Source organism: Hevea brasiliensis, chromosome 13, assembly GCF_030052815.1.
Source record: "Hevea brasiliensis isolate MT/VB/25A 57/8 chromosome 13, ASM3005281v1, whole genome shotgun sequence".
In the NCBI taxonomy this organism is placed as follows: domain Eukaryota; kingdom Viridiplantae; phylum Streptophyta; class Magnoliopsida; order Malpighiales; family Euphorbiaceae; genus Hevea; species Hevea brasiliensis.
The window spans coordinates 29,925,090-29,997,178 of record NC_079505.1 but is presented as its reverse complement, the minus strand read 5'-3'; the positions used below and the strand labels follow the sequence as shown (position 1 = coordinate 29,997,178).

Genomic DNA, 72,089 nt, shown 5'->3' with positions numbered 1-72,089 from the left:
AATTGCTTCTTAAGAGGAATAAATTAGAATAAAAGATAGTTGATACTAGAAGTATTATATTAAATTAGATTAAATTCCAGAGTATCCATAGTGTAATCCATTTCTTTCTTTATTTGTATATGTTCTTTTCTTGTTATATTGTCGCACTACTAAGCATAAATGCTTAGCGCGATGGATTTGTTTCCTTCGCGCAGATACTGAAGCTAAAACCCAGTGAACATTTGACTAGGATTTTTGGAGTCCAGATCTGCAGAAGTGTTAGAAGTGTATAAGGTTGTCATCTCCTCAGTAATGCATGTAGATAGTGCCCATATAAGTCATGTCATGTTTTTTGTATATTATAAATATTTTGTATGTTGTAATGTAAACTAAGAATTTGTAAGTAATAGTTATGTGATATAAATTAATAAATTGATTAGTTTATATGCAATTAATTTGTATATCCTGTAAATTATGAATTTATTCAATTAGTTTACAAATTATATAAATTAATGGAGATATGAGAATTTTGATATGTGAATGGAGCTTCAATGATAATGTATGGAAATGAATGAGAAATTGAATTATACAGAGAATATTTGAACTGATGAGATAATTATAATTAGTACGGATAAGATTTTATTTTTGAAAATATTATTGAATTTTCAAGCAGGTAAATAGCGAGAGACGCCAAACTGTATTAGAATAAGGGAAACTCCGCTGATTTCTCCTTAGAAAAATAATTGATTTTAAAATACAACGAGTTCAACATTATTAAAGAAATAAAGTAAGATAAGTTAGGGTGCTCCGACACTGAGTATGACTTGCCTTGCTCGGCTACACTATAGACGGGTGATAGGTGTTACAGGGAGAGAGTCCTTACCCAAATTCTCTTAACTGAAATTCTAATAAAATATCTTAAGAAATCGGAAGAGAGTCCTTACCCGAATTCTCTTGGCTAAAATTCTAATAAAAATATTTTAAGAGATCGAGAGATAGTCCTTACCCGAATTCTCCTAGCTAAAATTCTAATAAAAATATCTTAAGAGATCGGGAGAGAGTCCTTAATCGAATTCTCCTAGCTAAAATTCTAATAAAAATATCTTAAGAGATCGGGAGAGAGTCTTTACCGGAATTCTCTTAGCTAAAATCCAAATAAAAATATTTTAAGAGATTGGAAGAGAGTCATTACCGGAATTCTTTAAGATAAAATTCTAATAAGAATATTTTAAGAGATCGGGAGAGAATCATTTCCTGAATCCTTTTCAATCAAAATTCTAATATTACTAACATATGCCTTCAGTTATCTAAATACTGAGGTACATAATATGTGAGCTGAGAGTCCTTCTCATTCATTATGAATCTTTAGGGGCCAAATAACACCTCTTTAGAATTAGAGTCCTAATTCAAATAGGGAGAAATTAGATAAAATGTTTAACAAATCAAATAAACATAATACCAATTCACCGTAGGGTCATCCTATATACCTGTGTTCTTGGGAAACCCAAAATGGTGAGATATTAAACGCTTCTTTTATCAATAACAAGGACCGATATCATAACTCCAAACCCTCTAAAATTATCAATATTAAGTTATAAAGAGCACATTGTTAAATTTATCAACCCTCGTTAAGAGACAAGGTGGGGTGCCTAACACCTTCCCCACCCGTGAATAGACTCCGAACCTAGAATCTCTGTTTCGGAAGTGGTTTTTATTTTCAGCAATGGTTTTCTTTAATTTCTCTTAAAATTAAAGTGACGACTCCTCACTTGTTCCACTTCGGTGAGAATTGTCCGGCGATCGCAAAACCCTTGTGACAGACAACATATGTCTGAGATAGTTATTTTACTGGCTTTATGCCTACTCGTTGGTCATAGTGCCTATTATCATTTTTTACTTTATACCTACCCACTGGCTTTGTGTCTGACATGACTGAGGTATACTTTATAGACATACGGATGTCTAACTAGTATACTCCCGGGTATCCAGCCTTTATAATTTATTATAGGTTACTTGGGCACTGATATGAATTTAAATAGACAGAATATTAGAGGAATAAATATAAAAGATACCGATAAATTTAATTATTCCCAAAGTCTAATTAATATGTAAATGACAAAAAATTTATGCAATTATACATAGATTAACTATTCTTGATTATTTAGTTATTCTTATTTTAAATTATGCATCACTAAGCAATTTGCTTAGCGCGTTGGTTTTCCATCGCGTAGGTACTGGAAATCAGCTACAGCAGCAGCAGCAGCCGCAGCCGCAGCTTTAGTGCTCTGACAGAGTTTTGTGTAGATCTGCTAGTCACCTCTGCAGTTTATATTTTGGTAGGGCCCATATAATTAGATTTTGTATTTTGTTATTATATATAAGTGAGTGATGTATATCATTTTGGATTATAAATAAAATTGTAAATTATTGTATATAAATTTTTATCTGAATAAAGTGAAATGCATTTATTTGAAATGAATGTGAGCAATGATGACATGACATGATATAGGAATAAATGAAACATATATAAAATTATCTTTAACAGATGAATAGTAGAACCCTCCATATTCTAAATAAATAGAGGAGGCTCTATCCGAGTCTCCATAAAAATAAAATGGGATAAATTTTTTTTTCCCCACATATGAGATAATAATAGGAAATGGACATTAAATTAATAATGTATACGATAAGACAAGATAGGGTGCTCCAGCACCAAATGTAGCACATCTTACTTGGCTACATTGTAGACAGGTAAGGTGTAACACCCCAAATTTTATTATTTATGAGTATTTTTGGTATTTTAATTTTATTTGAATTTTAGGAATTTTTTTGAGATTTTTCGGATTTTAAAAATCGGGTTCGATTTTTCGAAAATATAAACTTTGATGATTTTTAAAAATTAATTTAAAGACCACGTGGCAAAACTAAAACTATATTTGGAGTCTACGTATTTTTCTGAGTTTTCGGGAATTTTTTTCGGAATTTTTGGACCTCGTTTTCGGTCCCGAGGCAGAGTAAAAATTCAAAATTTTGTATTTCGAATCGAACCGCCAATCGAATCGATCGGATCGGACCGGCCGAATCGGACCGGTCTCTTCTCTTTTCTTCCTCTTCCTCCGCGCGACGCCTCCTCTCTTCTCTCTCGCTTCTCTCTCCTCCTCGCCACGGCCACCGCCTCCCTGCGTCCTCCTCGCGGCCTCCCACTGCCCCACAATGGCACCGCCTACCTGAAAATGCCGCGCGAAGTCCTCGCGGCCAAGGCCGGCTTCAGCCTTTCTCGGCCAACCGCCGATCCGCCACCGATTGACCGGTCTTGTGTCCAAAACCATCTACTCGGCGAGAGCTTTCCATAGACACCAAGAACGCAGAATCCATCGAGCGGATTGTCCGATTTTAGCTCGGGAAGATTTTAGCCCATTTCGACTTTTGGGCAAGATTTCAAAACCGTGAATCCCACGAAAACCGAGGCCACCAAAGACGCTCCATTCGCCGAGAGCTTCGCAACGACATAAATTTCGAATTTTTCCGATACCGCTTTTGGTGGGTCCCACGGAACTTTGCATGTATTTTCGAGCACCAAATGAGCTTAGAAAATTCAAAAAATTTATGTTATAACCCCCGTGTTATGGGCTTCGTAGGTATCCTCGATTCGCGGAATTCGGCTTGACCGGTTCGCAAATTTCGCCGCATGCACTACGGAAAAGTCTCCGATTGGGCCGAGGTTTTGACTAGCCCCATTGTCGACGTCCCGAGCGCGTTCGAAGTCGGAATCGCAAAGGTAAACCCAACCTTATTTTTACGTAATTTTCTAGTGCTTAAATAGGATTAAAAATCCATAAAATATTCGTGGTAGCTTAGAAAATTACGATTCTTTTGCAATAGCTTAGTAATATTGCTAAGGACATGGGCAAAGTTTTATAATTTTTAGAGCTTGTTTGGGCGCTTTTTGCAAAGATGATCAATAATAAGGACTAAATTGAAATTTTGCGTATTGTGATGGATGATCGATTTGATGGGCCCAGGAGGGGCCGTGTGATATGATTGAACTGTTGATATATGGATTGTGAGTATAGAAGTGTGTTTTGAACCCTTTGCAAAGTTGGGTAGGTCCTAGGTATAGGGAGACTCACCGGATTTTCGCACGACTTAGACGTAATTGGTCTTTTCTTTGTTGTATTGAGTCGATTGTATTAAACAAATTTAATATGATTGTCGTGAGCCGATGCCTTTCTTCCTCCGCCCACCGCCACAAAGAATTTGTCGTCAAGTCCGTGAGTAAAATATTAATTTTAATCGTAATTTCGATATTATTATATGTTCGATGCCCATGCATCACTTATATGCATATATTTATGTAGTTAAACTCTAGGCACGAATTATGTTGCATTGATAATCATAATGTGCCATGAGTGTTGTTGTGGTAATTTGGAGCAGCAGCGTGCGTTGGCGTGCGTGTGATGTGGTGTGGACTATGGATAGGACGGGTAGACACGGCTTGAGTTCCTCGCTGGGACCCGGTCCTTCGGGGTAGACACGGCTTGAGTTCCTCGCTGGGACCCGGTCCTTCGGGGTAGACACGGCTTGAGTTCTTCGCTGGGACCCCGATTTGGTATTTAAGTGGAAGTCCGAGCTGAGTTCTTCGCTGGCACCAGGTTGGATTTAAGAGAGTCAGATAGGGATCAGCTCCCATATACTATGAATGATGTTACAGGGTGTGTGAGTGCTCCAAATTACCTTTTTGATGCTATGACGTGAATATGATGTTGATGTTGCATTTCACTCTACAGGTTGCATTAGTTTCAGATAGTTATAGAGATTATAGTTAAGATTGATATTTTACTCTCTGAGTCGAACGCTCACTCCTGTTCAAAAATTTTTACAGGCCACAGGAGGATATTTTGTTCTGGGTTAACCTGCTTTTCTACCTCGCAGGTTGTTTATCAATATTGTGTAATTTTAATTACTCCTAGAATTTCCGCATGTGTTAGCAATAATTATTTGAATTTGGTCTGTAATATTATATTTATGTTGGACCTGTAAACTTAATATTTTAAGTCTGTTTTGATGGATTGGATGAGGGAGCTGAGCTCCCATTTATTATTATGTTGATAAGTATGTGGAGGGTGAGCTGAGCTCCCCAATGGATTGTTTATTGTGTTTACAGGTCGGGTGAGTCGAAAACTCCCCGTTGGAAAGTCCATTTTATGGCCGACTGGCCCATTTCTTTTCTTGAAATTGGGCCAAAATGGGCCTTAGAGTTGGGTTAATGAACAGCTTAGGCTTACTACGGTCCTCTGGGGCTTTAAGTCGCCTGTGTCCTAGTGCGGTCCGCCCATAGATTGGGTCGTGACAAATGTGGTATCGAGCTTAGGCTCCTGATTCTTAGGGTATTTTGTCTATAGTGTTGGGAAGAGTCTACTAGAGTCACATGCGAAATATAGGGTCCACATTCGCCTTGCATTGTCATCTTTGCTTCTAGTTTCGCTCCATATGTTATGTATAAATATGAGTCTATAGAGTCAGATAATGTGCGCTTTGAATTTTGTGGGCTAATGTCTGAATTTCAGAAAATGCGTAAGGTGGAGAGCCGCCACTACACTGAACCGATGTGCCCGACGAGGTGTTTCCAGACAGATGAGGCGCCCGCCCGAGGAGGTGGGGTAGGAGGCCTAGAGTCGCTCAAGTAGAGGAGCAGCCACCCCGACAGATCGATCCTTTATGGCACAGGTCCCATGGACCCCATGGCGCCTACTCTAGCTGGTCTGCAGAGAACCATCGACATGATGGCTCAAGATATGGTCCATCCTCCACAACAAAGAGCAGCCCACCGCACCAAGAGAGGAATCTTACAAATGCATCATAAACTTCAAGAAGTTGGTGCCGTACTTATGATGTGTCGACGACGATATCGGTTTTTAGATTCCCGCAGACAGCAGAATGTAATTACAATTGATCGATAGAAGACTGATAGAGTGTATGCAAGATGTCATGGGGCCCATGCCTAGACAATGGATGAATGACTACGTGTTACCCGGATGGAGGGTTTGACATGGGCCTCGGCCAGGAACTTTTATCAATCGGTTTGTGCGTAAAGCTTCAGAGATCGAAACAGTGGGCCTTTGAGGCCTTAAGACAGAATGGCAGTGCAGAGATGAATATGCTCTGCACTTCGAATTGAGCAGATATGCCCCGCAGCAGAGCTACGTAAAAGATGAAGGTGAAAAGATTCCTAAAGGGGCTTGACAGAGGTATGCGAACTGCCATGATGTCTCGATCGCCTTTGATGTGGTGGTGGATCGAGCTGCATGATTGAGGTTAGCTATGCTGTGGATGACAGCGGAAGAGCAAAGAAAAACAGAGCAGAGGGTTCTTCAGGTGTTCCCCACATGGGTACTATGGATAGTGGTGGCCAAACTACTTACAGAGGAAGAAGCAGAAATAAAAGGAGTGGTTTTAGACACAAATCCCGAGGGTTCAGACCAGGGTACGGATCCAGCAGTGGTAATAGTTCAGGGCAAGGCAGTTCTGGCTCTGGTTCAGGATCCTCTTTGGCACCGTGTGCACAGTGTGGAAGAGGACATTCAGGACCTTGTTTGATGGGGTCAGGAGTATGCTTCAGGTGTGGCCAACCGGGCCACTTTGCTAGAGACGCCCCGTTTTCAGTGAGCCACAGATGGGGTCACAGGGTTCTCATGCAAATGTTCCTCGACAATTGTATCCGGTGCTTCCAACATGGCGGCGATGGGCCATACCGTGGCCAAGGACAAGGGGGACGTGGATTTGGAGGCGGATCAGAGGTAGAAGTCGATATCAAGGTTACGCCACTCAGTAGGGTCAAGCTCGGTTTTCACCCCGACCCACCAGATGCTCAAGCTTCAAATGCGCCAGGCGGTGTATTCTTCCTGTCTGTTAGTAGTATGCCCTAGAGCATATCATTTAGTATGTATCTTGTACATATTTTTAATAATAAAAGGCATTTCCACTTTTCCGTTTACATAATATATTTATGTGTAATAGAAAAGGTCCATTGATATTTTGTTAGAAATATTATTCTTAAGTTGCTAAGAATATGAGTGACAATATTTCTAGCACAAAGTATCATAAATAGGTTCACAATCGAGGATACTTCATAATAAGGACATGACTTATCCGTAAAGATTGTATTCATGTTTGTTCCCAAGTTATTTATATGAGATATAAATAAGATGGAATGGTGAGTCTCATGCCATATAACAAACTTGATAGGCACTTATAAATGATAAGTAGGTCAACCAGTGACACTTATGACAAGCACATGGAGTTTACTCTTGTCAATGTTTTGTCATAAATCATATCGTGCATATAATCTTTAGACCGAGATAGCATGCTTATCTTGTATATAGGTAGTTTGAGTTTGATAACGCTTTCATACTTGTACTATGTATGGGTATATGGGCATGTGTTGGCTCTCGCTAGTTATATATGGAGGTAGGTGTTGATCAAGATGGAATCTGTTCCTCTAAGTAAATAGAGTTAAAATCCTATGTTCATTTAATTGTTCTTGATGTTTCAAGTTCCTGCCAGACAGATAGATTTATTCGTAAAAGAGTTTCGATGAGAAAATCTTTTAATCAAGAACTGACATTAAAAGAGAACATAATATTCATAGCAAATGGAGTTTGACATAAACCATGACTCCAGCTTGAGTTGGGATTTTGTAACAGAGAGATTCTAGTGCATGGTAACATATGATTATAGGTTCATTTAAGGTAAATCTTATTACTAATTGGGTGGCCATGGCATGCTATGCTAGGTGTTAACCATGGTCTATGAGGTTCATAAAATGATTTAGAGAAATCATTTATGGTAAGAAAGAGTTCTGATGATATTAAGAGTTGATATCATGTCTCATTGCCAATTAGTGATGAGCCTAGTAAGTCACACACAAACACAAGTTATCACCTATTTAAATATGATTTAATTAATTAATTAAAGAGTTTAATTGATTAATTAAATAGATTTGGTTTGCAATAAAATTGCAAAGTCCCTAGCATGACTTGAAACCAAATCTAGATTATTGGATGTGTAGTATAAATTAAATTTATATTTAAAGTGTTTAAATATGAATTTAATTGATGAGAAATTAATTAATAGAGATTAATTAATTAATTTATATTTGATATAAATTAATTAGAAGAAGAAAATAATTATTTTGGGTTAAGAACTCAAAATTAAGACACAGGGCATTTTGGTCATTTTGGTGTGACACGTGGCACCATGAGATGGTGACACATGGCATAACACATAAGCTTGCAAATATTTTTAATCATGTAAGATGATTAAAATCAAGATTAAATATAGGTTTGACACTTGGCACAATGTGATTGGGTCACTTAAACCTAGAGCTAATCAAAAGGTGACATGTGGCTAGGGTTTAATGTGTTAACCTAGCTATTTAAGTGGGGTTATGAAAAGAAAACACAATCAGCAGCCTCTCCTCTCATATGTCACGCCACTTTGAGCCTCTCCAGCTATTTCTCTTCATCTCTCATCAATTCAAAGAGATTAGCCATCAATCTCTTGAATTAAGAACACTAGAAATTGTTTCTAGTGTCCTGTTTGCATCTCTAATCCCTTAAAAGGCAGAACTTGAATTTCTAATTAATAGAAAAGGCTTTAGAAGCTGTTCAAGGGCTGACATAGGTGTTCTTGGTGTGGACAAGCTAGAGGGAAAACATCCGTGTCCTCAAGACGATCTCAAAGGCGCAGACACGCTGCAAAGACATCAAGAGGTTAGTGTAATATATCTTGATTTAATATATTGTTCTTAATTTATTCTTATTAATTTTAAAATCTTAAATTGAAAATACAGATCCAAAAACATATTAAAAGAGTTTTAATATGTTGTTTATCATTGAAATCAAATAGATAAAAATAAATCTTGCATTGTGCTTGTGACCCTAGGTGAAAATTTTTGAATTCAAGGGTATAATCTTGTGTTTTTCACGCCTGCCTTCAATTGGTATCAGAGCCACTATATTTGCCATTTAGATTGTTGATTATATGATTTTATTGTGTGATTTGATCATGAGATGATTGATTCATTGCTGGTTGGATCATGAGATGTGGCGTCACACATGGAGAAGCCACCATTGGTGGCGGCAACAATGGTTCCATGGGTGATTCAAGGTTTGGCTTTTAATTCTGCAATTGTTGTATGATCAAAGGCCTATTCTTTGACTAATTAAAGTGTTTAATTAGTTGTTTTAATCACACAATTAAATTATGATTCAAATCAGAATTTTAAAAAATGTTTGAATGTGATTCAAATCTGAATTTTAAAAGTTGTTTGAATGTGATTCAAATCTGAATTTTTAAAGTTGTTTGAATCATATTTAAATCTGATTTTTTAAAATTGTTTCAATAAAATTCAGATCTGATTTTTTAAAAAATATTTGAATGTGATTCAAATCTGATTTTTTAAAAAAATGTTTGAATGTGATTCAAATCTGAATTTTTGAAGTTGTTTGAATGTGATTCAAATCTGAATTTTTAAATTTGTTTGAATGAGATTCAAATCTGAATTTTTAAATTTATTTGAATCATATTCAAATCTTGATTTTTAAGTTGAATATGAGATATTCAATTTAATTTAAGTATGTATGTTTTATTTAATTGTTAAATAGTGATATGCATGATGGATGATCATGGACTATAAAAGACCAATGTGATTGGATTTATTTCTTTTATGTTTCTTTGGGATTGTAAATTAATTAATTTATTTTAATTTATTTTGAGCATGTATTATTAAGTTTGTAATATTTTTGGGTTGTAATTTCATTTATTTAAGTTCTTGTAAATTCGCCTTGGTATGCCAAGGATTACTATGTAATATTGGATTGCAAGAAGTTCAAGGAGGTCAAGAGCATTGGTGGGACAAGGGGGAGGAATTCAATATCAAGGGTTGAGTATGTACTCCTTCAGCAACTCTTGTAAAATGAATGACTGAAATGCACCTAGAATGCCCCGATTCAATTCTTGGTGGCTCAATTGAATCCCTTAGAAAGTCCATGATCATACCATATTTATCGCTTATCCATGAATGCATGAGATGTATGGGAATGTATGCAATTATATGATATATGCATGCTAAATGGATAATGTGCAAAGTGAGACCTTAATAGTAATTAGGATGGCTATAAAATCTTCCAAACAAATGATTAAGTTGGAAATGCTATAATTAAAGTAATTATAACATAAGCCCTCCATTGGGGCAATTATTTTAAGAAATTTTAAATAGTTGCATGAGATGCAATTAATTTAAGAGATTTTCTTAAGAATAATTGTTAAGCATGAGATGTTGTAAATATGTAAATGGTTTGGTGGCCAATATTGGATGTACTGAGGACATTAAAATTATTTGCATAATTACTGCTCAATGGGATCAACTTAACTAATGCAAGATAAGTCAATATTGGATGTACCTGAGATTTTGAGCATTAGGGGCTAGTAAAAGGATTGAACCTCACATGAGATGTGATGGGCAAGGAGTTGCTCACTTATAGTTTATTGTAATTCCAATAATGGATGTACCTGAGGATGATCAATAGAATTATAAGAATTCAATCACCCACTAGAAATCCATCCAACTAGGATTTCCGCTTACTTTGGAAGTGTAGGATTCGCTAAGTTAGTGGGAGGACCAATTTGATTAAAAGACCATAATCATTTTGGTTAATTACATGATACATTTACTAATTAATCTGGTTATTTTCTCAGCTTAATTTTCTCGATAAAAATGAGCACAAAACAACCACCACCATCCAATATCCTTGCAAGCATACTTGATCACAACAGTTGACAGGACCTAACTGCGATTGGCTAAGAAATTTGAAACTTGTCCTGAACCTTGAACATATAGGATATGTTATATATTAAAATGTTCCTGGTCCCTTACCTCCAGAGGCCACACAAGAGGAACATGATACTTTGGACAAGTGGAAGGAGCATGATATGAGAGCTAAGTGTTACATGCTTGCTTCCATGAGTAATGAGTTACATAAGCAACATGAGAACATGCAGAGTGCTAGTGAGATCCTCCTTCACCTACAAGAGTTGTATGGTGAGCACAGCAGGAATGCTAGGTATGAGATATCTAAACAGTTATTCCGTATGAGGATGTCTGAGGGACAAAATGTTGGGGATCATGTCCACAAGATGATTCGGCTGATTGAGCAGTTGGAACATCTTGACTTCAACATGGATTTCCAACTACAAACGGATTTGATCCTTCATCCCTTCCTCGAGTCTTTTGGGAATTTTGTGACAAATTTCCATATGACTAAACAGAATGCACCTTAGCCGAATTACTCAACATGCTGATTATTGCCCAAAAGAATATGCTGTGCAATAAAGGAAAAGAGGTAGCTTTGTTGCATCTTCTTACTGGAAAGTCCAACAAGAAGAAGGGCAATAAGAAAAAGAAACCTCGATTCTGGTCCTTCCAAGAAAATAGCTAAACAGAAAAGAAAGACTAAAGCTGATAAAGGCAAAGGAAAGTGTCTCCACTGCCAACAGGAAGGTGTTTCCATTGCCAACAGGAAAGTGTTTCCATTGTCAGTAAGAAAGTGTTTCCACTGGCCAGAGTATAGTAATCTAAATGAATGCAATGCCATGGTGAAAACCAACTCAAGTTCAAAATATATTTGGCACTTAAGGTTATGTCATGTTGCAGAAGATAGGATTGCAAAATTGGAGAAAATGGGGATTCTATCCTCATTGGGCTCGAGCCTACTCCAACTTGTGAATCTTGCCTTCAAGGCAAATGACTAGAACACCCTTTGTTGGACAAGGGCTAAGAGTGAAAATATTTTGGAACTAATACATAGTGATGTATGTGGTCCGTTTAAAGAAATGGTTAGAGGGGGCTTTCATTATTTTATTACCTTTACTGATGATAAATCAAGGTTTGGGTATTTGTATTTGATGAAATACAAACATGAATCCTTTGAAAAGTTCAAAGAATTTAAATCAAGTAGAAAATCAAACAGAAAAATATTAAAGCTCTTCGATCGATCGTGGAGGTGAATATTTGAGTACGAATTTGATGAATACTTGAGAGAGCATGGCATTGTTTCTCACCGACTCTCCAGAACGCCACACCTGAATGGTGTATCCGAAGGAGAAATCGTACCCTATTGGATATGGTACGTAGTATGATGAGCTATCTTGATATACCAATCACCTTTGGGGATTTGCATTAGAATCACTTTGTATATTCGAATAGGATTTCATCAAAATCGCTTTCTTCCACACCTTATGAGATATGGCATGAAAGAAAACCAAGTCTTAAGGATGTTAAGATTTGGTTGTCCAAATTTTTATCAAAAAGCTGAACACTGATAAATTGGAGACCAGATCAGAAAGAGGTCGATTTGTTGGATATCCAAAAGATAGTTTTGGATTTTATTTTTATTTGCCTACTTCACATAAGGTTGTTATAAGTAGAGATTCCACATTTCTTGAACAAATATTTGTTCAAGATGGATGCAAAGGAATGCAATTATAGTTATAATTTTAGAATTCTGACCAACCAATGCATCGATGGATATAGATCCATCTAGTCAACCTATACCCATTGATGAAACATCTACACTGCTCCTCGTAGAGAACAACTGGTATCTCACCCACTGTGAGATATGGTTTTCTTCATGAAGAAGAACAAGAGTTGTCTACTCATGAAGAAGTAGATCATGGAGATGATCCACTTACCTATGAAGAAGCTATATCAGATATAGACTCTTCAAAATGGATTGATGCTATGAAATCCGAGATTGATTCCATGTATAAGAATCAAGTTTGGGATCTTGTTGACCCATCTAAAGGTATTGTACCTATAAGGAACAAATGGGTTTTCAAGAAGAAAATTGGCTCTGATAGAAAGGTAGAGACCTATAAAGTAAGGCTAGTAGCGAAAGGGTTTTGCCAAAGGCAAGGAATCGATTATGAGGAGACTTTCTTGCCTGTTGCCATGCTTAAATCAATTAGGATTTTATTAGCAATAGCTGCATACTATGATTATGAGATTTGGCAGATGGATGTCAAAACAGCTTTTCTCAATGGATACATTGAAGAAAACATTTTCATGGAACAACCTAAGGGATTTGAATCCCAAGATGGTTCCAAGGTATGCAAGCTAAAGCGATCCATTTATGGGTTGAAACAAGCTTCGAGGAGTTGGAACATCCGTTTTGATGAAGCCATTAAATCCTTTGGTTTTATCAAAAATGAGGATGAGCCATGTGTATATAAGAAGCTTAGTGACACAGCTATCACTTTCCTAGTCTTATATTTGGATGACATAATGTTGATGGGTAATGATACGTATGTTGACGACTATAAAGGTATGGTTGTCAAATACATTCTCCATGAAAGACTTAGGGGAGGCAACCTATATTCTTGGGATTCGCATCTATAGAGATAGAGCGAAAAGAATAATTGGTTTATTCCAAAGTCTATACTTGGAAAAGGTGTTAAAGAGGTTTAACATGCTTGATTCCAAGAGAGGATTGTTACCAGTGAGACATGGTATCCACCTTTCTAAAGAGATGTCTCCAAAGACACCTGAAGAAAGAGATAAGATGGCGTGATTCCATATGCTTGGCTATTGGAAGTTTAATGTATGCAATGTTGTGTACTAGGCCTGATATCGCATATGTCGTTAGTTTGACTAGCAGTATCAATCCAATCGAGTTTGGAACATCTGGATAGTCATCAAGAATATTCTTAAGTACTTAAGAAGAACTAAGGATTTATTCTTGATTTATGGAGGTGGAGACTTGCAATTGGATGGTTATACCGATTCGATTTCCAATCGATATCGATGATAGAAAGTCTACCTCTGGATATGTGTTCATTTGTAATGGAGGTGCAATCGGTTGGAAGAGTTCCAAATGAGCACGATTGCAGATTCCACTCATCGAGGTCGAGTATATTCTCGCATCGATCTCGCAAAAGAAGTCGCTTGGATGAAGAAGTTCGTGATGTAACTTACAGTAGTTCCTTCCATTGAGTCGCCAGTTCCACTAATCGTGACAACAATGGAGTAGTCATACAGGCTAAGGAACTAAGGTCTCACCCAAAATCCAAACACATAGAAAGGCACAATCACATTATCAGAGATATAGTTGGGCAAGGTGATATAGCCATGCAGAAAAATAACATCAGCTAAAAATTCAAATTGATCCATTAACTTAGCTTTTGTCACAAGTTCAGTTAGACCTACATCTTGAGAAGATAGGTCTAAGATATTGTAATGAATGGCTCTAGTGCTAGTGGGAGATTGTTAGTAGTATGCCCTAGAGCATATCATTTAGTATGTATCTTGTACATATTTTTAATAATAAAAGGCATTTCCACTTTTCCGTTTACATAATATATTTATGTGTAATAGAAAAGGTCCATTGATATTTTGTTAGAAATATTATTCTTAAGTTGCTAAGAATATGAGTGACAATATTTCTAGCACAAAGTATCATAAATAGGTTCACAACCGAGGATACTTCATAATAAGGACATGACTTATCCGTAAAGATTGTATTCATGTTTGTTCCCAAGTTATTTATATGAGATATAAATAAGATGGAATGGTGAGTCTCATGCCATATAACAAACTTGATAGGCACTTATAAATGATAAGTAGGTCGAACCAAAGGACACTTATGACAAGCACATGGAGTTTACTCTTGTCAATGTTTTGTCATAAATCATATCGATGCATATAATCTTTAGACTCGAGATAGCACGCTTATCTTGTATATAGGTAGTTTGAGTTTGATCTCGCTTTCATACTTGTACTATGTATGGGTATATGGGCATGTGTTGGCTCGCTAGTTATATATGGAGTTAGGTGTTGAACAAGATGGAATCTGTTCCTCTAAGTAAATAGAGTTAAAATCCTATGTTCATTTAATTGTTCTTGATGTTACAAGTTCCTGGCCAGGACAGATAGATTTATTCAGAAAAGAGTTTCTGATGAGAAAAATCTTTTAATCAAGAACTGGAATTAAAAGAGAACATAATATTCATAGCAAATGGAGTTTGACATAAACCATGACTCTAGCTTGAGTTGGGATTTTGTAACAGAGAGATTCTAGTGCATGGTAACATATGATTATAGGTTCATTTAAGGTAAATCTTATTACTAATTGGGTGGCCATGGCATGCTATGCTAGGTGTTAACCATGGTCTATGAGGTTCATAAAATGATTTAGAGAAATCATTTATGGTAAGAAAGAGTTCTGATGATATTAAGAGTTGATATCATGTCTCATTGCCAATTAGTGATGAGCCTAGTAAGTCACACACAAACACAAGTTATCACCTATTTAAATATGATTTAATTAATTAATTAAAGAGTTTAATTGATTAATTAAATAGATTTGGTTTGCAATAAAATTGCAAAGTCCCTAGCATGACTTGAAACCAAATCTAGATTATTGATGTAGTATAAATTAAATTTATATTTAAAGTGTTTAAATATGAATTTAATTGATGAGAAATTAATTAATAGAGATTAATTAATTAATTTATATTTGATATAAATTAATTAGAAGAAGAAAATAATTATTTTGGGTTAAGAACTCAAAATTAAGACACAGGGGCATTTTGGTCATTTTGTACAGGACACGTGGCACCATGAGATGGTGACACATGGCATAACACATAAGCTTGCCAAATATTTTTAATCATGTAAGATGATTAAAATCAAGATTAAATATAGGTTTGACACTTGGCACAATGTGATTGGGTCACTTAAACCTAGAGCTAATCAAAAGGTGACATGTGGCTAGGGTTTAATGTGTTAACCTAGCTATTTAAGTGGGGTTATGAAAAGAAAACACAATCAGCAGCCTCTCCTCTCATATGTCACGCCACTTTGAGCCTCTCCAGCTATTTCTCTTCATCTCTCATCAATTCAAAGAGATTAGCCCTCACTCTCTTGAATTAAGAACACTAGAAATTGTTTCTAGTGTCCTGCTTGCATCTCTAATCTTAAAAGGCAGAACTTGAATTTCTAATTAATAGAAAAGGCTTTAGAAGCTGTTCAAGGGCTCCCATAGGTGTGCAGGGAGAGGACAAACTAGAGGGACAACATCACGAGACCTCAAGACGAATCTCAAAGGCCCAGACACGCAAAGACATCAAGAGGTTAGTGTAATCGTTCTTGATTTAATCTAGGTTCTAAAATTAATCTGATTAATTTTAAAATCTTAAATGGCAAATACAGATCCAAAAACATATTAAAAGAGTTTTAATATGTTGTTTATCATTGAAATCAAATAGATAAAAATAAATCTTGCATGGTGCTTGTGACCCTAGGTGAAAATTTTTGAATTCAATGGTATAATCTTGTGTTTTTCACGCTTCCGTTCCTTCAATTGGTATCAGAGCCACTATATTTGCCATTTAGATTGTTGATTATATGATTTTATTGTGTGATTTGATCATGAGATGATTGATTCATTGCTGGTTGGATCATGAGATGTGGCGTCACACATGGAGAAGCCACCATTGGTGGCGGCAACAATGGTTCCATGGGTGATTCAAGGTTTGGCTTTTAATTCTGCAATTGTTGTATGATCTAAGGCCTATTCTTTGACTAATTAAAGTGTTTAATTAGTTGTTTTAATCACACAATTAAATTATGATTCAAATCAGAATTTTAAAAAATGTTTGAATGTGATTCAAATCTGAATTTTAAAAGTTGTTTGAATGTGATTCAAATCTGAATTTTTAAAGTTGTTTGAATCATATTTAAATCTGATTTTTTAAAATTGTTTCAATAAAATTCAGATCTGATTTTTTAAAAAATATTTGAATGTGATTCAAATCTGATTTTTTAAAAAAATGTTTGAATGTGATTCAAATCTGAATTTTGAAGTTGTTTGAATGTGATTCAAATCTGAATTTTTAAATTTGTTTGAATGAGATTCAAATCTGAATTTTTAAATTTATTTGAATCATATTCAAATCTGATTTTTAAGTTGAATATGAGATATTCAATTTAATTTAAGTATGTATGTTTTATTTAATTGTTAAATAGTGATATGCATGATGGATGATCATGGACTATAAAAGACCAATGTGATTGGATTTATTTCTTTTATGTTTCTTTGGGATTGTAAATTAATTAATTTATTTTAATTTATTTTGGGCATGTATTATTAAGTTTGTAATATTTTTGGGTTGTAATTTCATTTATTTAAGTTCTTGTAAATTCGCCTTGGTATGCCAAGGATTACTATGTAATATTGGATTGCAAGAAGTTCAAGGAGGTCAAGAGCATTGGTGGGACCATGGGAGGAATTCAATATCAAGTGTTGATTATGTACTCCTTCAGCAACTCTTGTAAAATGAATGAATGAAATGCACCTAGAATGCCCTGATTCAATTCTTGGTGGCTCGAATTGAATCCCTTAGAAAGTCCATGATCATACCATATTTATCGCTTATCCATGAATGCATGAGATGTATGGGAATGTATGCAATTATATGATATATGCATGCTAAATGGATAATGTGCAAAGTGAGACCTTAATAGTAATTAGGATGGCTATAAAATCTTCCAAACAAATGATTAAGTTGGAAATGCTATAATTAAAGTAATTATAACATAAGCCCTCCATTGGGGCAATTATTTTAAGAAATTTTAAATAGTTGCATGAGATGCAATTAATTTAAGAGATTTTCTTAAGAATAATTGTTAAGCATGAGATGTTGTAAATATGTAAATGGTTTGGTGGCCAATATTGGATGTACTGAGGACATTAAAATTATTTGCATAATTATGGCTCAATGGGATCAACTTAACTAATGCAAGATAAGTCAATATTGGATGTACCTGAGATTTTGAGCATTAGGGGCTAGTAAAAGGATTGAACCTCACATGAGATGTGATGGGCAAGGAGTTGCTCACTTATAGTTTATTGTAATTCCAATAATGGATGTACCTGAGGATGATCAATAGAATTATAAGAATTCAATCACCCACTAGAAATCCATCCAACTAGGATTTCCGTTTTCTACTTTGGAAGTGTAGGATTCGCTAAGTTAGTGGGAGGACCAATTTGATTAAAAGACCATAATCATTTTAGTTAATTACATGATACATTTACTAATTAATCTGGTTATTTTCTGCAGTTAATTTTCTGATAAAAATGAGCACAAAACAACCACCACCATCCAATATCCTTGCAAGCATACTTGATCACAACAGGTTGAGAGGACCTAATCTGTCTGATTGGCTAAGAAATTTGAAACTTGTCCTGAACCTTGAACATATAGGATATGTTCTATATTCAAATGTTCCTGGTCCCTTACCTCCAGAGGCCACACAAGAGGAACATGATACTTTGGACAAGTGGAAGGAGCATGATATGAGAGCTAAGTGTTACATGCTTGCTTCCATGAGTAATGAGTTACATAAGCAACATGAGATCATGCAGAGTGCAAGTGAGATCCTCCTTCACCTACAAGAGTTGTATGGTGAGCACACAGAATGCTAGGTATGAGATATCTAAACAGCTTATTCCGTATGAGGATGTCCGAGGACAAAATGTTGGGGATCATGTCCACAAGATGATTCACTGATTGAGCAGTTGGAACATCTTGACTTCAACATGGATTTCCAACTACAAACGGATTTGATCCTTGATCCCTTCCTCGAGTCTTTTGGGAATTTTGTGACAAATTTCCATATGACTAAACAGAATGCACCTTAGCCGAATTACTCAACATGCTGATTATTGCCCAAAAGAATATGCCAGCAATAAAGGAAAAGAGGTAGCTTTGTTGCATCTTCTTCTCACTGGAAAGTCCAACAAGAAGAAGGGCAATAAGAAAAAGAAACCTCGATTCTGGTCCTTCCAAGAAAATAGCTAAACAGAAAAGAAAGACTAAAGTCGATAAAGGCAAAGGAAAGTGTCTCCACCGCCAACAGAAGGTGTTTCCATTGCCAACAGAAAGTGTTTCCATTGTCGAAGAAAGTGTTTCCACCGCCGCAGTATAGTAATCTAAATGAATGCAATGCCATGGTGAAAACCAACTCAAGTTCAAAATATATTTGGCACTTAAGGTTATGTCATGTTGCGTAAGATAGGATTGCAAAATTGGAGAAAATGGGGATTCTATCCTCATTGGGCTCGAGCCTACTCGACTTGTGAATCTTGCCTTCAAGGCAAAATGACTAGAACACCCTTTGTTGGACAAGGGCTAAGAGTGAAAATATTTTGGAACTAATACATAGTGATGTATGTGGTCCGTTTAAAGAAATGGTTAGAGGGCTTTCATTATTTTATTACCTTTATCGATGATAAATCAAGGTTTGGGTATTTGTATTTGATGAAATACAAACATGAATCCTTTGAAAAGTTCAAAGAATTTAAATCAAGTAGAAAATCAAACAGGAAAAAATATTAAAGCTCTTCGATCGTGGAGGTGAATATTTGAGTCTCGAATTTGATGAATACTTGAGAGAGCATGGCATTGTTTCTCGTGACTCCTCCAGAACGCCACAAATGAATGGTGTATCTGAAAGGAGAAATCGTACCCTATTGGATATGGTACGTAGTATGATGAGCTATACTGATATACCAATCACCTTTTGGGGATTTGCATTAGAATCAGCTTTGTATATTCTGAATAGGATTTCATCAAAATCAGTTTCTTCCACACCTTATGAGATATGGCATGAAAGAAAACCAAGTCTTAAGGATGTTAAGATTTGGGGTTGTCCAGCTTTTATCAAAAAGCTGAACACTGATAAATTGGAGACCAGATCAGAAAGAGGTCGATTTGTTGGATATCCAAAAGATAGTTTTGGATTTTATTTTTATTTGCCTACTTCACAAAAGGTTGTGATAAGTAGAGATGCCACATTTCTTGAACAACAGTTTGTTCAAGAAGGAGGCAAAGGAAGGCAAATAGAGTTAGAATTGGAGAATTCTGACCAACCAACAGATCAGATGGATATAGATCCATCTAGTCAACCTATACCCATTGATGAAACATCTACAGCTGTTCCTCGTAGAACAACTGGTATCTCACCCACGGTGAGATATGGTTTTCTTCATGAAGAAGAACAAGAGTTGTCTACTCATGAAGAAGTAGATCATGGAGATGATCCACTTACCTATGAAGAAGCTATATCAGATATAGACTCTTCAAAATGGATTGATGCTATGAAATCCGAGATTGATTCCATGTATAAGAATCAAGTTTGGGATCTTGTTGACCCATCTAAAGGTATTGTACCTATAGGGAACAAATGGGTTTTCAAGAAGAAAATTGGTTCTGATGGAAAGGTAGAGACCTATAAGGCAAGGCTAGTAGCGAAAGGGTTTTGCCTAAGGCAAGGAATAGACTATGAGGAGACTTTCTCACTGTTGCCATGCTTAAATCAATTAGGATTTTATTAGCAATAATGCATACTATGATTATGAGATTTGGCGGATGGATGTCAAAATGACTTTTCTCAATGGATACATTGAAGAAAACATTTTCATGGAACAACCTAAGGGATTTGAATCCCAAGATGGTTCCAAGGTATGCAAGCTAAAGCGATCCATTTATGGGTTGAAACAAGCTTCGAGGAGTTGGAACATCCGTTTTGATGAAGCCATTAAATCCTTTGGTTTTATCAAAAATGAGGATGAGCCATGTGTATATAAGAAGGTTAGTGACAGTGCTATCACTTTCCTTGTCTTATATGTGGATGACATACTGTTGATGGGTAATGATACAGGTATGTTGACGACTATAAAGGTATGGTTGTCAAATACATTCTCCATGAAAGACTTAGGGGAGGCAACCTATATTCTTGGGATTCGCATCTATAGAGATAGAGCGAAAAGAATAATTGGTTTATTCCAAAGTCTATACTTGGAAAAAAGTGTTAAAGAGGTTTAACATGCTTGATTCCAAGAGAGGATTGTTACCAGTGAGACATGGTATCCACCTTTCTAAAGAGATGTCTCCAAAGACACCTGAAGAAAGAGATAAGATGGCCAGGATTCCATATGCTTCGGCTATTGGAAGTTTAATGTATGCAATGTTGTGTACTAGGCCGGATATCGCATATGCTGTTAGTTTGACTAGCAGGTATCAATCCAATCCAGGTTTGGAACACTGGATAGCTGTCAAGAATATTCTTAAGTACTTAAGAAGAACTAAGGATTTATTCTTGATTTATGGAGGTGGAGACTTGCAATTGGATGGTTATACTGATTCTGATTTCCAATCAGATATCGATGATAGAAAGTCTACCTCTGGATATGTGTTCATTTGTAATGGAGGTGCGATCGGTTGGAAGAGTTCCAAGCGAGCACATCGCAGATTCCACTCATCGAGGTGAGTATATTCTGCATCGAATCGCAAAAGAAGTCATTTGGATGAAGAAGTTCGTGACAGAACTTACAGTAGTTCCTTCCATTGAGTCAGCAGTTCCACTACACTGTGACAACAATGGAGTAGTCATACAGGCTAAGGAACTAAGGTCTCACCCAAAATCCAAACACATAGAAAGGCACAATCACATTATCAGAGATATAGTTGGGCAAGGTGATATAGCCATGCAGAAAAATAACATCAGCTAAAAATTCAGCTGATCCATTCACTAAGCTTTTGTCACAAGTTCAGTTAGACCGACATCTTGAGAAGATAGGTCTAAGATATTGTAATGAATGGCTCTAGTGCTAGTGGGAGATTGTTAGTAGTATGCCCTAGAGCATATCATTTAGTATGTATCTTGTACATATTTTTAATAATAAAAGGCATTTCCACTTTTCCGTTTACATAATATATTTATGTGTAATAGAAAAGGTCCATTGATATTTTGTTAGAAATATTATTCTTAAGTTGCTAAGAATATGAGTGACAATATTTCTAGCACAAAGTATCATAAATAGGTTCACAATCGAGGATACTTCATAATAAGGACATGACTTATCCAGAAAGATTGTATACCTGTATGTTCCCCAGTTATTGAGATGAGATATAAATAAGATGGACTGGTGAGTCTCATGCCATATAACACACTTGAGAGGCACTTATAAATGATAAGTAGGCCGAACCAGTGACCCGTATGACAAGCACATGGAGTTTACTCTTGTCAATGTTTTGTCATAAATCATATCAGGGCATATAATCTTTAGACTGAGATAGCACGATTATCTTGTATATAGGTAGTTTGAGTTTGATCGCTTTCATACTTGTACTATGTATGGGTATATGGGCATGTGTTGGCTCTGCTAGTTATATATGGAGGTAGGTGTTGATCAAGATGGAATCTGTTCCTCTAAGTAAATAGAGTTAAAATCCTATGTTCATTTAATTGTTCTTGATGTTTCAAGTTCTGGCAGACAGATAGATTTATTGTAAAAGAGTTTCGATGAGAAAAATCTTTTAATCAAGAACTGGAATTAAAAGAGAACATAATATTCATAGCAAATGGAGTTTGACATAAACCATGACTCAAATTGAGTTGGGATTTTGTAAGAGAGATTCTAGTGCATGGTAACATATGATTATAGGTTCATTTAAGGTAAATCTTATTACTAATTGGGTGGCCATGGCATGCTATGCTAGGTGTTAACCATGGTCTATGAGGTTCATAAAATGATTTAGAGAAATCATTTATGGTAAGAAAGAGTTCGATGATATTAAGAGTTGATATCATGTCTCATTGCCAATTAGTGATGAGCCTAGTAAGTCACACACAAACACAAGTTATCACCTATTTAAATATGATTTAATTAATTAATTAAAGAGTTTAATTGATTAATTAAATAGATTTGGTTTGCAATAAAATTGCAAAGTCCCTAGCATGACTTGAAACCAAATCTAGATTATTGGATGTGTAGTATAAATTAAATTTATATTTAAAGTGTTTAAATATGAATTTAATTGATGAGAAATTAATTAATAGAGATTAATTAATTAATTTATATTTGATATAAATTAATTAGAAGAAGAAAATAATTATTTTGGGTTAAGAACTCAAAATTAAGACACAGGCATTTTGGTCATTTTGCGGTGTGACACGTGGCACCATGAGATGGTGACACATGGCATAACACATAAGCTTGCCAAATATTTTTAATCATGTAAGATGATTAAAATCAAGATTAAATATAGGTTTGACACTTGGCACAATGTGATTGGGTCACTTAAACCTAGAGCTAATCAAAAGGTGACATGTGGCTAGGGTTTAATGTGTTAACCTAGCTATTTAAGTGGGGTTATGAAAAGAAAACACAATCAGCAGCCTCTCCTCTCATATGTCACGCCACTTTGAGCCTCTCCAGCTATTTCTCTTCATCTCTCATCAATTCAAAGAGATTAGCCATCAATCTCTTGAATTAAGAACACTAGAAATTGTTTCTAGTGTCCTGTTTGCATCTCTAATCCCTTAAAAGGCAGAACTTGAATTTCTAATTAATAGAAAAGGCTTTAGAAGCTGTTCAAGGGCTGCCATAGGTGTTCTTGGTGTGGACAAGCTAGAGGGACAACATCCGTGTCCTCAAGACGAATCTCAAAGCGCAGACGCTGCGACACATCAAGAGGTTAGTGTAATCGTTCTTGATTTAATCTAGGGTTCTAAAATTAATCTGATTAATTTTAAAATCTTAAATGGCAAATACAGATCCAAAAACATATTAAAAGAGTTTTAATATGTTGTTTATCATTGAAATCAAATAGATAAAAATAAATCTTGCATGGTGCTTGTGACCCTAGGTGAAAATTTTTGAATTCAATGGTATAATCTTGTGTTTTTCACGCTTCCGTTCCTTCAGTCTGTTCTTATGAGGCTCGTGTTTTGATAGATCCGGGTGCTATGCACTCATTTGTCTCCCCTGTGTTTGCCATGAGGTTGGGTAGAAACCCTACAACTTTAGAGTGCCCTTTGTCAGTAGCTACCCCACTTAGTGACAACATAGAAGTAGACATGGTATTTCCGGGTAGCCCAGTGGTAGTGGATGGAAAGATCCTCCCAGCAGACTTGGTTCCTCTACCAGTAATGGATTTCGATGTAATCCTGGGAATGGACTGGTTGGCAACTCATTATGCCACCTTAGACTGCAGGAACAAAAAGGTATACTTCCACATACCTGGTGTGGAAGAGTTTAGCTTTGATGGTGACAGGAGCGTAGCTCCATATAATTTGGTGTCAGCAATTAGTGCGGAAAAATGTTGGCGTGGATGCCAAGGGTATTTGGCATTGGTGAGAGATACATCTGTAGAAGGTGTCAGCATGGAAAATGTTCCTGTTGTCAGAGAATTTATGGATGTCTTCCCTGAAGAGCTTCCAGGGTTGCCACCAGAAAGGAGAATAGAGTTCTGCATTGATGTTATTTCGGGTACAAATCCCATATCAATGCCACCTTACAGGATGGCACCAGCAGAATTGAAAGAGCTGAAGGAGCAACTACAGGAGCTTTTGGACAAGGGTTTCATACGTCCGAGCACTTCACCCTGGGTTGCTCCTGTTCTATTTGTGAGAAAGAAGGATGGGTCATTGAGGTTGTGCATCGATTACAGACAGCTGAACAAGGTGACTGTGAAGAACAAGTATCCACTTCCTCGGATCGATGATTTGTTTGATCAGCTCCAAGGGGCTAGATTCTTTTCCAAGATAGACCTGCGATCAGGCTACCATCAGTTGAGAATCAGGGATGAAGACGTGTCCAAAACGGCATTCAGGACAAGATATGGCCATTATGAATTCTTGGTGATGTCTTTTGGACTCACTAATGCACCAGCAGCCTTCATGGACTTGATGAACAGGGTGTTCAAGCCATTTTTGGACCGTTTTGTCATCGTATTCATAGATGACATTTTGGTGTACTCTCGGACCGAGGAAGAACACGTGTGGCACTTGAGGATGGTGTTGCAGACCTTGAGGGAGCACCAGCTATACGCCAAATTTTAAAAATGTGAATTTTGGCTAGAAAGCATCTCATTCTTGGGACATGTGGTTTCTAGTGACGGTATTCAAGTGGATCCCAAGAAAATTGAAATCAGAATCGATTGGCTTAGGCCTACAGATACAACGAGGTGCGAAGTTTTAGGTTTAGTGGCTACTACTGAGACGTTTTGTACAAGATTTCTCCGGGATAGCGGCTCCCTAACTAAGTTGACCGGGAAGAATGTTCCATTCATTTGGAATGATGATTTGTGAGGTGAGTTTCCAGAAGCTTAAGGAGTGTCTAACCACTGCCCCTGTGTTGACACTACCTGTGAGTGGTGAAGGATACACCGTGTATTGTGACGCCTCCAGAGTTGGCCTAGGGTGTGTTTTGATGCAGAATGGAAAGGTAGTGGCTTATGCTTCAAGGCAACTGAAGAGGCATGAGCAGAACTACCCCACCCATGATTTGGAAATGGCGGCTGTAGTCTTTGCACTAAAAATCTGGAGACACTACCTGTATGGGGAAGTGTGCGAGATATACACCGACCATAAGAGTTTGAAATACATCTTCCAACAGAGGGACTTGAACTTGAGACAGAGGAGATGGATGGAGCTTCTGAAAGACTATGATTGCACCATCCAGTACCACCCTGGGAAGGCCAATGTTGTGGCAGATGCCTTGAGCAGAAAATCTTCTGGCAGTTTGGCGCACATTTCAGTAGAGAAGAGACCACTGATTCAGGAGGTACATGAGTTGATGGATCAAGGTTTAGTCCTAGATCTTTCAGATGAGGGGGTATTGTTGGCTCATTTTTCAGTGAGGCCAGACTTGAAGGACAGAGTTAGAGTTTCCCAGCACAGAGACCAACAATTGATGAAGATCATAGAAAGAGTACAGCAAGGTGAAGGTGGTGAGTTTGGATTTGCCAATGATGGCGCCCTAGTGCATGGTTCTAGGATATGTGTGCCCGATGTGGACAACCTCAGGGATGAAATTATGCGAGAGGCACACTATACACTGTACAGTGTCCACCCAGGTTCCACCAAGATGTACCATGATGTGAAAGATAGCTACTGGTGGAATGGCATGAAGAGAGACATTGCAGACTTTGTGTCCAAGTGCTTGACTTGTCAGAAGGTGAAGTTTGAACACCAGAGACCGTCAGGGAAGCTGCAAGAGCTCCCTATCCCAGAATGGAAGTGGGAAATGATCACAATGGATTTTGTGACTGGGTTGCCTCGTACCACGCGAGGATATGATTCGATATGGGTAATTGTAGACCGCTTGACCAAATCAGCTCACTTCTTACCTGTAAAGACTACATACTCTGTGGCACAGTATGCCCGGCTCTACATTCGAGAAATAGTCAGATTGCATGGAGTTCCGGCTTCCATAATATCTGACAGAGGGCCCCAGTTCACTTCTCGGTTTTGGAGAAAGTTGCAGGAGGCACTTGGCACACAATTGAACTTCAGTACAGCCTTCCACCCTCAGACAGACGGACAGTCCGAAAGGACAATCCAAACACTGGAAGACATGCTTCGCATGAGTGTCTTGGATTTTGGAGGTCAATGGGATGAGCAGCTAGCTTTGGTGGAGTTTGCCTACAACAATAGTTATCACTCCAAAGATAGGGATGGCACCCTATGATGCACTATATGGAAGAAAGTGTAGGTGTCCTCTGTTTTTGACAGAAATTGTTGAATGGAATGTTCATGATGTAGACCTAGTTCAGTACACTTAAGTGGTAGTTCCTTTAATCGAGAACGGCGAGGGCGGCTTTCGATGAGCAGAAGAGTTATGCGGACCCGAGACGGAGGGATGTGGAGTTTGCGATGGGCGACTATGTATTCTGAAGGTATCTCCAATGAAGGAGTCATGAGATTCGGAAAGAAGGGCAAGTTGGCACCTCGGTATATCGGACCTTTTGAGGTTCTTGATAGAGTTGGAGCCGTTGCCTAGGTTGGAGCTACCACCCAACCTTTCTCACGTTCATCCGTGTTTCACATCTCCATGCTCAGAAATACATTCCCGATCCTTCTCATGTCTTTGCATAGGATGTGATAGAGCTAAAGGTGAATTTGACATTTGAGGAGCAACTGTAGCCATAGTGGACTACCAAGTAAGGCAACTAAGATCCAAACAGATCCCTATGGTTAAGGTTTTGTGGAGGAGTCGATCGGTGGAAGAGTGCACTGGAGTCGAGCGGGACATGCGTAGCAAGTACCCTTACTTGTTCAATGTATAATCATGTACTTTATTACGCCTTGTGTAAAAATTCGAGGCCAATTTTTACGTAAGAGGAAGAATGTAACACCCCAAATTTTATTATCTATGAGTATTTTTGGTATTTTAATTTTATTTGAATTTTAGAAATTTTTTTGAGATTTTTGGATTTTAAAAATCGGGTTCGATTTTAGAAAATATAAACTTTGATGATTTTAAAAATTAATTTAAAGACCACGTGACAAAACTAAAACTATATTTGGAGTCTACGTATTTTTACGAGTTTTTGGAAAATTTTTGAATTTTGGACCTCGTTTTGTCCCGAGGCGATAAAAATTCAAAATTTTGTATTCGAATCGAACCGGCCGAATCGAGCCGGACGGATCGGGCCGTCGAATCGGACCGGTCTCTTCTCTTTCTTCCTTTTTCCTCCCGCGCGACGCCTCTCCTCTCTTCTCTCGTTTCTCTCTCCTCCCCTCCCCTGCCACGGCGCCTCCCTGCGTCCTCCTCGCCGCTCCCGGTATCCCGGCCGGTCGTGCCGCCCAGCAATGGAACGCCGCGCGAAAGTCCCCTGCGCGCGCCGCGCCGCTTCAGCTTCCTCGGCCAAATCCGGCCGATCCGGCCACCGATTGGACCGGGTCTTGTGTCCAAAACCATCTACTCGGCGAGAGCTTTCCATAGACACCAAGAACGCCGAAATCCATCGAGCGGATTGTCCGATTTTAGCTCGGGAAGATTTTAGCCCATTTCGACTTTTGGGCTAGATTTCTCGAAAATCGTGAATCCCACGAGAAAACCGAGGCCACCAGCACGCTCCATTCGTCGAGAGCTTCGCAACGACATAAATTTCGAATTTTTCCGACACCGTTTTTCGGTGGGTCCCACGGAACTTTGCAGTGTATTTTCGAGCACCAAATGAGCTTAGAAAATTCTGAAAAAATTTATGTACTAACCCCCGTGTTATGGGCTTCGTGTAGGTATCCTCGATTCGCGGAAATTCGACAGTTGACCGGGTCTGCAAATTTCGGGCCAGACAGACCCGTTACCGGAAAAGTCTCCGAATTGGGCCGAGGTTTTGGCTAGCCCCCCATTGTCAGACGTCCCGAGCGCGTTCCCGAAGTCGGAATCGGCAAAGGTAAACCCGAACCTTGTTTTTACGTAATTTTCTAGTGCTTAAATAGGATTAAAAATCCATAAAATATTCGTGGTAGCTTAGAAAATTACGATTCTTTTTGCAATAGCTTAGTAATATTGCTAAGGACCGCGGGGCAAAGTTTTATAATTTTTAGAGCTTGTTTGGGCAGTTTTTGCAAAGATGATCAATAATAAGGACTAAATTGAAATTTTGCGTATTGTGATGGATGACTGATTTGATGGGCGGGAGGGCTGTGTGATATGATTGAACTGTTGATATATGGATTGTGAGTATAGAAGTGTGTTTTGAACCCTTTTGCAGGTTGGGTAGGTCCTAGGTATAGGGGAGACTCTGCCGGATTTTCGGCACGACTTAGGACGTAATTGGTCTTTTTCTTTGTTGTATTGAGTCAGATTGTATTAAATAAATGTAATATGATTGTCAGGTGAGCGATGACCTTCTTCCTCGCCCGGCCGCCACAAGTAATTTGTCGTCAAGTGCGTGAGTAAAATATTAATTTTAAGCGTAATTTCGATATTATTATATGTTCGGCATGCCCATGCATCACTTATATGCATATATTTATGTAGTTAAACTCTAGGCACGAATTATGTTGCATTGATAAGCATTAATGTGCCATGAGTGTTGTTGTGGTAATTTGGAGCGGTGTGCGTGCGTTGGCGTGCGTGTGATGTGGTGTGGACTATGGATAGGGCGGGTAGACACGGCTTGAGTTCCTCATTGGGACCGGTCCTTGGGTAGACACGGCTTGAGTTCTTCATTTGGGACCCGATTTGGTATTTAAGTGGAAGTCCTAAATGAGTTCTTCACGCACCAGGTTGGATTTAAGAGAGTTGTATAGGATCGGCTCCCATATACTATGAATGATGTTACAGTGTGTGAGTGCTCCAAATTACCTTTTGATGCTATGACGTGAATATGATGTTGATGTTGCATTTCACTCTACAGGTTGCAATAGTATAAGATAGTAATAGAGATTCTAGTTAATATAGATATTATACTCTCGAGTCGAACGCTCACTCTGTTCAAAAATTTTTACAGCCACGGGGAGGATATTTTGTTGCAGGTTAACACCTTTTCTACCTCGCAGGTTGTTTATCAATATTGTGTAATTTTAATTACTCCTAGAATTTCCGCATGTGTTAGCAATAATTATTTGAATTTGGTCTGTAATATTATATTTATGTTGGACCTGTAAACTTAATATTTTAAGTCTGTTTTGATGGATTGGATGAGGGAGCTGAGCTCCCATTTATTATTATGTTGATAAGTATGTGGAGGTTGAGCTGAGCTCCCCAATGGATTGTTTATTGTGTTTACAGGTCGGGTGAGTCGAAAACTCCCCGTTGGAAAGTCCATTTTATGGCCGGACTCTGTCCGTTTGTTTTCTTGAAATTGGGCCAAAATGGGCTTTAGAGTTGGGTTAATGAACAGTTAGGCTTACTACGGGCCTCGGGGGCTTTAAGCTGGCCCAGGTCCTAGTGCCGGTCCGGCCCATAGATTGGGTCGTGACATAAGGGATGTCACATTATCTGTTTTAGTTGCATTCTTGTCACTTTGATCATTGGTGATTTGCATACTTTTAACTTTTAGTTTAATTTGCTTAGTTTAGTTTCCTTAGAATTACTAAATTCAAAACTCACTGTTTTTCTTTGTTGTTAGTGTGTGAGTACTTGAGTTCACCTTGCTAATTAGTCAATCCTTCTCTATGGGATCGACTTCTACTTACTCTTGCTACACGTTAATTAGTTTAGTATAGTATTTTTATTTAATTGATGTATTTGGCGCACATTTAATATTAATAAAATGTGAAAAATTTGAGAAAAGAACTTAAAATTTTCTTAAAAAATTAATAATAATAATAATAATAAATTTAAAATTAAAATTTAAATATTGAAACTATAAAATAAAATATTAAAAAAATATAAAAAAATAGAAACATATACCATGAATATAACTAATATAGTTATATTTCAAATGTCATAATTAATAAGTATAAAAATATTAATTTTGAAATTTAAAAAAAAATTTAATAGACCCAATCAAAATGTAGATAAATAAAAAAATTTAAAAATTTTCAAAAAAAGATAAATATGAATACTAAACAACGAGAGGGTCACATTCTCTTTGTTTTAGCTTTAACAGATATATATATAAAATTAATAATTTAATTTAATAATAATAATCATTTAATTTAATAATAATAATCATTTAATTTAATAAAATATAAATAGAAATTTTGAATTTGATATTAAAATTAAAATTTAAATATTAAGAAGTCAGAAAATAAAATATTAATAAAATGAGCAAAAAATAGAGAGACACATGGTCAATATAATTAATATAGTTATATTTCAAATATCATAATTAATTACTATATGAAATTAATAGTTTTTAAATTTAAAAATATATTAATTGGTTCATTTAAAATATAAAAAAAATAGTGAAAAAAATTAAAAATTTCTAATAATAATAATAATAATAATAATAACTTAATAAAATTTTAAAATTAAAATTTAAATATTAAAACCACAAAATAAAATGTAAAAAAATCGAGAGATATACAAAATATATATATATATATATATATATATATATATATATATAATATAGTTATGTTTTCAATGCTATAATTAATAATTATAAAAAATTATTAACTTTTAAATGAAAAAATTATATTAATTAATCCAATCAAAATATGATAGATAAATTAAAAATTTTTAAAAAATCCTAAAAAAAATAAATAGAATCACTTCAAAAATTTCTATATATAGATTTACTTCAAAAATTTCTAAAAAGTATATATATATATATATATATATATATATTAAAAAAAATATATTTTTTAACAACGGTTTAAAGAATAATAATCTAACACAGCCCATGGCTACCGCGTACTTTGTTTTTTCCCGTTAATTACTTCAACGGCTACGTTTTAACCGCTGACAAACAGAAACCTCCGCGACCGTAACAGTGAAGAAAATCAACTCAACCCAACCATCGATTCTCAGTGATTTCGCTCTTCTTTCTGCGGATATTCTTTTCCACTCCTCAGATCTATTAGTTTTCCATCATTTCCGAGAAAAAGGAAAAACGAACTTTTACCTAAGAACAAAAAATGTCGCACAGCGACACAATCCCTCTTCACGCATCCTCCCAATCTGACATCGACGAGATCGAGAACCTAATCAACGCCAGCGTTCAATCCGGTCCGGCAACTGTCCTACCGGCCCGCCCGCCCAGTCCGCCGCGAATCCCTGTCTCTTCCTCTCCATTCATTCCGTCGAATCTCCCTCCACTGCCATCGACACACCAGAAACCGTCGTTTGTCCCATCTGTTCCCTCGGCTCCGCCCCCACCTCCTGTCAACTCTCATTCGAGTATTGGTGCGTCCGGATTTGGGTCACCTCCGAATACGTTGACGGAGCCTGTTTGGGATACGGTGAAGAGAGATCTGTCGAGGATCGTGAGTAATTTGAAGCTGGTAGTATTTCCTAATCCGTATAGAGAAGATCCAGGCAAGGCTTTGAGGGATTGGGATCTGTGGGGCCCATTTTTCTTCATAGTTTTTCTGGGGCTTACTCTCTCATGGTCTGCTTCGGTGAAGAAGGTGACCGACTCTGATTTGTTTGTTTCTGTTTGCTAAATTCTATTTATACTTTTTATATTTGCCTATTTTGTGTTTTTCTGTATACTTAACTGTCCACTGGCATAAGGGCAACCACCTCTAATATTAACCACAATTATAGTATTATCTCGTTGCCTACTGCTGCTTAAATGCGAGCTTGCCCTTTTCTATTGCAAGCTGTTTTTCCTTTTTCATTGTGTAGTTTTAAATCCTTATGCCTGTTAAATCTATGGCTTCACCTATCTTTATGAATGCCTCCAGTCTCCAAATTGGGTTGCAAGCATTGGGATTTATTAGCAATATGTTTCAGTTGTACTCAATTGTTTGTCGGTAACTTTAACATTATTTTGAGCAGTTTAGAGCTCTTTATTGCATGCTTAATGATCACAACCTCTGGTATATTAACTAAGGAAGCAAGGAGTATGCTTAGAAGCAAAGAAAAACAGAGAAATTGATTTGTTAGAATTTCAACATAATCTGCCAAGTGTTGTGCTCTAAATGGTATTTAAACAACAATTTTGAGGTCCTTTTTTTTTTTGGCGCTAATTGATGGTGATATGGTTGATTTTTGTGAAATAATACTTTATGGTTTCAATCAGTTGATGATTTGGTTTGAATTTTTTAGAAATAGAAAATTTTAAAGTTAATTTCTGGAAGTGTTTTTAGACAACATAGACTGCATTCCATTAGCTTAAAGTAATCCTGAAGAGAGCTAGAAAGCTTGAAATTTTTGTTAAACTAACCTTTTGGGTCTCCATCCTATTATTGGAAATTAGCAAAATGCCTTGACTCATAAAATTAAAGAAAACGTTAATTAATAAAAACCTTGTTGCATGATATAAAAAGAAAAAAAAATAAAGAATTGTTTTAATTGAAGAAGACTTCTGAGTCCAATTGGACTTGTGTTTGTATTGCTTCATGAGACATTTCCTTTTCCTTCATGTTTATATGCTCCGTGAGACATTTATCTAATGCAGCATATATGAATAAAGTGAACTTTAATTGCTCCCATCTATCTTTTGTGTTTGCTTGTGATCTTGTTACTTTTCATTTTGTGCCCATTTCATGCTTTCTTATGCTTCATTTTTGGTGGCAATGCCACTATCATGAAAGAAGCATGCCAGATTTTTGGTTTTTAATCTAAATACTTGCTTGCTCTTCTGGTTTGTGAGTAAAGAATGGGTTTTGAAGTAGCGACCTCTGCCTAGGATTATTTCCAAATGTATCAACTGAGCCGACCCCTGTTGGCGCTCTTTATGTCACTTCACTATACTGTTCAATTTTTTTTTTCTTTTATTGTCAAATAAAAATGATCTCTTAACAATTTTCATGTAATTTCTCAGTCTGAGGTTTTTGCTGTGGCATTTGCACTACTTGCAGCGGGTGCTGTAATCTTGACATTGAATGTTTTGCTACTGGTAATAGCGCCTCTCTCTCTCTCTCTGTCTCTCTCTCTCTCTCTCTCTCTCCTTTCGATATATATATATCTATATATATATATATATTTGCACACAAGCACATATGCGCATGCTCAATCAATGTGTTGTTTAGGTGGACAAACTTCTAATTTTTTTAGGGAGAATTACAAATTAGTCCCTTGTGTTAACCAATGCATGTTATCACTGGATGTGATGAAATCCTCTGTTGGTCTGTGTACTTGAGTCACCTGCGATGCCACTAGCATCTAGCCCTCCAGAGCAAAGAGTTTCATTCCCAGCTGCATCTTGACATTGCCTCTTAATCCAATTCTGGTCCAACTCGGTGCAGCAACCACCACTACTGCTGCTGCCAATCCACTGCCACTGCTGCAAAGCAAGCTCTGTCCTTTCTAATACTAAAATAACCATTTTCATCTTCCAATATGAGGTCTGAAAAGTCTCACTATCATCAGATCATTGTTAATTATAATAACAGTCAATGCCTGTCTCAGTGCCAAAAAACTGAGAAGTCCTGGCCTGGTAATCTTGGAGTATGTTGACCTAAACCTCATAGAGAAAATATCTAGTGTAAACCTATTTCACATTAATTCATATGTTGTCTATGTTAGAGCATTTTCTCCCCTTGTTTGGTTTTCCTTCGAGGGGCTGAAATTTTGGGCTGGTTTTTCTGTTGTTTGGGTTTGTTGATTTTGTAATGGAGAGAGAGAGAGAGAGAGAGAGAGAGAGAGAGAGAGAGAACAACTAAAGGGAGAGTGATTGGTAAATTTGGTTTAATTATAGGGTAATAATGCCTTTTTACTAAACACTAACAACAAAAAGTGCAATTTTTTGATGCATGCACCTATTCATCAACGGATGCATGCAATATGCAAGGGACTATTTAGTCTGATTATGAAAATATAAATATTGACCTGTTGATACTGAAACCTGAGGGACTAAATTGAAATTCTCTTTTTTTTTTTTTTTTTTTTTTTTTTTTTTTTTTAAATTTAGGTAGTTCAAATGAGTAATTATAGTTTTTATATGATAAACATCTTTGCTGTGTAGAAAGGAAGATTTTTTTTTATTTTTTTGGGTATCTGAGAATTATGTTGAATTTTTTGGTATTTTAAAAGCATTCAAGCATGATAATCATATTTGTTGTTTTTCAGGGTGGACACATAATTTTCTTCCAAAGTCTGAGCCTTCTGGGTTATTGTCTTTTCCCTCTGGACATTGGAGCCGTAATCTGTATGTTGAAGGACAATGTGATAATAAAAGTGGCTGTAGTGTGTGTGACATTGGCTTGGAGCTCATGGGCTGCCTATCCATTCATGAGCTCTGCCGTCAACCCAAGAAGAAAGGCTCTTGCTCTTTACCCTGTTTTTCTTATGTACGTATCTGTTGGTTTCCTCATCATTGCCATTGATTAATACAACTAACCCTATTGTGAAGATTTTCATAAAGAATAGAAACTCATACAGTACATAGGAATTTTATGCGGTGACTATTTTCTTCTTGTGTAACTGTATATTTTCTTAATTTTTATTTTTATTTTTATTTTTTTATAACGAATGTCTGACTCATGGTGTTATGGAGACTCAAAATCTGCCACTACCATACTAGTACAAAACTTTAATCTGGTTCTGTATTCGACTTGTGATTTGTGAAAGTGGTGATTTAGGAGGATCTGGTTCTTGAAAGACGAGGTTGAAGATGAATGGTGATCTTTGAACTTCTGTGATCTATATCTAGATCAGAGATATGTTAGGTGCGATGTCTGCATTTGACAAGCAGAACTTATAAATGGATCCAGCTGTTAGAGCCCCTTCGTTGCAAATTTTTAAGGGTGAAGTATAAAAAGGTTTTATTAACAGGCATGGTTTAAAAGCTGAGACGTTATAAAGGCTTGTTGGTGTGATGTTATGACATTATAAAATAATAATGTATATATTTATACAAAGCGTAGTGATTTTTTCTTGTTACTGTTACGTGGTATTTTAAATCTTGGTGTTGTCACGTGACATTATGAAATAAGAAGATTTTTTCTTATTATTGTCATATGACATTTTAAAATTTAATATTGTCACGTGACACTTATTATATAGAAATTATTATATTTAATAATTATAGTAATTAATATAAGTAGTTATTATCATTATTATTATTATTATTATTATTATTATTAAGTATTTTTATTTTACCATTATTATCATAATTTTTATGACTAACTAATTAAAAATAGTAGATATATTTCAATAATTTTATAAATTTCTCATTGATTCTAAAATTTTTATTTATTTCATTTAATTATAAAAATTTAAGAATTATATATTTTAAAATTAATAAAATAATTTAAAATTATACTATAAAAGTAGTCGCACAGACTTAAATACTTTGTCCTCTTGTCTTTTTATATGTTTACAAAAATTAATTTACTTTAATGTAATTATATTTTTATCTATCGTTTTAGTATGTATCTAATAAAGATGTATTTTTAATTATATATTAAATTATATATATATATATAATGAATTATGAAAAAAATAAATGAAATAAAATTCATAGTTATGGTAAAAAAGAAGTTTATATTAATATTTAATTTTTATTATTTTTTTATATTTTTTATAGTATAATTAATAAATAATTAATATTATTACTTTGTTAATATTGATTATATTATATTATTTTATTAATATTTAGAAAATTTTTTAAATTATATATATATATATATATATATATATATATATATATATATATATATATATATATATATGCCAAGTTATTTCATTAAATTCTCTTTATTTTTTGTTAATTAATTATATAATTTCTTTAAATTATAATTAAGTTATTAATTCTCTAATTATGTATATATAAGTTATAAATTATATAATTATTATACTTTAATATTATAATAATTAGCTATTATTATTATTGTTATTACAAATGTCTATAAAACTCAATTTAATTTATTACAAATGTCTATAAAGCTCAATTTAATTCAATTTAATTAGAGATAAGAAAAATTAAGAGTTAATCAGATTATATATATATATATTAATAATAGAAAATAATTTTTTAATTAAAAAATTTTTTAAAATAAATTATAAAATATATTTTAAAACTTATTATACTTTTTAAATTTTTTTAATATATTTTATTTATTAATTTTACAATAATATGATTAATTTTTTTATGATTGTAAATCAATATTTTGTTAAACAACTATTCAATTTCAGTTATTAAAAAGTTATATAGTATTATTTTGGTAATAGAAATATTATCATTTTACCTTCGAAACCTATAGGAAAACAAAGCTTTGGTTATAAGTAAGTTTTCTAAAATGTTAGTTAAATTTTAGAAAATAAGTGTAACAAACCCTGATTCGGCAGCATAATGGCTGAACCAGGAGTGTTACCTGTAATTTCACAACCTGTGATATGGACTATATCTTAATTTCATATGAACTTTCCACACTTGTCACATAAAAATTGTACTTTAATGTGATTTAAGCAAAATACAAATTTTATATAATATGTCATTTACTTAGATACATTCTTATCATTAAATATTTATTTATACAACTTATACAATTTATATTACTTATACAACTTATACAAAAGAATCATTTACAAGTAAAGAAAGCCAACTGTAATACTCTCACTGTAGCAATTCCATACATTCTACTGTTCCGGTGACCGGTGTCTGACCGGACAGTTAGAATGTCTGGAAAAAATATTTAAACTAAAGTGAGGAACCATAATTAACTCAAATATTAATAAAAAAAATTTAGGAAAAAAGTTTAGAAATAAAATACAACCAAGTTAAATGAGTCGATGCCCTAGTGGGTAATCCAGTGGGAAGTTGCCGTCCTCGCAATTAGGAGCCCTAAACTCAGGAGAAAATTCATAAAATAATTTTTGGGACTCTAGAGAAGAGTCATTGAGGTTTCTATGACATTAGAATACTAAGAAAATGCTTAGAAAAATTTTTCAATTGGTACAGATAATTTTAGTCTGTTAAGCCAAACATAAAACATTTTGGTCATTTCGTCTTTAGAGATGATTTTTGACCGACTTGTCCAATTAAGTAAATAATTATTATGATATAAAATGTGAATAAATATTGCCAAAAATTAAATTGAATATGAATAGAAAAAAAAGAAAAGAAAAGAAAATGGAATAAAATGCAAGTTATGACATCATTATGATGTCATTTAAAAAAATTCCACCAATCACATTTAATAGCCACTTAATTAACTAATAAAAGAGGATAATTGAGACAAAAAAAAAAAAATCAAAATGCAATCTGCTTCTTCCTCCCTCAAACCAGCCGAAACCCTCTCCCTAACCCAACCTCCATGGAAGCTTGAGCAAGCTTGTGATAACCGCCTAAAACACCCTAAAATCACTAACTTGCTTCACTAAAAATTGATCTTGCATCTTAAACAACCTCTAGCCAGCAAAAAGAAGAAGGAAAGAGGAAGTTTTGGAAACTTAGAAGAGTTATCAATTGAGGTTAGTGTCTAATCTCCTACCTCTTTTACTTAATTCATGTTTAATGCCATGAGATAAGTGAAAATTGTAAGAAAAACAAAATAAAATTTATGTGTATTCTTCCCTATAATTTCGGCAGCTTAGGGATGATTAGGGTTGATGAATTTACTTGAAGCAAAGTGGTTTATGAGCTGCCCTTGGCATGAGATGAGTGATTGAACATGTAAGTATAAGTGTAATGCAAGTGTAATGCAAGTGTAATGCATGAATGGAACTTGAAAACTTGGACATTTGAACAATATTAGGGTTTGCTCATGTAATGGTATATTAACATTGTAATGGTCAATTAGTGACCATTTGAATGTATGTGAGGAGGAATTGAAGTGATTAAGGATAATGGAATTGAGCTTAGGCATACTGCCCTTGGTGACCTGCAAGATTGGGTGTGAGTCCAGCAGGTTTGGGCAGCTATAACTGGAATTGTGTAGGTTCAATTGGTGCAAGGCTAATTGGACATGAAACTAGACACATAATGGCATAACTTTGGTTAAGAGACTCTACCTAGAAAACCAAACCAAGTTGACCTAAAAATTACCCTAATCCAGGTGACCAACATGCTGTCCCTGGAAAATGACCAAATGAATAGTGTTTGTTCAAATGGTCATAACTCAGTGTAGAAAAGTTCAATTGATATGAAATATTACCAATAGAAAGCTGAGACATAGCATTACAACTTTCATGAAGAAAACAAACCCAAATTTTGTCACACCTTACCTCTCTGTAAGGCATAACATGATCCCGTAGAATACCTAATGAACTACCGAACGTCACCAACCGATAATTCATTAAGTACCCTACAAGGGATTTAAAAAAAAAATTCTTACTTTTATAAGTGGTGAGCATTTTTTAATAGGTATTAAAATATTTAATTAAAGTTGAAAACTAGTTAAAATTTTTAGCCCATTTTATTTTTTCGCAAATTTTATAAAAATTTCGACAGAGTGCCGTCTGTATTTTGAGAAAACAGTTCTTCAAATTCCTGTAAAAAACACTTTCAATAATTTGTCTCAACAACTTCTTCAAATTCATAATCATCCCAATCAATTTCAACATCATTTATCAACTTCCAAAAATTCAAATCCACAATTTCCAATTCAAATACCATCCAAAATATTACTAATTACTTTCATTCAAATTAAAATAAAATACTTTTATTCATATGTAATTAAATGTAAAACAACTTATGTACATCATACTAAAAATTTACATTAGGAAAATCCAAACTAAAATTTATTACAAACTTCATAAAAACTGCTCAAGACCAGTTTTACATGTCCATACCTTTACATACATTATATACATCAAAATAAATTTTTATAGTTAGGGTATAAAATATACCCGAAAACTTCAAAGCAGGTAGCTCCTCTATCCTCAGCAGCTCAATCTGCTGCTTCTCTAGTCTCTATATCTGCCATGATAAAGTATCATCATGAGTACTAGGACTCAGTGGTGCACAACATACCAAATAAACTTTATGCGAAATTTAAATCATATTTATTCAAAAATTGAACTGAACATGAGAATTAAATACAAAACATGAATTATGAGATTTTAATCCAAACAATTTCATTTCGAAGTGTCAAAACCAATTTCATAAAACCCACAGTTATATCATGCCATTCGAAACAAATATAATCTCAATAGCCAGAAGCTAAAGAGAAGTCACATCACAAGGCTAGCTAGCTCAAATATATGGGAATTCATTCTTTTTCTTCTTCTACTGGCACACACCTCAACACTTCAGCCAGAGAAGGAATCAAAATTCAAAATTAATTACCCCCACTAGTCATGCTAGTGAGGTGTTCAAATATATGGTCATGACACTGTGGTTTCAAAACTTATCTTAACAATTTACTAAACATTGCCATTTCAAATATACACAAATAAACTTTCAACAATTCAAAGCAAAAGCATAATACACATTTCATGTACTTTGTAAATGAATTTTAAAGCATGTTGATGTTGTGCACAAACCTTAAGCGAGTCGCCTTTTGGCCTTGACTCGATTCCTCGGGTTCTTCCCCGGTGTTCTTTTCAACTGAAATACACAGTTTCACAGTGTTTCATATCATAACTTAGCATAAATCCAAAAATAAATTCAAATTCACTTTTATCTAGCTTATATATGCTAAACTTGACGTTTTTTAAAACTTGTGTTTTGGGTTACTATTCACAACACTATTCAAGTCAATTTGTTGACTTTCTAATGTTTAATAGGTATGGGAATTCCAACTTTACCCACATACCACATTTTGGTTACTAAATTTGTTGGTTTTGGTTGTTTACTCAAATTCTAAGTCTTTTAGGCAAATTTGTAAATTTTCAGTTTTAGTGTCTTATGTTGCACTGTTCCATTGGTCATTTTTCTGTTTGAATTTGGCAAAACTTTCTTCATAGAAAATGTTCCCTATTGTCTTAACTTTATTCTCCTTTTTGAATCACTCCATTTGGAGTTTTGTAGCTCAAGTAATAGCCATTTGAATCATGGCTGCTAGATTAGACTTAACCCAGATTTCTGGGCACCAAACTGGTTCTGGCAGTTTTAGGTTACCAAATTTGGGTTGTCAAATGACTTGGTTAAGGGCACAATTTGGGTTTGTGTTCTCCATGAAAGTTTTAGGTCTATATCTCAGCTTTCTACTGGTAAAATTTCAGGTCATTTAGACATGTCTAGCCCAAGTTATGGCCAAATGAACAGATATCATTTTTGATACAGGTCAGATTGCCTAATCCGGATTCGGTCGATTTGTTCACTAGGTTTTGGTCACTTTTTGGGCATAATTCCTAAATGAAAAATATTCCATTTTGTGTCTATTTTCATTCTCAATTGGCGTCACAGCAATTGGACTTGTAAATTTTCAGTTTTGGTCCCTGAAAGAGACCTTGGTCCTGCTGCCTGCATCATGACCCTAAGCAATCCGAATTTGCATTTGGTTCCAACACTTCTAACATAATCCAATTGGTCACAAATGACCATTTCTCACCTCAAACTAGGTCAAATACACCATTTGACCAATTCTCCAATTTTTGGCTTCCAAAACCTAAGGTGTCAAAATCCGAATTCATAAAATTCAAACCTAATGCATTCTAAACATCTATCCATAGTTTACATACCTAATTCAACCTAAGCAACCATTCAAATGCATCAAATTCACCCATTTCAAACCCTAACTAAGGCTGGCTAAAATTTATGTTTGGTCCCTCAACCATGTTTTCTTTTGATTTTAAAGTTGAAATCTAAGTTAATTTAACTCATAACATGTATTTTAAACTAAAAATGTCAATTTAATTCCTTACCTCAACTTTGGAGTTCAATCTTCAATTTTTCTCCCTTCTTCCTTTTCTTTGTTTCTTCAATCTCCTTTTCTAGTTGAGATTGTAAGGTTTACAGGGGAAATTTTTTAGAATTAGGGTTAATTGATGGGAGTAAAAAGCTTACTCTAGCTTTAATGGAGGAGTAAAAATGGAGGTGAGTGAGGGAGAGAGAGTTGGCCGAAAATGGTGAGGGAAGAAGAGTGAAATTTCTTTTTATTTTTTTTGTATTTTATGTGTTTAATAATTATATTTGACTTGGCCAATTATTGGGGGAAAATTAAAATGAATTTTGACATCATCCATGATGTCATATGTGAGATGTAATAATTCAACTTTTAATTCTTTTTCTTTTTCCTTTATTTTTCCTTTAGTTCTTTAATTTAATTCCCGATTCTAAAATTTTCTTTTATCCAATTTTATTGGACAGTTAGGTCAGGAGTCAGCTCTCAGGGTCAATTGACCAAATTGTCCCTCGCCAATTCGACCCGGTTTGAAAATAATTCAATATTTCTTCCAGATCACTGACCTAATTATTTGACTGGCTTAACAATTCTTTTTCATGGTTTTCTTTTTTCTATTGTGTTCGTAATAGCCCTAAGGACTGCGGTGTCACATTTTACGGTTCAAAATTTGAGTTTAAATTGACTTCGCAATCCTTCCCGAGAAGGTCACCCATCGCTGTGACTCTCGACTCATTTAAATTCTTATGTTCTGTTTTTCTTATTTATACTTAACTAATTGACAATTACTAATTATTTGTGTTCAGGGCTTTTCTAGTTGTCTTAAGTATGGTTCTAATCCCCTCAGTTGTCCGGATCGACACCGGTCACCGAAATAGTGAAATATACCAGGCTATACAAATAGGGGTGTTACTGTGACACCCCTTACCCGTGTACAGTATATCCGAGTAAGCAATGTCACATGGTGTACCGACACACTCTATTTTACCTTAATTAATTTTTATCATGGTTTTGAATATAACTTGTGAAATATAATATATTTGAGCCATTTGTTGAAATTTTAATTTATTTGAGGTTCCGAAAAATTTTATAGAAAATCCGGCAGAGTACCGGCTAAAAATGAAGAAAACAGTTCTTCGGAACCTGTGAAAAACACTTCCAAAATTATTTCCAAACAATCCCAACTCCATTTTATCAACAAAGTCTCAATATGATTTTCAACAACCTTTTCATTACTCCAACATTCATTCCTCATGATACTCATATACAAGCAATAAATAAATACTCAAATTTTACATTCATAACCACAATTTTCATTATTTACATGAAAATCAAAATACATTATATAAGTTCAATTACATATGAGAAAATAAAAATTAGTTACAAAATACCAAAATGAAACCTAGTGTCCTACCAATGCACTGTGGATGGTGAGGTGACACGGACACTATGCAGAGCTGCAGGATAGTCTCACCCAGTCTGCGGTCTACTGGGCTCTCGATCAAGATTCTCGGAACCTACGCGTGGCAACAGCAACGCGCTAAGCAATAATGCTTAGTGGTGCAAATAATAAAATAGAAAGAAATAATAGAAATAAATATGCATTGAATGTATATGTCTTATTTGTTTTGTATTTGTATATCCATTTATTTCGTTAACTTTGTCCACTTTCATTCATTTGGTTGCCCAAGTAACCTATACTGGACGACTGGACTGGATAAACGGGTAAACCGCACTTTGGGTATCTAGTACTCGCCGTCACACCATCGGTCACATGTGCATCTCTCGTGCAGCAATAACGACTAATAAGTCAGAATGACAATAGGCACAAGGCCAAATATCAACACAAGGTCAGAATGGCTAAAAGCCATGAAATTACAGAATGGCATAATGCCATGTGCAGTACTGCTAACTGAACCCTATTGGCATGCCAAACTATCCAAACCAATCTTGTTAGGTATACTAGGGCATTTGAAACTTTTGAATTCTTCAATTTTTGAGTTTCAAGTTTTGGTGTCACTATTCACTTTATTAGTCAACAAAAATGTTGACTTTTGCATAGAAAATAGGTGCATTAGTTTTAACACTCCCAATGTACCACATTTTGCATTCAAAACTTGTTGGAATTAATTACCAATACCATTTCTAAGCTTAAACCAAGGGAGCAGAATTTTTCAGTTTTTGTCCCCCAAATTTACTGTTCCATTAGTGACTGTTACAGTGGGAATTTGAAGAAATGGTAAACATAAAAGTTGTTCCTTATTTTGTCTAGTTGAATTTATTTTTTTGAATCACTCCATTTGGAGTTTTATAGCTTCAGTTATGGTCCAAAAACCACAGCTGGCCGGATTGCAAAACTGCAGAATTGACCATATCTATAGTGCTGGAATGGATCGCCATCGCCTTGTTGGATAGGTTCTGGTCATAATTTGGGGTAGGTTTCTTCATGAAAGTTGTTCGTCTATATCTTAACGTGTTGCTGTAAAATTTCAGGTCAATTGACCCATTCTACAATGAGTTATGGCCAAATAAACAATTACTGTTCATTTGGTCATTCTCGCATTCTGCGTGGTATCCGGATTGGGGCCAGTTTTTGGTCCACTTGCTTTGGTCTTTTGGGCATGGTTTCTTCAGAAAAATTGTGCCACTGTGTGTCTAGTTTCATGTCCAATTAGCCAAATACCAATTGAACCTACACAGCCAAAGTTATGGCTGTCCAAGTGGGCTGGAATCACAGCCTCACCTGCTGCCCTCACTAGGCAGCATACCATTTCAGTTTGTAACACTCTAGTTCACTTCAAATTATGGTCAACTTACCTCAAATGGTCACTAATTTACCATTAGAATGTTCACTCATCATTTCATAAGCCGAGTCCAAATTTCACTCCCAAACCCTAGCTCAAATTCAAGGTTCACACCACACACCTTAGTTAACACTTTCATTCCTTATATATATATATATATACACTTTAAACACCCTCTCTAATTCACTCTAAGCCCATCTAAACCATCAAAGTCATAACCCTCACTAGGCAGCCGAATTCCATGGTATACATACACATGAGTTTTAGTCCATTTAATTCACAATTTCATATTAATTTCAAGTCCCTAACAAGGAATAAAAGAAATATATGCATAAATAAGCACTAACCTCTTGTAGGGCAGAATTTTCCAAGCTTAAACTTCACTTTCTTTCCTTTTCTAGGCTGCCTAAGGGTTATTCAAGGTGCAAGGATGAGTTTTAATGAAAGGAGTAGGAGGATTTATGGTGAAACAAAGAGAGAAATGGAGCTTGTTGAAGTGTTAATGGAGGTTTGGTCAAGGGCATGGATTTCGGCTGGTTTGGGGAAGAAGAAGGCAGCTGGTATTTTTAATTCCTTTGGTCTCATTTGTCTCTTTTTATTAGTTAATTAGATGGTTGTTTAATTGTGATTGGTGAGAACTTTTAAATGACATCATAATGATGTCATTATTTGCATTATATTGGTTTTTCTTTTCTTTTCTTTTCTACTAACTTTAAATTAATTTTTCATCAACATTAATTCATATTTTATGTCATAATAATTATTTACTCAACTGGACAAGTCGGCCAAAAATCGTCTCTGAAGGCGAAATGACCAAAATGCCCTCCGTTTGGCTTAACGGGTCAAAATTGTCTGTAACGATTGAAAAATTTTTCTAAATATTTTCTTGGCATTCTAATGCCATAGGAACCTCAATGACCCTTCTCTGGAGTCCCAAAAATTATTTTATGAATTTTTCCCTGGGTCTAGGGCTCCTAGTTGCGAGAACCGCAACTTCCCTCTGGGTTACCCATCGCTTGGGCACTGGCTCACTTGACTTAGTTGTATTTTATTTCTAAAATTTTTACTAAATTTTTCTTATTAATATTTGAGTTAATTATGGTTCTTGACTTTAGTTTAAATATTTTTCCGGACATTCTAGCTGTCCGGACCGACACCGGTCACCGGAACAGTAGAATGTACGGAGTTGCTACCGGGAGGGTGTTACAGTTACAATTCTCCCCCCCTTAAAATAAATTTCATCTCGAAATTTTACCTGGTATCAATCTCTGAATAGCTGTGGGTGCTGTCTCTTCATATCCTCCTCTCGTTCCCAAGTAGCTTCTTGGCCCGAATGATGGTTCCACAGCACTTTCACTAACGAGATCTGCTTGTTCCGTAGCTGCTTCACCTCATAAGACAGAACCTCAATGGGTTCTTTCTCATATGTGAGGTCTGGATTCACTTCAATTTCTTTTACTGGTAGTACATGAGATGGGTCTGATCGATACCTCCTCAACATAGACACATGGAAGACATTATGTATCTTTTCTAACTCTGGAGGTAGTGCCAAACGATATGCCAAAGGACCCACTCTTTCCAGAACCTCATATGCCCCGATAAAACGAGGACTTAGTTTCCCCTTGCTGCCGAATCTCATAATTCTCTTCCAAGGGGAAACCTTGAGGAATACTTTCTCACCCACTGCATACTCAATATCCCTTCTCTTCATATCAATATAGGACTTCTAATGGTCTGATGCAGTCTTAAGTCGACTTCTGATCACCCTAATTTTCTCTTCAGTTTGCTGAATAATTTCAGGTCCAATCATCTTTCTTTCACCCACGTCATCCTAACACAATGGGGTTCTACATTTTCTGCCATACAAAGCTTCATATGGAGGCATCCCAATGCTTGATTGGTAGCTGTTGTTGTAAGCAAACTCAATCAAAGGCAAGTGTGTATCCCAATTGCCCTCAAATTCAATTACACAAGCGCGTAGCATGTCCTCCAAGATCTGAATTACCCTCTCAGACTGGCCATCTGTCTGTGGGTGGAATGCCATACTGAAGTTCAATCTAGTTCCTAGGGCTCTTTGAAGACTACCCTAGAATCTAAAAGTGAACCTAGGATCTCTACCTGATACAATGGATACTGGCACTCCATGCAGTCTTACTATCTCATCAATGTAAAACTTGGCCAATTTTTCTAAACTGTAGTCCATCTGGACTGGAAGAAAATGAGCAGACTTGGTTAGCCTGTCAACAATGACCCAAACTGCATCATGACTCTTTTGTGTCCTCGAAAGTCCCATGACAAAATCCATAGTTATTCTCTCCCATTTCCATTCCGGTACTGGTAGTGGATGTAACAACCCAACGGGTACTTGATGCTCTGCCTTCACTTGCTAAAAAGTTAGGCATTTAGAAATAAATTCTGCCACATCTCTTTTCATACCCATCCACCAATAATGCTCCTTTAGCCTTCTATACATTTTTGTGCCACAAGGGTGCATGGCAAAAGGAGACTCATGTGCTTCCTTCAAAATAATCTACCTCAAATCAACATCATTAGGAACACATATTCCACCCTGGTGTAGCAATAGACCATCAGCTCTTATTGAGAATTCTGGTTTCTTGCCCTGCCGGACTTCTTCTAACAACTTCTGATACTTCTGATCATTCTGAGCAGCCATTCTGATCTGATCAATCAACACTGTCTGTATATGCCATGCAACTGCTATCTGCCCCTCATCATTAATCTCTAAGCTGGCATGTAATAATTCAACTCATGTACCATAGACAAAGGAGTAACACTTAGACTTGCCATAGTCTTGCGACTTAAGGCGTCAGCCACTACATTAGCTTTCCCTGGCTGATAGTCTATCAGACAATCATAGTCTTTTATCAACTCTAACCATCTCCTCTGTCTCAAATTCAACTCTTTCTGGGTGCCCAAATACTTCAAACTCTTATGATCTGTATAGATGTAACACTTTTCCCCATACAAATAGTGTCTCCAGATCTTAAGAGCAAACACAATAGCTGCAAGCTCCAAGTCATGTGTCGGATAGTTCCTCTCATGTGGTTTTAGCTGGCGTGATGCATAGGCAATGACATTTCGATCTTGCATCAATACACAGCCTAACCCATTATGAGAAGCATCACTATATACTGTGCATTCTTTACCTGGGGTAGGTAAAGTCAGGACGGAGCCTCAGTCAAACACCTCTTCAATTCATCAAAACTCTGTTGACATTTGTCCGTCTACTGAAATTTCACATCTTTTCTTAGTAACTTAGTCAATGGAGATGCCAACATGGAGAATCTCTTCACAAATTGATGGCAGTATCCAGCTAAACCCAGAAAACTGTGAATCTCCGTGATATTTTTGGGTGGCCTGCAATTAAGGACAGCTTCAATCTTACTTGGATATACCTTGATGCCGTCTACTGATACTACATGCCCCAAGAAAGATATTTCCTTTAGCCAAAATTCACACTTTGACAATTTGGCGTATAGCTATTTCTCCCTCAAAGTCTGTAGTACAATCCGCAGATGTCTATCATGCTCTTTTGCACTCCTCGAATAGACCAATATATCATCAATGAATACCACAACAAACTGGTCAAGGTATGGTTTGAAGATAGTGTTCATCAGATCCATAAAAGCAGTCGGAGCATTAGTTAACTCGAATGGCATGACTAAGAACTCATAATGGACATAGCGGGTTCTGAAGGCAGTTTTAGGAATACTCTGCTCTTGTACTTTCAGCTGATAATAACCTGATCTTAGGTCAATTTTGGAGAACACAGCTGCACCCCTCAACTGATCAAACAAGTCATCAATGCGGGGCAATGGATATCTATTCTTTATTGTCACCTTATTCAACTGCTAATAGTCAATACATAAGCGGAGAGTGCCATCCTTCTTCTTAACAAACAACACTGGCGCTCCCCAAGGTGACACACTGGGGCGGATAAAGCCCTTGTCAAGCAGCTCTTGCAACTGCACTTTCAATTCTTTCAATTCTGCAGGTGCTATTCTATATGGTGTTATGGAGATTAGGTCCACACCAGGCATAACATCAATCTCAAACTGCACCTCTCTTTTTTGAGGTAATCCTGACAATTCATCAGGAAACACATTCGGAAAGTCACATACTGTAGGCATATCCCTCAGTGCTGGGCTCCCCACTTGGGTGTCTATCACATGTGCCAAGTATGCTTCACACCCCTTTTTGATCATCCTTCTGGCTAGTGCAGCCAAAATGATGTTTGATGGCAGTAAATGCCTCTCCCCATGTATTACCACATCACCATACAGAGGGAGACCAAAAGTGACTGTTTTTAGTCTACAGTCAATCATGACGTGATGCTTGGCTAACCAATCCATGCCCAAGATAATATCATAATCTCTGAAGGGCATTTCAATCAAATCTGATAGAAAAACATGTCCTTGGATCACCAAAGAACAGTCTCTATAGATTTTGTTGACCTGAACCTCTTGTCCTAACGGACTAGTTACTAGCACTTCAAAATCCATTTGGACACATGGAACAACAAGTGAACTAACTATGCTAGCACTAACATATGAGTGGGTTGAACCTGGATCAAACAACACAAATACTTTTTGATCAGAGATAGAGAATGTACAAGCTACAACATCGGAAGTCTCAGCCTCTTCTCGCTGTCTCATCATGTAAACCCTGGCTAAAGCACTTCTTTGTGCTGACTGACCAACAGTACCCTAACTGCCAGAAGTAGTGCCTCTACCTCTGCCTTTTCCTCTGCCAACCGGTTGTGAACCTCTGGGAGCAGGACTCTGAATAGATCCTTCTGCAGTCATAGGAGCTAGACCGAATCTAAGAGCACTAGTGTAGTCTTTAGCTAGATGGCCCTTGCCTCCACAGTTAAAGCAGGCTCCTGTTGCCCAATAACATTTTCCCCCATGAATCTTGCCACAAGTCTCATAGGGGTGGGGAGGTTGTGAACCCTTGCTCGACTGCTAACCAGACCTAGGGGGTCTCTGTCTAGAGAATCGGCCCTTCCAAACCTTCCACCTCGACCTCTGCTAGGTCCACCAAATTTCTTCCTCTTTTAAGAGGTACCACTAGGACTTGGCTCTACTGACTTTTCCCCCTTATCTTTTTCTGATTTCTCAGCTTTCTCTGATTTTTCTTTTACAGGGTCGCTTCTGATTCAATCCTTTCTAGCTTAAGTGCTTGAGAGATGAGCTTAGAGAAGTTTCTGTGTATGAATCCCACTACTTGCATCCTCAAACTGGGCTTCAAACCAGTCTTAAATCTCTTACACATTTCCTTACTAGTAGAAAGGAGACTCCCAGCATAGTGGCTTAAGCGAGAGAACTCCCTCTTATATTTTGCCATTGATATACTCCCTTGCTTTGGACTCAGAAATTCTTACAATTTCTGATCCACATATGCATCTGGGACATATTTCTGTCTGAACTCTCTGATGAAGTCGTCCCAGGTCAGTACTGGTGGTTCTGCCAAGTTGTGGGGGATGGTCTTCCACCAATCATACGCATCCCCTTGCAGTAGTGACACGGAGTATTCATACTTCAACTCATCTGGGCAGTGCAGCTTCTTAAACACTCTATCCATCCTTTCAAGCCATTGCTCTACCTCTAAAGGGTCTACTATACCCTTAAATTCTGTAGCCCCATACTTCAACAGTTTGTCATACTGTCTAACTGGAGCTTGAGGTTGCACCACAGCAGTCTGGGGAAACCCTTGAGCAGGCATACCCCCAGCCATTTGTTGAAACATTGCCGCCATCTACTGTACGAACTGTGCAGGAAATTGCGGCATTTGTGGAGCTAGTGCCACTAATTCACTAATATTCTGTAGAGCTGGGGCTTCCCCTTGTGCCTGAGCTTTAACATATTGCTCAACTGAGCGATCCCCTTCTTCCATTTCAGTCTAAAGTTAGGGTATCTCCTGAACAAATAACACAAGGAGATTTCCCTCCGTTAGTTCATAATTATGATGTAATGCACTGTATGTAATAAATAAGGACATTGAACAGTTGTACTTATCAAAGAAAAGACACAAATTTATAAGTTAAAACATACTTCAAAAATTTGCTCTGATACCATTAAAACATGTCACACCTTATCCCTCTGTAAAACATAACATGATCTCGTAGAATACCTAATGAACTACTGAACTTCACTTATCGATAACTCATTAAGTACCCTACAAGGGATTTTAAAAAAAATTTCTTACTTTTATAAGTGGTGAGCATTTTCTAATATGTATTAAAACATTTAATTAAAGTTGAAAACTAGTTAAAATTTTTGGCCCATTTTATTTTTTCGCAAATTTTATTAAAATTTTGGCAGAGTGCCATCTGTATTTTGAGAAAACAGTTCTTGAAATTCCTGTAAAAAGCACTTCCAATAATTTGTCTCAACAACTTCTTCAATTTCACAATCATCCCAATCAATTTCAACATCATTTATCAACTTCCAAAAATTCAAATCCACAATTTCCAATTCAAATACCATCCAAAATATTACTAATTACCTTCATTCAAATTAAAATAAAATACGTCCACTCATATGTAATTAAATGTAAAACAACTTATGTACATCACACTAAAAATTTACATTAGGAAAATCCAAACTAAAATTTATTACAAACTTCATACAAACTGCTCAAGACCAGTTTTACATGTCCATACCTTTACATATATTACATACATCAAAATAAATTTTACAGTTTGGGTATAAAATATACTCGATAACTTCAAAGTAGGTAGCTCCTCTATCCTCAGCAGCTCAATCTGCTGCTCCTCTAGTCTCTATATCTGTGATAGTAATAACAGCCATCGCTGAATACTAGGACTCAGTGGTGCACAACATACTAAAAAACTTTATGCAGAATTTAAATCATATTTATTCAAAAATTGAACTGAACATGAGAATTAAATACAAAACATGAATTATGAGATTTTAATCCAAACAATTTCATTTCGAAGTGTCAAAACCAATTTCATAAAACCCACAGTTATAACATGCCATTCGAAACATATATAATCTCAATAGCCAGAAGCTAAGGAGAAGTCACATCACAAGGCTAGCTAGCTCAAATATATGGGAACCCGTTCTTTTTCTTCTTCTACTGGCACACACCTCAACACTTCAGCCAGAGAAGGAATCAAAATTTAAAACTGATTACCCCACTAGTCATGCTAGTGAGGTGTTCAAATATATGGTCATGACACTGTGGTTTCAAAACTTATCTTAACAATTTACTAAACATTGCCATTTCAAATATACACAAATAAACTTTCGATAATTCAAAGCAAAAGCATAATACACATTTCATGTACTTTGTAAATGAATTTTAAAGCATGTTGATGTTGTGCACAAACCTTAAGCGAGTCGCCTCTTGGTCTTGACTCGATTCCTCGGGTTCTTTCCCGGTGTTCTTTTCAACTGAAACACATAGTTTCACAGTGTTTCAGTACCATAACTTAGCATAAATCCAAAAATAAATTCAAATTCACTTTTATTTAGCTTATATATACTAAACTTGACGTTCTTTAAAATTTGTGTTTTGGGGTTACTATTCACGATACTATTCAAGTCAATTTGTTGACTTTCTAATGCTTAATAGGTATGGGAATTCTAACTTCACCCACATACCACATTTTGGTTACTAAATTTGTTGGTTTTGGTTGTTTACTCGAATTCTAAGTCTTTTAGGCAAATTTGCAAATTTTCAGTTTTGGTGTCTTACATTGCACTGTTCCATTGGTCATTTTTCTGTTAGAATTTGGAAAAACTTTATTCATAGAAAATTTTCCCTATTGTCTTAACTTTATTCTTCTTTTTGAATCACTCCATTTGGAGTTTTGTAGCTCAAGTTATAGCCATTTGAATCATGGCTGCCGGATTGGACTTAACCCGGATTTCTGGGCACCAAACTTGTTCTGGCAGTTTTAGGTCACCAATTTTTGGGTGGCCAAATGACTTAGTTAAGGGCACAATTTGGGTTTGTGTTCTCCATGAAAGTTTCAAGTCTATATCTCAGCTTTCTACTGGTAAATTTTAGGTCATTTAGACCTGCCTAACCCAATTTATGGCCAAATGAACAGATACTGTTCATTTGGTCATTTTTGATACAGGTCAGATTGCCTAATCCAGATTCGGTCGATTTGTTCACTGTGTTTTGTTCACTTTTTGGGCATAATTCCTCAATGAAAAATGTTCCATTTTGTGTCTATTTTCATTCCCAATTGGCCTCACACCAATTAGACTTGTAAATTTTCAGTTTTGGTCCCTAAAAGGGACCTTGGTCCTGCTGCCTGCAACATGACCCTAAGCAATCCGAATTTGCATTTGGTTCCAACACTTCTAACATACTCCAATTAGTCACAAATGACCATTTCTCACCTCAAACTAGGTCAAATACACCATTTGACCAATTCTCCAATTTTTTGCTTCCAAAACCCTAGATGTCAAAACCCTAATTCATAAAATTCAAACCTAATGCATTCTAAACATCTATCCATAGTTTACATACCTAATTCAACCTAAGCAACCATTCAAATGCATCAAATTCACCCATTTCAAACCCTAACTAAGGCTGGCTAAAATTTATGTTTGGTCCCTCAACCATGTTATATAAGTTAATTTAACTCATAACATGTATTTTAAACTAAAAATGTCAAATTAATTCCTTACCTCAACTTTGGAGTTCAATCTTCAATTTTTCTCCCTTCTTCCTTTTCTTTGTTTCTTCAATCTCCTTTTCTAGTTGAGATTGTAAGGTTTATAAGGGAAATTTTTGAGAATTAGGGTTAATTGATGGGAGTAAAAAGCTTGCTCTAGCTTTAATGGAGGAGTAAAAATGGAGGTGAGTGAGGGAGAGAGAGTTGGCCGAAAATGGTGAGGGAAGAAGAGTGAAATTTCTTTTAATTTTTTTGTATTTTATGTGTTTAATAATTATATTTGACTTGGCCAATTATTGGAGGAAAATTAAAATGAATTTTGACATCATCCATGATGTCATATGTGAGATGTAATAATTCAACTTTTAATTCTTTTTCTTTTTCCTTTATTTTTCCTTTAGTTCTTTAATTTAATTCTCGATTCTGAAATTTTCTTTTATCCAATTTTATTGGATAGTTAGGTCAGGAGTCAGCTCTCGGGGTCAATTGACCAAATTGCCCCTCGTCGGTTCGACCCGGTTTGAAAATAATTCAATATTTCTTCCAGATCACTGACCTAATTATTTGACTGGCTTAACAATTCTTTTTCGTGATTTTCTCTTTTCCACTGTGTTCGTAATAGTCCTAAGGACTGCGACGTCATATTTTACAGTTCAAAATTTGAGTTTAAATCCACTTCGCAATCCTTTCCGAGAAGGTCCCCCATCGCTGTGACTCTCGGCTCATTTAACTTCTTATGTTCTGTTTTTCTTATTTATACTTAACTAATTGACAATTACTAATTATTTGTGTTCAGGGCTTATCTTGTTGTCTTAAGTATGGTTCTAATCCCCTCAGTTGTCTAGACCGACACCGGTCATCGGAATAGTGAAATATACCAGGTTATATAAATAGGGGTGTTACAAATTTTGTCACACCCTACCCCTTTGTAAGGCATAACATGATCCCTTAGTATACCTAATGAATTACCAGACTTCGTCTACTGATAACCCATTAAATACACTACAAGAGATTTTAAACCTTTTCTTACTTCTTTTTACAGTGGAGAGCACTATTGACAGGTGTTAAAAATTTTCTTTTACTGAAGTGAAACCAAATAACAAATTTAAAGTATTAATAATTTCTGCAAAAATTTTGGCAGTGTGCCATCTGTATTTTGAATAAAACAGTTCTTCAAAAACCTGTAAATAGCACTTCCAATATATTTCTCAATCCCAAACTCCAATAAGAATTCAACACAATAAATTTCTCAACGTTTGTCAACTCAATTCAATAACAATTTCCTAGTGTTTCCAAAAGATGAGATAAAAGAAATATGTCACAATATTTTTACAAGCCAAAATAATTTACAATTTTAGTTCACAACTGCTCAAGACCAAGTACAATAAATGCATACAGTGCACATATATTATAACAAAAACTACAAAATATGGTATACTCAATATATCCGGCGAAATCTTAAAATGTTGCACAAGCAGCCTACACTGCTGCTCTGTTTGTCTGTCTACCTGCGACAACAATAAAAAAGCTATTGCTGAGCTAATATCTTAGTGGTGAACAACATTAAGAAAACACAATTTAAAACCATAAGTCATAAATCATATGAACTGTGAATACTTAAAATCTTAGTTAAATTCAAAAGACAGCGAATGTCATAAAGAATCAAACTCCATTTCACAATATCACAATAAATATCAATAAATCACACACACAGCTTAATCATGATTCCATAGTCCAATTCGTCCCAAAAGCCGATGGCTAGTGAGGAATAACATAGCTAGCTAGCAATAATATGAGTACTCATTCTATTCATCCTCAACAGGTACACACCTCAACACTTCAGCCAGAGAGGGAATTCAAAGTCAATTTGTCCAATTAGACAAGCTAGCGAGGAATTCAATCAATATACATGATAGCTGTGGTTTCAAACCATTTACAATGTTTTTCAAGCAATAAGTATCCATCAAATATAATTCAAACAAATTTTCCACAATTTAAAATAATAACATACAAATAGTCATAATTTATTTCAATTGAAAATTCAAAAGAAATAACTGTTGTGCACAAACCTCTGAAGTGTAGCCTCTTGGCCCTGACTCAGTGTTTCCTTCCCCTTCCCTGAGTCTTTGCTAACTGAAACACACAATTTGAAGTGTTTCAGTACTCATTTAAACTGTCTCTAATAATAAGGTTCAATAATTAATTTATTTAATTCTATTGTTTTCCTTAGTCAACCTATAATATTGACCCTTGATGCACTCTAGGTGAATTAGGTTTAATGTTACCAATATGTCACATTTTGCATTTCAATATGCTACCAATATAGTGAAATTTACCATTTTTACAAGTTGCCATTCATTGCCAAATTATTTCAAGCATCATTGTATGTAAATGTCAAGTTCTCAATTTTTTTGTGTGCTAGATTGGTCTACTTAAAGTCTATTTCTCTTGGTTTTTAGCTTCTGGTCAAAGAAGAAAAATTGTAGCTCTATGTCTTATTGCACTCGGGGTAAAATTTCAGGTCATTCTGAGCTATATAGTCCAAGATATGGTCAATTTACTAAAGCTGGACAGATTGTACTAAAATGGCAACTTTAGGTCATTTTTAGGTCATTTCTGGTTCTAGTAGTTTTTATACTCGAACTTGTGCAACCCTTTTGACTTGCTTATGGTCATTTCTAGGCTTTGGTGTCTTCATAAGAATTGTATATCTATGTATAATCTATCCATGGTAAAAATTTCAGGTCATTTGGACCTGTTTTGAGTGAGTTATGGCCAAAACACTAACTGCTACCCAAATGATCAATTTTCAGGTTTTCAAGTCACTAATCCGGATTTGGTCATTTTTCAAGTTACTTTCTAGGCAGAATTTTGACAACATTTCTACATGAAAGTTGGCCTATTTGGTGTCTATTTTTACTCTCCATTGGCCTCATACCAATTGGGTCCACAATTTTGCACTTATAACCTAATTTAGGTACTGCCATCAATACACAACCTGCACAAAACACTTACACTTCCAATTTGACATTCCTTCTCCTCCTCATTACTTCATTATTCATGCATAGCACTTCTACAAATATTAAACACAATTCCAACAAGTATATTTGGCAGAACACTCAAGTGTTCAATGCACACAATACACCATTCAAGTTCAACATTCACTTCCACTAAAATTCAACATATCTTAATATTAATATCACATATACACTTCCATATACTCATACCTCAATATCAATTACACATGCTGCCCACAATTTAACACTATCATATTTCATTAATAAACTTCATATTCACACACACAAATTCGTGATATTATGGCTGCCAAACATGGCAGTTTGCCAAAGCATCAAGGTCCCATTTCAAACCTTTAATTCAAGCACTAACATGCACATCCGCTTAGAGTGGGAGATGATCAAATGATATTCAACATCAATCCAGTCATGAAAAGGAAACATAAAGAAGTTGAGTCTTGTTTACGGGTAGACATCATTGATGAGATTGTTCAAGAGCATTTCAGAAAAAGCTATCCATAAGACCCTATTGAAAATTGCTTAGTCCATGGTGGGAGCATTGATGATGACAATCACAACATAGCTACTTTTGCACAACACTTGGAGAGCTCTCCTCCATATCCTGAAGCTATAATTTTTCAATTTGAAGAAGTGCAAACTTTGGAGATTAAGGCACCATCATTAAAGGTAGAAGATGCCCTAAAGGTAGATCTTAAACCTCTTCCTTCTAACCTCAGGTATGCTTTTCTTGGAACCAATGGAACATATCCTATTATAATTAATGCATCTTTGACTAATATTGAGATTGACAAATTGTTGAGAGTTTTGAGAGAACATAGGAGAGTTTTGGGTTACGCAATTGATGATATAAAGGGAATTTGTCCAACAGTCTGTATGCATAGGATTTTCCAAGAGCCAAATAGTAGACCTTCTATTGAACACCAAAGAAGATTAAATCCTACAATGAAGGATGTTGTGAGAAAGGAAATCCTGAAATTACAAGCTGCTGGACACAAAAGATTTTTGCAACTTGATGAGTTAGAAGAATTGAGACTTGATGCTTGTGAAATGCTAGGATCTATAAAGAAAGAACTAAAAAATGGCATGATAAGCATATCAAGAAAAAGGACTTTAAAGAAGGAGATTTGGTGCTCTTATTCAATTCAAGGTTGAAATTTTTTCCAGGAAAATTAAAATCAAGGTGGTCAGGACCATTCAAAGTTGTGAAAGTGTTCCCTCATGGTGCTGTGGAATTTTTTGGTGAAAAATCTGGTAATTTCAAGGTAAATGGGCAAAGGTTGAGGCATTATTCAGTTGGTGAGCCAATTGAGAAGATAGAATTTTGGTTGAGTAAGGTCAAGCTAAAGACCTAAACTTAGCATTTTTGGATATTTAATGGGTTATCAGTAGGTGAAGTTCGGTAATTTGTTAGGTATACTACGGGATTATGTCATATCTTACAGAGGGGTAAGGTGTGACAAGAAAACCCTAAAGAAATAAAGTTAGTCAAAGATCTAACTCAAGAAGAAAGAAAAAGATTTATAATTTTGTTAATAAAGTACTAAAAAGTTTTTGCCTAGTCTTATAAGGATATGCCTGGGATTGATCGAGATATAATATAACACAAGATCCCTACAAATATGAGCTTGAGGCTGGTAAAGCAAAAGAAACATTGACTTAGAGCTGAATGGGAATTGAAGGAAGAAAAATTGAAGCCATACTTGGAGTATGTAAAGAAACTATTAGCTAATCTTGACAAGGTGACCATTAAGCACATGCCTCGAGCTCAGAATCAGATGGCCGATTCCCTAGCTACACTGGTATCCCTATGGGAAAATGGTGATCAAAACTTGACCCAGGTAGTTATTCTAATGAGAAGCAAGATTTCGTGCTATAAAGGATTAGTAATAGCACATTTGGACCTAGAGGATGAAGGAAAATGGTATGAAGACATAATGAGGTATCTAGAAGTAAATGAATACCTGTAATAAGCCAACAAAAGAGATAGAGCTACAATTTGTAGATTAGCCACTTAGTTTACTTTGGCTGGGGGGTAACTCTATAAAAGGTTCTTTAAAGGACTCTTACTCTTGTGTGTGACAGAAAAATAGTCTGAGCAAATAATGGAAGAAGTACATGCAGGAATGTGTGGTCCTCACATGAATGGAAAGGTTTTGGCCAAAAAAATTCCAAGGTTGGATTATTACTGGTTTACCATAGAGACTGACTATGCCAGGTTTGTTAAAAAATGAGATAAATATCAGATCCATGGAAACTTGAAACATCTATTGCTTATTAAGCTCTACAGTATGACTTCGTCATGGCCATTTTTGGTTTAGGGCATAGACATCATCCGGAAGATTTCTCCCACAACTTTTAATGGCCATAGATTTATAATTGTGGCGATCAACTACTTTCCCGAATGGGTTGAGGCTAAATGCTATAGAGTAGTGGATGCTAAGCATATGAATAAGTTTATACAAAGAAATATAATTTGCCGATTTGGAGTACCTCAAGAGATAGTCTCAGATAATAACACTCAATTTAAGGGTGATTTTTAGAGTTAATTAAAGATTTTAAAATCAAGCATCATAAGTTTTCACTGTATAGGCCTCTGACTAATGGAGCAATTGAAGTAGCCAATAAGAATGTGAAGACTATTTTGAGAAAAATGGTCGAAACTTATAAGGATTGGCCTAAAAAACTCCCTTATACTCTTTGGCATTATCAAACTTCTACAAGAACATCCACGGGGGCAACCCCATTCTCTTTAGTGTATGGAACTGAAGAAGTGCTACCCATTAAGTTAGAAGTTGAATCCTTAAGAGTGATGTTTGAGGACAATGTCCTAGAAAATGTGTGGGCTCAGAAAAGATATGAGGAATTAGCGTTGATTGATGAAAAGATAATGAGGGCCTTGTATCACATATAGGTCTATTAGAGAAAGATAGCCCAAACCTTAAGTAAAAAGGTTATGCAAAGAAAGTTCAAAGAAGGTGATATGGTTTTGAAACAGGCCCAACCCATTCTTTTTGATGCAAGAGGAAAATTCAAGCCAAACTAGGATGGCCTCTATATTGTCTAGAAGATCTTGCCAGAAAGTGCTATGAGAATATCAGACATGAATGGACATGAGTTTCAGGAACCAATTAACCTTGACAGGCTTAAAAGGTACTTTGTGTAAGATAGGCCCACTAAGTTAAAAACCCACAAAGGGAAATCTAAGCAAAAGTTAGGGCAAAGAATAATAAGAAAAACAAATAAAAAATAAAAAAAAGAAGAAAAGAAAATAATAAATGCTAGGCTGAAAACCTAAAAGGGCAGTATAGGCAAAAGAAGAGTGAGAGAAGATCTAGATGGAAAACTCGAAAGGGCCGTTCAGCAGGTTATAATTTTATTTTCAGCAGGTTATAATTTTATTTTTGACTTTGAAAGGTTAGAAATTTGACAAAATTAAATGGAAAAGGGATAATGGTGTACCCAAATTAATGAATAAGGTTTTTATTACATGACAAGAAATGGATATTATCTAATTATGATTACAAATGCTTGTGTCTTAAAAGTTACATCAAATAGTTAAGTGAATGGATCAAATATTTTAGATTCAATATGAATTTTTCTCATCAGGATAGATTAAAAGCTTTAGGCAAAGGTGTCGATTGTTGAATTCCCTGCTAAGCTCGCTAAGTTGAAGATCTGAAAGTATAACTTAGGCAAAAGGTAGAGCAAGCCTATTGAGATGAAAACCTGAAAGCACATTTTAGGAAAAAATTAAGGCATAAAGAATAGAACATGTAACATCCCAAAAGTTCCAAGCTCTGAATGGTACTAATTCTGGTCTGTGAATAGTATTATTCAAAGCCAACTTGAGGACTAAAAATGAGAGGAAAATTAATTGAAATAAGCATAATAAAAATCAAAGTGACAATCGGGTTATGAACTCAATCAGTATTGTTGAAAAAAGATGAACTATAACCAGATGAAGGGCATTTTGGTCAATTCACTTGAAGAGTTGACTTTTGACCTAAATGTCAATTAAGGTGAGTGAGATTGATGCATTAGGATGGGATTTAATGAATGGAAAGGAGTATGAAAAATGAAATGGGGACATAAGTGGAATTATTGAATTGTTATAATTATAAATAAAATTATAATCATAATTAATTTAGATATTTTTACAGTAAGACAAAACTTTATTTATAAAAGATAAAATTCCATTTTATTACATCACTTTTATCATCTTCTCTTCTTCTCCAAGTGTGTCGCCCCAATCTTCTCTCTCTCTTCCTCCATTTTTTATTAACTCAAGCTTCCAAACCCTAAAACTCTTCCACAATATCCATAGAAAATCACAAGAAAACATTGAATTGAACCTTGAATTGAAGAAAGGAAGCAAAAGTTTCAAGAAATTTGGGAGATTTGTGAAGATTGAAAGTGAGCCAAGTGAGGTAAGTAAATATTCAAGTTTAATTAGTTATGGATTTGTGAAATTTAAGTTTTATTGTAGAAATTATCATGAAAATTGATGGAAATTATGTATAATTTGGAGAAGGGAATTTTGGTCAAGGGTTATGGAGTTAAGGGTTTTGTATTTTGATATAATTAAGTTGATTCCTAGACTTGAAATGGAGTTGTAAACATGGTTATTAACTTGAATTGATTGGAATTTGAAGATGGTAATGAGGGTTTTTATGCAATTAGGATTTTTGTGGTATGGAGCTTAATTAATGTTTTTATGGTTGTATTATGACTTTGGATGTGCACTTAGTAAGAAATAATGATGATTTGATGAAGGAATTAAGTGAATTGATGTGGTAACCTAAGGCTAAATTTTGGACAGCTTGAGTCCAGTGGGGTTATTTGCTCATAACTTGAGCTACATAACTCCAATTAATGTGAAACTAATGGGAAATGAAACTTAAGACAAAATGCTAAAACTTTCATAAAGAACACTTGATCTGAAAATGGCCGAAAAATACTTTAATTAGGGCTAGAATCCGGTAATGCAAACCTGGAATCTGGAAAACTAACCAAATGAATAGTATGAACTTAATTAAGCATAATTCACTCTACAAAACTCCAAATTGAGTGATTCTTAAACCTGTGTAATTCTGAGACATAGGAGAACAATTCATATGAGGACTATGAAGCCAAATTATAACTATAATCTACTCAAATTTGCTAGACAAAGTAAGTCCAAAAATTTGCCTTGATTCTAGAACTAACCTGAAATTTGAGAAATTTGTCACTTGAACAGTTTTATTAAAATGGCCATAACTTAAGTTACACAAATGCAAATTAGATGATTCTAAAGTCAAAATACACAAAAGACATAGAACTACAACTTTTATGTTTTGATATAGACCCAGATGTAAAGGCAAATTGGTTGAAATGTTAGAGAAAGTTAGAATATCAAAACTAGAATTTCCTGCAACTCAGCAATTTTGCCATGTGACCTCTGGGTAGTAAATAGAGCATAACTTTTCTTGTACATCTCCAATTGAGGTGCTACAAAATGATTTGGAAAAGACAAAGGCCTAAAACTTTGTTTTAGAGACCTGGTGCAAATTTTGGGTATAAAATGCTTGGATATTAGATGCGAATTTAGGTGAAAATCTGGAAAACCTATGAATTGCAGGGTAAGACACCAAGAATAGTACTTAGTATTTTGATCATAACTAATGATCTAGACCTCTAAGTTGAGTGATTCAAAATGATAATTAAAGCTAAGACATAGAGGAATAACTTTCATGAAGATCACTTTGACAAATTATGTCACACCTTACTCCCCCGTAAGATGTAACATGATCTCGTAGTACACCTAATGAATTACCGTACTTCGCGTACCGATAACCCATTAGATACACTACAAGGGATTTTAAAACAATTTTTGTAAAATTTAAATCATCGATTAAAATCTGGTGTTATAAAAATTTTTCAAAATTTCGGCAAAGTGCCGACTGTGTTTTGAGAAAACAGTTCTTCAAACCTGAAAAGAACAACACTCCCAATATATTTTCTCAAATACAACTCCAATAACTTCAATTCAATTCACCATTCAAATCTCAATAATCAAATCAATTCATTTTCAAACCAATCTCATCATAAAGAACATTTCATTGATTACAAGACTCAACATTTATATCACAATAATTTACATTTAATTACATGCCAAAATATTTTACAAGAATTTTTATACAACTGCTCAAATAATTTACATACATATTATCACATACATACATCAAAACCTATGTACATGGGTATACCTATGATATACCTAGAGCTGATCTGAATGTGTCTTCAAAGAAGTTTACTCAATTGCTCCATGCTCTTTTCACCAGCGACAGCATACAAAGCTATCGCTGAGTGGTGAACTCAGTGGTGCACAACTATAATTTAAAACATAGTACAATATACCTTAACAAAAATTACAGCAAATAATTTGGAAATCTGGATATTCATCAAATTCCAAAACTCAAAATATTCATTGCCAATAATATAAATCATTTGTATAAAATGACTTTGATCACGAAATTCAATTTATCAAATCATAACTAACCATTTAAGGTAATTCCAACAAAATCAATTATACATAAATCATAATTGAAATCACAATTCTTTATTATTCAAAAACCATTCTTTATCTTGAAAATCATTCTTTATCTCAAAAACCATTCTTTATCTCAAAAACCATTCTTTATCTCACTAACTATGCAAGACTAATCCGAAAGGGCCATCTTTGGGGTGATTCTAACTCCCTATGGTCGGGGAGGTCGAATCAGATTCTAACTCCCTATGGTCGGGGAGGTCGAATCATCATGCACAGTACACATCACAATAATGAATCTTCCAAAAGGGCCATAACATAAAAACTTAGATCTAACCTCTAATAAGAGGAGAATCTAAGCCTGTGCACGTACCATGGTAATCAAAACACAACTAACTCCATTGTCTTCTCAACAAATGAGAGAGATGGGTAATAACCTAGTCAAGCATCTATAGTGAGATATGAAATAATATCACAATCCTTTTAGTGAGCATAAATCACAATACAATTCGATTCAAAGTTTCCAATATCCAATAATTTTTATGCTCATCACAATTCAAATCATAAATTTGCATTTTTCCATGCAAATTGCCCATCACAATTCAAAACATGTTCTATCACAATTTTCCAAAACATAATTTATTCAATCCACAATAATGCTTAATACTTGTGGAAATACCATTTCACAAAGCTAAATTCATACATACTATAACAATTTCAATAATCATTGAATTAAATCCAATGCTTGTTAAACATAATACATAAGAAAAATATGTCATTTAATCATATGAAATATTCAGAACAAAATCAGTTAAAAACTAGTTGTGCACAAACCTGATTCGAGTCGCTCCTAGGCCTTGACTCAATGTTCTTTATGCTTCTCAATATCCTTATCAACTGAAACATACAATTTAAAGTGTTTCAGTACTCAATGAATTTGTTTCCAACCATAAAATCCAATATCTAAATTTTCTTGGTACTATTCCCTTCAATTCATTTCATTAGTCAACTTATAATGTTGACCCTTGATGCACTCTAAGTGAGTCAATTCTAATGTTACCAATATGTCACATTTTATAGCCCTTTAGTGTTGGTATATGTTACCAATTTCATTTTCAAGTGTATTTCATTTTATTGCAATTTATCGGATTTCGGTACACTATTTTGACCTAGTCGGATGACCTAGTTCCCTCGATTTTCAGGTTTCGGTCCAAACTACAAACTTGTAGGTCTATATCTTATTGCACGCGGGGCAAAATTTCAGGTTATTCTGAGTTGTGTAGACCAAGATATGGTCAATTTACCAATGTTGGACAGAATGCAGTAAAATGATAGGCTTAGGTCATTTTTAGGTAACTTTTGGTTCGGCTAGTTTTGGTACCTGAACTTGTGCAAGCTATTTGGCTTGGTTCTGGCCATTTCTGGGCTTTGGTGTCTTCATAAGAATTATAGACCTATGTCTAAACTATTCAGGGTAAAATTTCAGGTCATTTGGACCTGTTTTGAGTATGTTATGGTAAAAAAACCAACTGCTGCCCAAGTGGTCAATTTCCAGGCTTTCAAGTCACTAATCCGGATTTGGTCATTTTTAAGGTTACTTTCTGGATAGAATTTAGGTAGGCTTTCTTCATGAAAGTTGGCACATTTTATGCCTAGTTTCACCTCCAATTGGCCTCATACCAATTGGAGTCACACACTTAGGGTTATAGGCCCATTTGCATACTGCCCTCTACATGCTTTTCAAACACCAAACCAAACACATGTTTACCAATTACATTTTCACTTCCCATACCATTCTGCATTTGGCACTAACCAAAACCATTCCATTCTCTACATTATAGGTCAACTTGGGCAGAATATAACCACTTCAAATACACCAAATGCAGTCATCATTCACAAAGTTCAATCCCAATAATGTATACACATAAATACTTCTAATTATCACACAAACTTCCATCATCAAATTACATACCTATCACTACTATTCCACACACATATATGCTGCCATTCTTTTGTACAATATTTCAATAACATTTCATGAATTTGAACCTTACCAATTTCCATTTTTGAGGCTACCCAAAAATTACACATACATATCAACTTCCATTTTCACTTTTCAAGCTTACAAATCAAACTTTATACATGGAATTCAACTTCAATACAATTAAACATTTAAATCAATACCCCAAATCACCAATTACATGAAGAAAACAAGTTACATATTAAACTTCCATGGCTGCCGAAATGGAGCAGCACCCTAACTTACCAAACTTCAACTTTTCTTCCATATATCAACTTATCTCAACACCCACACAAACTTTAACAAAGAAATGTTGAAGAAATGGATACTTACCTCTTGTGAGCTTGACCAAACTTCACCTATTCCTCTTGAAATTACTATCAAATTCTTGCTTGCAAGGTGGGGATAAACTTTAATGAAGACAATTTGTAGAAAGCATGGCTTGATCATGGAGATTTGAGCTTGGGAAGTGGATGGCCATGGATGAAAGCTTGGGAGGATGTTCGGCTGGTTTGTTTGGGAGGTTGAAGATGATAGATTTTCTGTCCCAAAATACTATATTATATGTCCATTAACTTCACTTAGTGGAGCATTAAGTATGGTTAAAGTATTAATTAATCCAAAGTTTCCAATTTCCCACATTTTCCTCATATCTTTTACTATTTAGATTATGTACCACCATTTTAATTTTTCATGACATTTTCCAAGTGTAATATCATTTATTTTTAATTGAAATTTATGTCAAAAGGGAACTCAGGATGTCAAATGACCACAATGTCCCTATTCGGGTTGCATTCTCGATTTTTCGATTACACCGTTTTTTGTCAGTTTCTTGATTTCTCGTTTTTCTTTGTACTAATTAATTAATTTTTCTTGGACATTTCTAATATCATTTATTTTTCAATAGATGTTTATTTAAGTCCCAAAAATATTTTCTAGGGTTCCCCACTGTCCAGGGCTAGTCAACGGTCCACGCCGCAACTTCCCGGTGCGGTTACCCATCGCTGCGGTGCTGGCTCGTTTAACTTAGTTTCATTTCATTGCTATTATTTTTCCTTTGTTTTTCTTGTATTTTCTTTTTTTGTATTTCATTATTTTATGTCTCCTTACTAACAATTAAATGTAGTTCTAGGCATCCTAGCTGTCTGGATGGACACTGGTCACCGAAATAGTAGAACGCACTACCGAACATAGGGGTGTTACAAATTATGATTGGAACTAGATTAAAATTAAGTTTTAAAGTCATGTTCAAAGGCTGCTTTGAAATATGAAAAAGTGAGAATGTGTAGTAATCTTAGGAATTTAATTAGTTAGCTATTAGTAGAAGTTAGAATAAGTATTAAAACTTTTGAAATTGTGTATTTTCAGTGGAGAAAAAAACTTTGGAGTCAAGGGAGAATTAAGGCAAGTAAGGAGATTAAGATAAGATTTGTGCACAACTTGAATTTTTCTTATGTTTTAAATTAAAAATGAAAGTAATATGAATTTCCTTTGTATTTGAGAAATGTTTATCTTGTTTTGAGGACATTTTGAATGTTAAAAAGAATATATTATTATGTTAAAAAGGCAGATGTTGGCCATTAATTTTACTGTAGCAAGGGGGTGGCCAAATTGAATGTGTTTTAGAAGTGCTTTGAGAATTTGATGTGTTGCCAACCCTATTTGTTGAATTGTGATGATTTGAAATATTGTTATTTGAATGGAAATTGTATTAAATTGTTTTGAAACTACAGTTGGCATGGAAAACTTTGATTGTTCCCTCATTAATAACGGTTAATGGGGTTGAGATTGATTATGTTCCCTCTCTGGCTTGCCTGTTGAGGTTGAGATCAGATGAATGCATTCATATTTGCTAGCTAGCCTTACTTCCCGCAATAGTAATGGTTATGAGGTTGAGATAGCTTTGTCGTGATGTACAACGCGACATTGATCGTGAAATTTTATATCATGGCTTAGACTATGTGTAGTTGGCAACACAAATGTTTTTAATTTTTTTGATAAATGTGTTGTGAAATAAATGCTTTGTGAGTGACAAATTGTGAATGTTTGTGAACATGATCACTATTTTCATATTTGATGGAAAATTTGAGCATCTTGAATAATTTATCATGGTTTGAATAATTATGTTTTATGATGATTTTATAAATTATTAAGTTGTGCACCACTGAGTTAAATACTCAGCGATAGCTATTTCCATGCTGTCACAGGTAGAGGAAAAGAGAAGGTAGCTGAGTGAACACATTAGAAGTTGTACTCCTTGATAGACAGGGTATAAATTTTATGTTATTCCTTTTGAATTTTATTTCTGATGTAAATAAAGACTATATGTATGTCTGAATCATTTGAGCAGTTGTACAAAAATGATATAATATTATTTTGTTGATTTCCAATGAATGTAAATTTGTAAATATTTATTTCTTTTGGATTGCGAATGAAGAAAGTGTTTATTTAAATGTTGTGTTGATGAATTGTGAAATACATATATTGCACAGGTTTTTAATAGGCTTTCAAATTTTTGGTTAATTGAATTTTTAGCTGTCACCACGCCAAATTTTTGTAAAATTTCTTTAAGCTTAAAAAAAAAAGATTTGCTTATTTTGCTTCTTAATTAACTTCATAGTATTTTTCTTAAATCTTTTATCATTAAGTTTAATTTAAAATATGAATTTGAAATCTTTTAAAATCCTTTGTAGTATGTTTAATGGATTATCAGTAAACGGAGTTTGGTAATTCATTAGGCATATTATGGGATCATGTCATATCTTATGGAAGGATAAGGTGTGACAGAACACATAAAAGAGAAGGAGCATAATGAATGGGCTTAAATATGATCTTAGAATGACAAGCCATAGTAAGAAAGAAAAGGGACTTTAAAGAAGAATCAGAGAAAAATTGTATTTTATCTAAAGGTAGTCTCTTAGTGTGTATTTTTTAAAAAGTTTTGAAAGATTCTAACCTCCCCAGTGAATTGTTCACAATACTACCATTAAAAACTTTGGAATTTTTAGAAAAATCCCTAGTGATATTCATCCCTATTGTAGTTTTCAAAGATATTCTCTAGTAGAAATAAGCATGTATACAAGAAGGATAGAAAGCATATAAATCATAGGTAGTTTTGAGATCCAGTTATCTTAGATTTCAAATCACATATCATTTTTTTTTCAAGTCTTTAGACTTTGTTTAGGGAAAATGACATAGTTGTATAAAGCGTAGAAGATCATGCATCAACATGTTACTTGTAGGTGTACAAGGCGTAGAAGATCATGCATCACAACAGTTTTCAAATCATAGATTAGTTTTTTTTGGTAAGTCTTTAGACTTTGCTTAGGTGCACGATATAATTTTTGTCACACCCTACCCCTCCGTAAGGCATAACATGATCCCGTAGTATATCTAGTGAATTACCAACTTCGTCTACTGATAACCCATTAAATACACTACAAGGGATTTTAAAACTTTTCTTACTTCTTTTTACAGTGGTGAGCACTTTTGACAGGTATTAAAAATTTTCTTTTACTGAAGTGAAACTAAATAACAAATTTGAGTATCAATAATTTCTATAAAATTTTGGCAGAGTGCCATTTGTATTTTGAATAAAATAGTTCTTCAAAAACCTGTAAAAAGTACTTCAAATATATAATTCCTCAATCCCAAACTCCAATAATTTGTTCAACACAATAAATTTCTCAACGTTATCAACTCAGTTCAACAATCAATTTTCCAGTGTTTCCAAAAACTGAGATAAGATAAATATGTCACAATATTTTTACAAGCCAAAATAATTTACAATTTTAGTTTACAACTGCTCAAGACTAAGTATAATATATACATACAGTGCACATATATTACAACAAAAATTACACAATATGGTATACTCGATATACCCGGTGAAATCTCAAAATGTGGTACAAGCAGCCTACTCTGCTGCTCTGTCCGTCTGTTAACCTGCGACAGTAATAAAAAAGCTATCGTTGAGTAAAATTTACTCAGTGGTGCACAATAACAATTTAAAATGCGGTATGTAAAACTTTTGTTGACAATTTATAATCCAAACAATTCATAATTTTTTAAAGCTTATATAACACAAATTTGATCAAACAATTGAATAATACAGTGTTGCCAATCAATAACACAATTTAGGTCATGACACAAATTTTTTCGAACATGCCGTGTGTACACACGACAAGGCACACTCATCCTAATAATCGAAATCAATGAGGGAGGAAGCTAGCTAGATAATGAGAACTCATCCACACTCACCTCAGACTGGCAAGTCAAAGAGGGAAGAATATAATCACACTCACCCCATAAATGGAGGAGGAACATAGTAACATTGTCATGCCAAGTGTGAATCAAAACAATTCCAAATCACAATATTTCATACAAACCACAAATCACATTTTATCTCAAAATTTCCATTTGCAAAGTAGGCAACACAATAATCTCCAAATAATATTCCCAAATCTAAAACAATAAAAAATTATTCATAACTCATTTCTCCAAATAAATTTTCTGGTAAAAGCAGTGAATATAAAAAGTATTGTGCACAGATACAATTTAAAACTATAATGTTCAATTCAATTTTTAAGTAGAAAATGAGAAATTAAAATTATTGTGCACAAACCTCTGATAAATGCCTCTTGGCCCTGACTCAATGTTCATTATGCTTCTCAATATCGTTTTCAACCGAAACACACAATTTAAAGTGCTTCAGTACTCAATGAATTTGTTTGTAACAATAAAATCTAATATTTAAATTTTCTTAGTACTATTCCCTTCAATTCATTTCATTAATCAACCTATAATGTTGACCCTGGACGCACTCTAAGTGAGTCAATTCTAATGTTACCAATATGTCACATTTTATAATCCTTTAGTGTTGGTATATGTCACCAATTTCATTTCCAAGCGTATTGCATTTTATTACAATTTACCAGATTTTGGTGTACTATTTTGACCTAGCCGGATGACCTAGTTTTCTCGATTTTCGTGTAACATCATCACTTTAGTTAGTCCGTACAGTTTACTGTTCAGGCGACCAATGTCAGTCTGGTCAGCTAGAATGTTTGAAATTATGAATAGATTAGAGTGAGGAGTTATAAATAAACCAAATAATGCACATAAAAATCAAGGAAAATTTTTAGGAATGAAATACACTAAGGTTAAACGAGCCGAAACCTCGGTGATGAGTAACCCGAAGGGGAAGTGACGGTGAAGGCCGCTAGCAATCCTAGACCCAGGGAAAACCTCATGAAATAATTTTTGGGACCTCAGGGAAGGATTATTGGGGTTCCAATGACAATAAAATGTTAAGAAAACACAAGGAAAATCTAATCAATCGGTACACACAATTTTGACTCGTTAAGCCAAACGGAGGGCATTTTGATCATTTTGTCTTCAGAGATGATTTTTGACCAACTTGTCCATTTATGTAAGTATATTATATGACATAAAATATGAACAAATATTGATGAAAAATTATTTAAAAATGAATAGGAAAGGAAAGAAAAGAAAATGAAAGAAATTTAGCTTTATTACATAAGCATTATGTAAGCATGAGGTCATTAAAATCTTTGGCCAATCAAAATTCAAGAAATACAATTATAATCCATTAAAAATAGAAAAAAGGAGGCAGAATTCTAGAAAATTTCAGCAGCCCTCTCTCTTCTTCAAAAACATCACCCATGCTCTCCCATTGTCCACCATAACCAAGCTTTACCAAGCTTGATTTTCTTGGTTCTTACCCAACTAAAGCCTAAGTTCCCAACACAAATTCTTGTTCTTTCCTCTTAGTAAAGCTTTTGGGAGCAAAAAGAAATCAAAAGGAAGAGTACTTGCAAGCTTTGGATTAGCTCCATTAGAGGTTAGTGACTTAAACTTGATTTTCTCTTTAAATTCATGTTGAAGGAGTATGATTGAGTGCAAAATTACAAAGAAATTTAATAAATACTATGTGAATGCCCATCCCATATTAATCAAAATTCAAGAAATATAATTATAATCCATTAAAAATAGAGAAAAGGAGGTAGAATTCTAGAAAATTTCAGCAGCCCTCTCTCTTCTTCAAAAACGTCGCCCATGCTCTCCCATTGTCCACCATAGCCAAGCTTTACCAAGCTTGATTTTCTTGGTTTTTACCCAACTAAAGCCTAAGTTCCCAACACAAATTCTTGTTCTTTCCTCTTAGTAAAGCTTTTGGGAGCAAAAAGAAATCAAAAGGAAGAGTTCTTGCAAGCTTTGGATTAGCTCCATTAGAGGTTAGTGACTTAAACTTGATTTTCTCTTTAAATTCATGTTGAAGGAGTATGATTGAGTGCAAAATTACAAAGAAATTTAATAAGTACTATGTGTATGCCCATCCCATATTTTTAGCAGCCTTGGTTGTGGTTAGATTTTGATAATTTTCATGGAGCTAAAATGGTAGTATGGCTGCCCTTAGTATTAATCTCTTAAGTGGAGTAATGAAATGCAAGTTATAATGCATGGTTTGAGATAGTTGAGTTAGGGTTTGGGATAAAAATGAGGCTTTGATCATGTAATGGTGAAAGTAGGTTTCAATGGTCAATTAGTGACCATTTGGTTTTGTTTGAATAAGAAATGAAGTGGTTGGTTTAGTGGGAATTGAAGTTGGTGTGGCTACCCTTGGTGACCTGCAGGACTGGGCATGAGTCCAGCAGGTTTGGGCAGCAATAACTAGAGTTGTAGAGGCTTAATTGGCATAAGGCTAATTAGAAATGAAACTAGACACATAATGGCACAACTTTGGTGAAGAAACTATGCCCAAAAAACCAAACTAAGTTGGTCTAAAGATTGCCCTAATCCGGGTGACCTGCATTCTGCCTGGGCAAAATGACCAAATAAATAGTGTTTAGTCATTTGGCCATAACTCAATATAGAGAGGTCCAATTGACCTGAAATTTTACCAGCAACAAGATGAGATATAGACCTACAACTTTCATGAAGAAACCTAACTCAAATTATGACCATAACATATTCAAAAAGTAACCTGCAATCACTGTTCAAAATACTATAGATTTAGTCAATCCAGAAAATCTGGAAAATTTGTAATCCGGCCAGTTGTGGTTTTTGGGCCATAACTTGAGCTACAAAACTCCAAATGGAGTGATTCAAAAAGGAAATGTAACTAGACAAAATAAGGAACAACTTTCATGTTGACCACTTTGCCAAATTCCCACTGCAAAAATCACTAATAGAACAGTAAACACAAAGCTTGAAATCTGAAAATTTTGAACAATTAACATTAAGCTTGGAAATGGTATTGGTAAACAATACCAACAATTTTAGAATGCAAAATGTGGTATGTTGGGAATATTATAACTAATGTACCTATTATCCATGCAAAAGTCAACATTTTTGTTGACTAATGAAATGAATAGTAACACCTAAACTTGAATTTCAAGAATTGTATAATTTAAGAATGTAATATGCCCTAGTACACCTAGCAAGATTGGTTTGGATAGGTTGGCATGCCAATAGGGTTCTGTTAGCAGTACTGCATATGGCTTCATGCCATTCTGTGTTTTATGGCCTCATGTGCCATTCTGTGACATAATAGCCTTTAGCTATGTTATTTGAGTTGTTATACTCGGGTTTTATCCCTGATAATTATTACAGCTTATTAGCTGTTCTGTTGCACATCGGGAGACACAATGTGACCTATGGTGTGATGGTCCGAGGTACTTAGTGCCCAGTGCCAGTTTACCCGTTTATCCAGTCCAGTCGACTAGTAGGGGTTACTCGGGCAATGATAATAAATCTTACCAAATTTTAATCGAATAATACTGTAATAAATATTAGAAATTAAGTCTACAAAAAATG

The 72,089-nt window shown here is 35.1% G+C and overlaps 2 protein-coding genes across 2 annotated transcripts; both read left to right on the top strand.

The window, feature by feature from the left end:
* Window positions 1–31,160: 31,160 nt before the first annotated feature.
* LOC110641241 (protein YIP4b) lies at window positions 31,161–34,929 on the top strand. Its single transcript, XM_021792931.2, has 3 exons — window positions 31,161–31,918; window positions 33,280–33,354; window positions 34,527–34,929. The coding sequence occupies exons 1-3, from the start codon at window positions 31,427–31,429 to the stop codon at window positions 34,785–34,787; spliced, it is 828 nt and encodes a 275-aa protein (XP_021648623.2). The 5' UTR covers window positions 31,161–31,426; the 3' UTR covers window positions 34,788–34,929.
* A 22,877-nt stretch (window positions 34,930–57,806) lies between these two features.
* Window positions 57,807–58,615, top strand: LOC131172124 (uncharacterized). The gene is made up of 2 exons (XM_058133077.1): window positions 57,807–57,919; window positions 58,294–58,615. The coding sequence occupies exons 1-2, from the start codon at window positions 57,807–57,809 to the stop codon at window positions 58,613–58,615; spliced, it is 435 nt and encodes a 144-aa protein (XP_057989060.1).
* Window positions 58,616–72,089: the final 13,474 nt, after the last annotated feature.

What these genes read in the sequence shown, in the direction of transcription:
- LOC131172124 (XM_058133077.1), top strand. Translation starts at nt 57,807, where the DNA reads ATGGAAGAAGTACATGCAGGAATGTGTGGTCCTCACATGAATGGAAAG. An exon ending in ATAGAGACTGACTATGCCAG is followed by an intron (nt 57,920 to 58,293) that starts GTTTGTTAAAAA and finishes TTCACTGTATAG; the next exon opens with GCCTCTGACTAATGGAGCAA.
- LOC110641241 (XM_021792931.2), top strand. Translation starts at nt 31,427, where the DNA reads ATGTCGCACAGCGACACAATCCCTCTTCACGCATCCTCCCAATCTGAC. An exon ending in GGTCTGCTTCGGTGAAGAAG is followed by an intron (nt 31,919 to 33,279) that starts GTGACCGACTCT and finishes GTAATTTCTCAG; the next exon opens with TCTGAGGTTTTTGCTGTGGC. An exon ending in CATTGAATGTTTTGCTACTG is followed by an intron (nt 33,355 to 34,526) that starts GTAATAGCGCCT and finishes GTTGTTTTTCAG; the next exon opens with GGTGGACACATAATTTTCTT.